The following is a 72,089-nucleotide window of genomic DNA, read 5'->3' as shown; positions in this document are numbered from 1 at the left end:
TTATAAAGTCCACAACACATTTCAGTGTCTAGATACCAAACTAGTGCTAAAGAATTTTTAAAGGGGTACTTACATGATGGAACTAATAGCTTAGTGGGTCATTCAAAGCCATATCAATTTAGGTTCTATATAAGTTATGGAATACCTTTGATGCAATATAAAGCACACCCTAGGAATGTTGATTGGTTACCCAAAAGTGGTATAGAGTCAATGAAGATAAATGACCAAGGAAGACTCAATCTTCTTGAAGGTCTTTCAAAAGTATTACCACCCTTTGAGTACATTAAAGGTAGTGAGATAATTATGGAGAGATTAAAAAAATATGTTAGTTTGTGAAAAGCTCGAGGGTGCACTATGTAATCATGTTAATGTACAACGTGAATTCGAAAGGAGGGTTTTAAAATGCAAAAATTTTAGGCAGTTTAACAGAGATACGTTAAAAGTAAGGGATTTTTATATTCAATTTTGGAAAAAAAATCCTAAAATAAGGGGTCATTTTATTCATTCAGACATGTTAAAAGAGGGGTTTTTTAATACCCCACGAATGTACGTTGTATAGGGGGGTATTGAATAATGAACCCCCTGAGGTGAAAAGAGCACTTTCAAGAGAAAGGAGACAAAAATAAGTCTGCTATGTGGATCAAACTCGTCCTCATGTATAGGGAGAATCTTATGCAAGATATGCAAAACTTGATGCAAGCAAAGAAATTTTCTTTGATGAATTTTGGCCAAGGAGTAGAACAAGCTCATCCTCTTGAACTTCCATTGGAAGATAACTAGGATGCAGAAGTTGATGTAAATGAGGGCCACTATTGTACAATGCACAATAAATCTTCTAAGGAGCTCAACCAAAATCTTGATGTGGCAAAGGGAGACTTTGTACTTGTGAAAGAATGTGATGCAAATTATCCAATTTGGCTAGGAGTGACAACAAGGCATGTTGATCAGAATAATGAGTCGTCAACCTACCTAGAAGTCAAGATACAATATTGGGCACTGATTTCATGGAAGAAGAATGCAAGTGATGTGAAAGTTTACAAGGATTATTGGAACAAATATTGGCAAGAGAACATAAATAATTCTCAATGTTGGGAAGACACTAGTTGCATCATTTGGGCATGGAAGCCCAAGGTTGAATGAATTCTTGAAAAATTTGAGATTCCAAAGGCAATAATCCTCAAGGTCAAAGAGATCTAGATGAAAATTGATGAGCATGAGGCACCATCAAATGTCAGCATGAATAAGGAGGAATGATTGCTTAGCATTAGCATTGCACCTTTGTAATCTTCTAGCATTGGCATTGGCAGTGCACCCTTGTAATATTCTAGAAATGCTTTGAATTAGTAGACTCAAGTTAGCTCTTCATTATCAACATTGTAATCTTCAAGAAATGTCATTCAATATGATTGGTGGTAGTTTCAATTTAATCACCCAATTTTGTCTTGCAACTTATAGAGTAATCGTTTTGACAATGAAGCATGCATGGGTGGAAAATTTGATTTTGGATTTGGGTGTGTGTGTCTGTGTGTGTGAGTGTGTGTGCGCGCGTGCGTGTGTTGGTAAACTATCATGTGGAAACATAGCCTAGTGTATAACATGGTTGTTGATAAAACACAATATTAGATCTTTCATAAAAGTTACCCTAGATATAGGATCTAGCTAGCGTGTCGTCATATGACACAAAGAATTGTCCCAAATTTGTGAATTTTTCCATATCCTCCTAATCATGTGTTTGATGGGATACATGAATTTGATATAACCTCACTACTAAAAAACTCTTTCCATTATATGTCTTTATGCTATGATACTAATATAGCATGGTACAAATGATAGATTTTGGATCTTGTTAATGATATGATGTCTCAACTAATGTATGATTGCAATAAGGTATTGTTCAAATCATGCATGCGTAAGAGAAACTACATGGTTTGAAGGAATGGTGTTTTCAAAAATGTTCATTTTTTTTAATGTGTTCGATGGGTTAATGGGTTATGAAAGACTTTACAGGCACTTGTTTTTATTCTTTCTACATGATTATGTTACTAAACATTCCATGCATTAAGGGATGTGGTTTTTTCAAACCTTTTAGTTAATACGGTTCTCCCCCTTCCTCCTTTTTCAAATGGTGTTTCTAGAATGATGTTTTTTTCCGAGTGTGTCATGGATTATTGGGTTATTAAAGCCATCAAAAGCATTGACTATGCTACTAAACATAGTCAATGTTACTATGTTACTAAAGATTCCAAGCATTAAGGGTTGTGTTTTTTTTAATCTTTTAGACTAAGATGGTTCCACGTTTCCCCTTTTTAGGTATGGAGGTTGGAAATAAGTATGTGTTTTTGCATGGTACTCTAAACTAGGAAAACTTTCTATGTTTAAGGCTAAGAGTCTTATGACCTTAGATGAGTAGACATTGAGTTTTGGTTTTTGAAATAGAGAGGAAAATCCAAAGTTCTTGCAAAGGAATAATCTGAGAGTTTTTTCCTCTATAAAGACAAGTCCTTTCATTTGGGGGTTTTATAAAATGGAGGTATCGACCTTCCTTCCTATATATTGATATGCATATGGAGTAAGAACGATGTAAAACTTTAAATATTAAGTTGATTTATGGATATTAGGATTAAAGGAAGTTTATTCAACTTTTATAAATCAAATATTTAAAAAAAATGCTTGAACAAATTAGAGCATTGGTATTAAGGCCTGAGAGATAGGTGAAGAAAATGGGTGAATTGTGTTTAGAAAGTGATGGTATACAGAGATATACACATATTAGCCACAACCAATGTTGTGGAGCTTATTCTTTGTCCTCAAAGGCTATGGAAATGAAAATAACACTATTGACCTCCTTAGGCTCCATGCAACGTGTGAAGAGGGTGAGACAAATGGTACATAGGAAATTGGAACATACAAGACTTTGGAAAACATAAAAATATAAAAATATGACTCATCATATTTCATGAAAGTGAAATCTCATTATTGAGTCTCTCTTCTCAATCTTTGGTCAACATTTTCTCCCTCTCACCTCTTTTATACCTTAGCCAAGGTTTCTTTGATCAAAATAACTAAGGATAAATTGACACAATCGGGAAGCTTATAGCCCCGGTTCATCGATTACAATATCCAGTTGGAAAATAGGAGTTACAATATTTCCGATTTATCAAATGAATAAGTTTTTATCAATAAAATCTCTCTCTCCCTCTCACCTCTTTTATAGAGCATTGCACATGAGAGGTCACAGAGGCTCTTAAAGAAGTTCATGGCACCCGTTAGGGTTTTCACCATGTATTCCTCCATTGTTGGTCCCTGCTCTAGAGCTGGCAGTTTTGGGTAGTTAAACCATGTTGACCTCTTCTTCTTTAATGCTTCGTGTGCCTGCCATGTCCTTACCCTTGGTACAGGACAGAATGTAGGGTCTTTATGTGTTGTTGCAAGTGCTCTTGTAAAAAGAATGAGGTACCTTGAGTCCTTGTTGAGCCATTGTTTTCTCCATTTGGGGTGGAGAGCATCTGAACCTTCTTCTTGCAAATCCTTGTAAAGTCTTTCTTTGACTTACAGTAGCTCCACCTTTATGTAAGGGTAGGACAACGACTGTTGATTCCATTGAGCATTGACTTGGTTGGGAGTGAGCTGGGTTACATTGACTGAGTGGAGAACTCTCAACACTCAATCCATTGCCACTTTCCATTTAGCTTCTACTTCATGTTGGACATATTTTGATTTTACTACATATTCTTCAGCTTTAGAAAGCTGGACCATTGGCACTTTCTCTTCTTCAGTGATTGGTACTTCGAATTCAGAATCTCCAGTCTGCCCTTCCATTGGTTGTGTTTCCATATCCACAAACAAGACTGATGGTATGTCTATAATTGGTTGTTCAAAGGATCCTCCCTCCTCTTGAGCTTCCATATGCCCTTCTCTTAGCAATTGGTTGGCTCTCTTTAAATCCTCTATCTCCTTGAGTGACTGCTCTTCTCTTTGTACTCGCATTAAGGCGAGGTCTCGTCTCTATGCCTCCTCCAGTTTCAACTCAAGGTTCAGGTCCTTGTTTCTCTTTTCCAAAGTGTTGTAGACTTCATATGTCCCCTTGAGTGAAGCTATGACTAGGTTTTCCCTGATCTACCTTAGGAATATCACTTGTTCATTAATTCTTTCCTCAAAATATTACAATGAGGCATTGGCTACATCTAATTGCACTTGTATCTTTTGGACTGACTCAGTAGATTAAAAGTTTGTTGGTCACTTACATCAGTTGTTGGTCCTTGCTTTTGCATGTATTTGACAGCTTCATGAGGAGGTCCCCTAAATCTTCATCTCTTTCTGCTGCCTTTCCTTGACAGTTTGGTGTTGTTCTGCTTCATTTTTTAGTTCTTTGATTTGTACTTGGAGATCTTCAATGATGTTCATCCTGTCTTTGAGCTCACCTTATAGAGCATCTATTACCTATTCCAACTCTTTAGCTTTAGCATTATGGCTTAGAGCTGTTGTTCGCATCTTTTCTGTCATCATGTTCATCTGCTTTGCATACTCATTAACCTGGGTAATCACTTCATCCATTGTTCAAGAAAATCATTTGGATCTTCTGAGACCTTCTTCGTGGGGTTCTTAGTCCTTGGACCCTTGAACTCCCTCGGACTTCCATGATTCCGGGTTTTCTCCTACAGCTTAGTGATTTCTTTCATTAGACTCTTTTTGCCTCTCAAACCTTTCTTTCTTCTGCTGAGGTTCTTCCTTAATGGGTTGCCACTGCTTTCTCTTCATTTCCTTTCTCCTTGCCCTCTTTTCTTCATTGTTGTCAGAGCTTTCATTGTTGTGGGTTTCAGGCAATCTTTCTGTTGATTCCTCATCTGATTTATATACCCTTTTCTTCTTTGATCTAGTGGTTCATGGAGAGGGTTGAGCTAAGACTATCCATGTATTCTGATATGGGACTGGTGGCAAGTTGTCTACCATTCCAATAGCATGGTATTGAGGCGGTCCGGGGCAGGCAACAAGAAGAGTGGCCTCTAGACACCCTTCAAGGCTCCCGTGCTGCTCAATGGGGCTGGGGCACAACACAACACAAACCAAAACAACAAACCCACAGCCAAATCCCAACTACACAAGGGGCACCACCTAGTTTAAGAGCGAACTAGGACGCAAAAGAGGAGAATCGTTAGAGCAACCCACAAACAAGCAAGGAATTTACACTAACCCTAACACCAATGGAATACTCTCACACCCTAAAACACGAGAGAGAGAGAGAGAGAGAGAGAGAGAGAGATAGTGCTCGGGATGCTTTGAAACGTATCGGCAATGATCAAGCAAACACAACTATATATTTAAGAAAGAGAGAGAAAGGGGGAGGGGGTGCTTGTTGCATTAATACCTTCTTACAAATCTGTCATGACAAATCAAAGTGAGATTAGTACTTGTTCAACATAGCTTGCGTAAATTTCACCACAACACATCACAAGAAAAGCCACCCCAATCACTGTCTTAAGGCCAGGGGAGTCCTCTCCACCCTGTCGCCCTCTTACAGTATGTGGGATTTATGGCTAGATTGATGACAACACCAGAGACAAGCTATCAAGAACTTAACAAAAAAACACCAAGACACTTACGCATCATTGTTGTCCATTACTTCACATTGGAAGGGAGACAAAGTATCCAAGCTTAGTCCAAATCCACCCTCCTTGATTCAGCGAATGTTGGGCTTACACTAGTAGGAGAAATGATAGATTTTCTACTCTCAATTGAATGATCACTCTCTCTCTTACAATGGCATGGAGTTCCCTTGCTAATCCCCTATTACAACACATGCACATGCATAAGACAATGAGCTTCCACTCAAGAGCTCCTTCTAGAGAGGTTGAGCTTGGCTCCTCAAGCTATAGCATAGTGCTCTTGCTTATGGCTCCCCCCTTTTGTGCTAGCTACACCCTCCTTTTATAGCAATTTTGAAGGCTAGGGTTACTCCTCTAACCATGGTTGGGTTAGATTTTCAGCAATTTATCTAATTTCTTTTGCTTGGAATTATCAAGAAGTTGGTGGGGAAAGAGAGAGGAGAGAAATGGAGGTGATAGGACTTTTCATAGTGGGTTAGTGTTAGTAGAGTTAGTATTAATTTACAAATGGAATTGGATATTTACAATGGGAGTATCCATGTATGATACAAATAAGGAAGAAAAACTCTTAAGAGGTAAGAAAAGGTGGATTTCTTACAAAGTTGATGCTCCAAGTGTCTTGAGTAGGGCCGATTTTGACGCTTGTTGACGGTCCACTAGCTTTGACGGTACATTTTTTCTCCACTCTTGACCTTCCTTGAGAGACAAGGTAATTGAAGCTGAGTAATCAACCACCATGATGCTGTCTTTTAAGAGAAGAGACTGAATTTTGTGGTTTTTTTTATAGATATGGGTAATTTGGAGGAGGAAAAATGAGACTAGGTGGTCAATTTTGGAATGGAGTTGTGTGTGGGAGGTATGAGTTCACCATGGTTTCTCTTATTCTTCAAGGTTGAGGAGAAGGTGAGTAGGGTGCAGAGAGGAGTGGTGAGAGAGGTGGGGATGATGAGTGGTGAAGTGTGTGTGAAAGAGGAAAATGATAAAGTGGAAGAGAGAGTGTGGCTGCATAGCATGGGAAAACTGGGGTCCACTAATAAAATCATAGCTCACAGCTCGTAGCTCAAAAAAATGAAAAAATTTGAGGCAAAAGTTCAGCCCACGAGCTACAACTTTTGTTTGTATCACCTTTTCAAATTCGGAGAGCAAGTGAACTTTAAAAATTCAGCAAAACAGACCGTTTTTTTCCACTGCACAAGGTCCTTGTGGGGTCCTTCTTTGGATGATTCTTTTGAATACCTCCAAGAGTGAGCCCTCCATAGTGCATGTATGCATGCCACCTACCCTTGACCTTATTTGGTAGGTCTATAATTGAAGATATTGTTGAGATTATGATATAAGTGAATAGTACAACTAAGAAAATCAAATATTGAGGGGTCTAAAAAATATGTACATGTCAAATATAAATAATATAAGTGGAAAAAATATAAAGGGGTCAAAAGAAATCTCTCTCATTGTGAGGCTACCATAAAAAGATAAATATTTTTGGTGTTCTAATTTTTAAGAAAAAAAAACAAAATAGATGTAGGAAGGGAAAAATCACAATAGTGAAAAATATACACATAAATAAAACTAGTTTTTTTGGATTTTTGTTGGGGTGGAGTTACACCAAATATAAGAGAGGTTTACATGAAAATATTTCTATATGGAATAAAGAATATGAAAAATGGTAAGAAAAATTGTGGTAATGGTGAGGCAATGTACAGAGCATAAATAACACAACCTAGCCATAATATACTTATTTTTTTTATTTTTTTTATTTTTTTGGCTCAACTAGCCCAATGACTAGCTAATTGAGGGTTTTTTAAGAATATATGGGAAAAGTCCCGTGACTCACGCACGCCTATATACAGTGAAAGGGTGAGGGTAACCACAATGTTTGAGTGATTTGATAGGGGGAGATAACTCACTATGGCAATCACAGAGAGCCGAAAAACGGCTATCATTAGCCCTCCCCCAGGATGATGGTATATTCATGTACCATCATAAACAATCTTTTCCAAAGAGAGTGCTTCATTGTCCTTAACAACATCTTCATTGTTTGGCCCCTTGGAATTTTGGTTTGTGTTACACTCATGCTTCATGTAACAATACTTACATGAGTCAGCGGCCTTTGGACAGATCTTTGGTAGATCCTTTGGTAGAAGGCGACTCAAATAGGGCTTCAAGCGATACCCGTTTACCTTCCTTGATTGCTCTTTACCGTTCAAGTCCATAAGCTGATAGTAACTAGAATTGAAAGCCTTCTTGACTATGTATGGCCCTTGCCATCTAGTTTCAAATTTGGCATCAAAACGATTATCGAGTCGATTGTCATACCTTAGCACAAGATCTCCTTCATTGATGCCTTTGTCCTTCAGTTTCTTGTCAAGCTTCTCCTTTGTCTGTGTGGCTTTCCTCTTATAGCACTCGTATGCTGCTTCTCTTTTCCACTCAAGCTCAGCTAAGGTAAGAAGTCGATCCATCCATGCTTCTTGATCATCTTGTGCTGATTTGCCATGAAGTCGCATTGTTGGAATGTTTAGCTCAATTGGCTGTAAAGCCTCTTGACCATAGACCAAGTGAAATGGTGTGAACTCCGTGGCTTCCCTATATGTGGTTCGATACGCCCACAAGGCACCATCCAAGAAGTCATCCCACAACTTTGTCTTGTTTTTCACCATCTTTGTAATGATGCCTGCAATGACACCATTAGCTTTTTCTACCAAACCATTTGATTGGGGATAGTAGGGTGTACTGTGACGATGTAGAATGTGAAGTACTTCACAGACTTCTGTGAGCAAGCCCTTCCTAAACCCTGGACCATTATCAGAAACAATCTCCAAAGGTGTGCCAAATCTGCAACAAATGTGATTGTACACAGACTTGCTAACTGTCCTCTCATTCACTCTTGCCACACTTTGAGCTTCCACCCACCTAGTCATATAGTCTACAGCCACTAGAATGTAGAGTTTACCATTTTTTGTCCTAGGCAGAGGACCCATGGCATCAATGCCCCACTTTTCAAAGGGTCCATTTGCAATCACTATTTGCCTCGGGCCATGCACCAACCTTCTATTTCCATTTATCTGACAATTGTGACAGCTTTTACACCAATGTTGAATATCCACATGCAAGCTTGGCCAAACATACCCCGCAAGCAAAATCTTCTTCACAGTTAATTCTTGGGCAAAATGACCACCACATGCTTCTTCGTGCAAACCTTTTAGAATGGCTGGAATTTCCTCAATAGTTGGTACTCTTCTGCTCACTTGATCCTTCCCTCTTTGATAGAGGGAGCCTTCTAGGAAGAGATACATGCTTGCCTTGTTCATGAGTCTCCTCTTCTGAGCTTTTGTGAAGTCTGGTGGAAACTCACCCTCCAAAATGTAGCCAATGATGGGAGCCAATGACTCCAATCCCTGGTACCTCGGTTGCTTCACAGCAGCCGCCACCATGATGACCTGCACTTCATTATTTACACATGCAACGGCTTGTTGTGCAAGTAAATCAGCATCTTCATTTTGTTTCCTAGGAATATGATATAATTGCACCTCCTCAAATTGATTAAACAGCCTACGAATGGCATGAACTTTTGTCCTTAAGCTTTCATTCTTGCATGCCCAAATGCCTAAAATCTGTTTAACAATGAGAAGTGCATCTCCTTTTACCATGAGACGTTGTATCCCTTGGCCAATGCACATCTTCAAACCATGAAGTAGAGTGTCATATTCTGCTTCATTGTTGCTAGCTGAACTTGGTAGATTGAACTTCTCTTTCATGACCACCTCTCCACTTGGGTTGAGCAACACTAGCCCTCCCCCTGCTTTTCCTGTGGCTCGACGAAAAGCTCCATCAAAGAACAAGGTAAAAGCATTAGGAATACTTTTTGGTGGTGGTAATGGTAGGGTCTTTACTTCAGGCACCTTAATCTCCTTTTCATGCACCCTATAAGTGAGAATCCCTGCCAATTGTGCACGCACACTATCTTCTACCTTGAAGGAGTATTGAAAATCTTGCAACTCCATAATCCACTTTGAGATCCTAGTACTAAGATTCATTTGAGATGACACCCAAGGGAACAAATTCTCTGCAGTGAGAATTACAAAAGGTTTTGGTAGCAGGTAGGATCTAAACTTTCTCACCGCAAACATGAGAGAAAGCATCATGAGTTCTGCTTCTGTGTAGTCTCTCTCCAAAGCATTCATGACCCTACTAGCAAAGTAGATGGGTCGCATCCTTGTACTGTGGGGATCTTGTTGTAGCAACACAGCACCAATTGTTTCCCTTCCAACACTAGAGCTAACAAAGAATGTGTACTCCCAACAAGGAGGCATGAGTGTTGGTAGCTCTGACAAAATGACTTTAATGTTACAAAAATACTCTTCAAGCTCATCAGACCATGCAAATTCTACTTGTTGTGTCAACTTTTGCAAAGGATGAAGCAACTCCGAAGCTAAGTGAATAAAGCGTGACATATACTTCACTTTTTGAATGAATGATATGACCTCTTTGAGATTCTTGGGTGAGGGGAGCTCAATAAGAGCCTTTGCCTTTGAAGGATCCACCTCAATGCCTTTATAGGAAACCTTGTGACCAAGCAAGATCACTTCATCCTCAGCTATGTGACACTTGTCGGGGTTGAGTTAACCTCCCATGTCATAGAGCTTCTTTAAACCTTCTTCTACCCTTTGTAGATGCAATGATTTTGAGCTATAAATGCAAAAATCATCAATAAAAACCCTAATGGACTTTCCAAAGAATGCTTGAAACACCATGTTCATGAAGCGTTGGAAAGTTGCAGGAGCATTTGTCAGGCCAAATGGCATGACTCTAAAAGCATAACAACCCCAAGGAGTGATAAAGGTTGTTTTCAATTGATCCTCCAATGCGATACCTATTTGAAAGTAACCCGAGTAGCCATCACACACAGTGTACTTCTCATGACCAGCTACTTCATTTAGTATCTCATCCTGAAATGGGAGGGGAAAGTGATCTCTTTTTGTTGCCTCATTAAGTGGACGATAATCCACACACACCCTCCACTTGCCGTTTTTCTTAGGAGTGACAACAACGGGAGAGACCCACTCTGAATTCTCCACTGGATAAATGAAACCTGCTGCTAGAAGCTTTCTTACCTCCTTGAGTAGAGCCTGCTCCTTAATGACTCCTAGCCTTCGTAGCTTTTGAGCCTTAGGTGTGGCCTCTGGCTTCAACTCAATCTTGTGTTGAACAACATCTACTCCACGCACATCGGTGTAGTATTTAGCAAAAAGCCTCGAAAATTTCCTTAGCACACATTTGAACTCCTCTCTTTCATCCTTTGTAAGTGTTGTAGACAACATACCTTCTAACATTCCTTCATCTTCCACCTTTTGGTTCTCTTGAGGACCTACCTCCTCCGAGCCTTGACAAGAGGTCTCTTGGTTGCTTGGCTTAAACCTTACCCCCATGACTTCGATGGAAGACTCCTCTTCAGTAATGCTGCCGCTACTTTCTTCTTCTGAAGTGCTATCGGTCCAACCTTCTTCCGTCTCACTTTGAGATGATTCTTCATGGAGCTCCTCTTGGCGTTGCTCCTTCATGTCAAAGACAACCTTCTTATGATTGTCATTCCTGCAAATTAATTTCCCACTCTCCCAATCCTACAAAGCTCGCATTTTCATTAGCCATGGTCTTCCTAGGATAAATGGGTAACCATTTCCCTTGGTAGACATGACATAGAAATCCACTGCCTTCTTAATGCCAAAGGCCTCCACAAAAACATTTTTACAAATGCCTACACACCTAGCCTTGCTATTGTTTGCCATTTTCACTTTGATTTCAGGTGTCTCATGGATGTGCATGCCTAGTCTTTGCATAAGCCCTTCTGTCATAATGCAAATTTGTGCACCCCCATCCACTAGACCTTTCCTAACCAATTTTCCTTTTATGTAACAATCTAGCACAGGTGTAATATCCTCGTTCATTTCAGCATGTGCAATTTTTACAACAGGAAAACTATCTTTTACCTTTCTCCTAGTGCTAACTGCCTTTGTTAAATCCCTCCTAACTTGTGGGCATAATGCAAGAAACTGAGGCCATGAGATATCAGGACCCTTACCTCGCATGTCTTCCAACAGGTTGTATGGAGCCATACCATGTCCAAGAGGGAAGTCTTGGAGATTGAAATGACATCGAGTCCTCTTAGCTTCCTTGGTCTCCTTTGCGTTCTTGCCTTGTCCATGGTCACTCTGTGATGGGACACCCTCTTTCTCTTTACCTTTTCCTCGGCCACGCTTAATGCCATTTGCTTCCATGTCAACCTCATTTGAGTTTGTCACCTCTACCACATGCACATTTGGATCTGGCAAAGGTGGAACTCCTTCTACTCCTTGTGGAGGTGGTCTTCGTCCATTTGGTCTTTGTAGAAGCCTTGGTTGTTGACAAGTTCCTTCACCTGCATTCATCACTGGGTAATTCAAGTTAGGTCTCCCTGGCTCCCCACGGGGCCAAGGACAATTATACATCCCATGTCCAGACTCTCCGCAATTCCAACATTGCAAGACTCTCCTAGGTCGTGGGTCTCGCTCTTCAGACTTCTTTGCTTGTCCCTTTGGACCTACAGCTTGTGCAAGGTGAATTGACAAGCTGCTTAAAGATTCATTTAACTTCTCAATTACTTCCGCCGTTACCTCAGGAAGCTCCCTCGATGTTGATTCTTGTGACTTACCTTTGGGTCTAAGACCTTCTATTGGAACCTCTCCCCTTAAGCACTTGAGTTTCCTATATTTCTCAGCAGCCCTAGTTTCAGCTGCATCAAAAGTAGTAGGTGCACCCGCCTCAACTTTTACCTTAAGGTCAGGAAAGAGTCCTGCTATGAACCTCTCCTTCTTTAAAAATTCTGCACCATCACCAGGGTTAGCAACATTTCGTATCCATAGAGCCCAAAGACGTAGAAACTCTTGCTTGTACAAGTAGTAGTCATCTAAGCCTTTTTGCTTATGAGAAACAATGTCTTGCCATAGTTTTTGAGTGTTTTGGGGATCAAAGAAGTATCTCTTAAAACGATTCAAAACTTCTGTGTAATTCCCCTTAACTTCCTAAGGCAAAGAGTCAAACCAAGTACTAGCATCTTTCCTAAGGACCACCTCAAACATTTCTACACGTTCTTGATCGGTTACTATCCTCTTGATACGGCAAGACATCTTGAAATTTGCTAAAAATAATTATGCATCCTCTCCAGGCTCTCCAAAGAAAAGAGGATATCCAGACATTTGGCGTTGGCTCTCCATTATTATGAAAGATTACAACACGAGTTACAATAAGGGATACAATAGAGATTTAGAACCACTCGCCTACAAATGAAGAAGTGAGAAAATACCACTCTAGGTTTTCTTCTTCAGCTATCCAAGCTTCAATAAGGTCTCGATTTGTTTGATCAAAACAAAAGGGTAGACTATTGATGAGCTCTAAGAAGGGTTGAAATTCTTCAAAGCTAAGGCGATAAACAGAAATCTCTAGAACTTCATTTTCTGGATCCAAAAGAGCAACCACGTCCCAAGTGATAAATTGCACTTGCTCTACAATTCCCAATGCACAAGCGGTTTGTATAAAAACTAGATCTTCATGCTCGTCGAAGGCCGTGAGAAAGTAGCAATTGACTAGGAGCTCCTTTCCTTCGAGTTCCACACAGTCGGAGTGAGGCAACCTTCTCACAATTTCATAAAGAACATCCTCATCAAGTCCAATCAAGTTTGCAAGATTTAAAGACCCCACTTGTGCTACAAACTTCCTGGACAAAAACTCCTTAGGATTATGGTTAAATCATTCCAAAGCATAAAGAGATTTACAATGTCTCTATGAACAAAGTTTCATAGAAAGTAAAGAAGGATGAGAATTTATACAAATTTGCAATCTTCTCTATGCTCTCTTTATTAAGACAAGCTCTGAATAGCTCCCTATCTCCTTTGTTGAAAGCGAAAGGAAGACTATTAATAAGACGCAAATGAGGGAAAAATTCACCAAATGTGAGTCTATGAAGCATGAACTCTGGCCGCAAGTTTCCTGAAGAGTCTTCCTCAATGGTGAAATGCACTCGCCAAACGCCAAATTTCACTCTATTTACCAATCTTAGGGCACACACTAGTTGGATGAATGCGCGGTCTTCCTTAGTGCCCAACAACAAGAGGAAAATGGAATCCACGCGTAGGACCTTCCGTCTTAACTTCACCACCCTCTTGTTATGAGGGAGACGCCTTACTACTTGCTCCAGCAACTCAATTGGTAATAGAGCTAGATCTCTAAGGATTGAACTTTCACTGCACACACATTCCCAGCTAGAACAAATGATCGTTTTTTTGTTTCTTGTAACAACTTGGACAAAGAAAAAACAAACATACACACTATTCTGCCGGGCTGCACTTCATTTTAAAATAACATGAACACATGTACATCAAAAGAAGTGTGGTAGTTGATGAGAGGTAGAATGACAGGGTTTGGTGATGCAAGAATTTCTCCTGCTCTTTGGGCACCAAACATGAACACCATTCGTTGTTGAAAATGGATCTTTCTACTAATTGCAACGTTTATTCTAATGTGTGGAGTAAAATGAAAGGGAAAAACCTCTATTCCTGGGCCATTATCCATGGCCTATGCATGTCCTAATGCTTAAAACAAAACAAAAATATAGATGTCCAAACTAAGGTCATACCTAATGAGAGGCAAAATAAAAGGATTTACTGAAGCGTTTATCTCGGCCAACCTAAGAGGACCTAAAATTCTACGAATGACACGTTGAAATTGCAACTTAGTACTAACAATTATGTGTACCTTTTGCCTTGCAATGGGAATGAAGGGATCATACAAATCTTCGTGATTCATGCAAACTACTTGACTATGCTAAAGGTTGATTTTACACAAAAATACACAAGCCGTCCTCAGTGGGGGCACCAATTTGAGGCGGTCCGGGGCGGGCAACAAGAAGAGTGGCCTCTAGACACCCTTCAAGGCTCCCGTGCTGCTCAATGGGGCTGGGGCACAACACAACACAAACCAAAACAACAAACCCACAGCCAAATCCCAACTACACAAGGGGCACCACCTAGTTTAAGAGCGAACTAGGACGCAAAAGAGGAGAATCGTTAGAGCAACCCACAAACAAGCAAGGAATTTACACTAACCCTAACACCAATGGAATACTCTCACACCCTAAAACACGAGAGAGAGAGAGAGAGAGAGAGAGAGAGAGAGAGAGAGAGAGAGAGAGATAGTGCTCGGGATGCTTTGAAACGTATCGGCAATGATCAAGCAAACACAACTATATATTTAAGAAAGAGAGAGAAAGGGGGAGGGGGTGCTTGTTGCATTAATACCTTCTTACAAATCTGTCATGACAAATCAAAGTGAGATTAGTACTTGTTCAACATAGCTTGCGTAAATTTCACCACAACACATCACAAGAAAAGCCACCCCAATCACTGTCTTAAGGCCAGGGGAGTCCTCTCCACCCTGTCGCCCTCTTACAGTATGTGGGATTTATGGCTAGATTGATGACAACACCAGAGACAAGCCATCAAGAACTTAACAAAAAAACACCAAGACACTTACGCATCATTGTTGTCCATTACTTCACATTGGAAGGGAGACAAAGTATCCAAGCTTAGTCCAAATCCACCCTCCTTGATTCAGCGAATGTTGGGCTTACACTAGTAGGAGAAATGATAGATTTTCTACTCTCAATTGAATGATCACTCTCTCTCTTACAATGGCATGGAGTTCCCTTGCTAATCCCCTATTACAACACATGCACATGCATAAGACAATGAGCTTCCACTCAAGAGCTCCTTCTAGAGAGGTTGAGCTTGGCTCCTCAAGCTATAGCATAGTGCTCTTGCTTATGGCTCCCCCCTTTTGTGCTAGCTACACCCTCCTTTTATAGCAATTTTGAAGGCTAGGGTTACTCCTCTAACCATGGTTGGGTTAGATTTTCAGCAATTTATCTAATTTCTTTTGCTTGGAATTATCAAGAAGTTGGTGGGGAAAGAGAGAGGAGAGAAATGGAGGTGATAGGACTTTTCATAGTGGGTTAGTGTTAGTAGAGTTAGTATTAATTTACAAATGGAATTGGATATTTACAATGGGAGTATCCATGTATGATACAAATAAGGAAGAAAAACTCTTAAGAGGTAAGAAAAGGTGGATTTCTTACAAAGTTGATGCTCCAAGTGTCTTGAGTAGGGCCGATTTTGACGCTTGTTGACGGTCCACTAGCTTTGACGGTACATTTTTTCTCCACTCTTGACCTTCCTTGAGAGACAAGGTAATTGAAGCTGAGTAATCAACCACCATGATGCTGTCTTTTAAGAGAAGAGACTGAATTTTGTGGTTTTTTTTATAGATATGGGTAATTTGGAGGAGGAAAAATGAGACTAGGTGGTCAATTTTGGAATGGAGTTGTGTGTGGGAGGTATGAGTTCACCATGGTTTCTCTTATTCTTCAAGGTTGAGGAGAAGGTGAGTAGGGTGCAGAGAGGAGTGGTGAGAGAGGTGGGGATGATGAGTGGTGAAGTGTGTGTGAAAGAGGAAAATGATAAAGTGGAAGAGAGAGTGTGGCTGCATAGCATGGGAAAACTGGGGTCCACTAATAAAATCATAGCTCACAGCTCGTAGCTCAAAAACATATGAAAAAATTTGAGGCAAAAGTTCAGCCCACGAGCTACAACTTTTGTTTGTATCACCTTTTCAAATTCGGAGAGCAAGTGAACTTTAAAAATTCAGCAAAACAGACCGTTTTTTTCCACTGCACAAGGTCCTTGTGGGGTCCTTCTTTGGATGATTCTTTTGAATACCTCCAAGAGTGAGCCCTCCATAGTGCATGTATGCATGCCACCTACCCTTGACCTTATTTGGTAGGTCTATAATTGAAGATATTGTTGAGATTATGATATAAGTGAATAGTACAACTAAGAAAATCAAATATTGAGGGGTCTAAAAAATATGTACATGTCAAATATAAATAATATAAGTGGAAAAAATATAAAGGGGTCAAAAGAAATCTCTCTCATTGTGAGGCTACCATAAAAAGATAAATATTTTTGGTGTTCTAATTTTTAAGAAAAAAAAACAAAATAGATGTAGGAAGGGAAAAATCACAATAGTGAAAAATATACACATAAATAAAACTAGTTTTTTTGGATTTTTGTTGGGGTGGAGTTACACCAAATATAAGAGAGGTTTACATGAAAATATTTCTATATGGAATAAAGAATATGAAAAATGGTAAGAAAAATTGTGGTAATGGTGAGGCAATGTACAGAGCATAAATAACACACCCTAGGTAGAAATATTTAAATAAATACCAAAATAATTATGAAAAAATCTTTTATTTAGGCCCTATATACAAAGAAATATTTACATACGCATGGGCCATAATATACTTATATTTTTTATTTTTTTTATTTTTTTGGCTCAACTAGCCCAATGACTAGCTAATTGAGGGTTTTTTAAGAATACATGGGAAAAGTCCCGTGACTCACGCACGCCTATATACAGTGAAAGGGTGAGGGTAACCACAATGTTTGAGTGATTTGATAGGGGGGGATAACTCACTATGGCAATCACAGAGAGCCGAAAAACGGCTATCAGTATGTGATTTGTGTTAGAAATTTTGGAGCACCCAGATATGTTATCTTTCCTTCCTTCTTTGTTCTCTTGAGTGTTGTAAGCACGTACTATGTGTGATCTATTGCTTGCCTTGTTGTTGACTTCAACACTTGAGTGAAAGTAGTTGCAACTGCATGATTAGGAGTTGTGTATCTTGGTAGTCTCTTTGAGAGGAGATGGAAATGTTGGTGTTAAAGATGTGCGGGATATCCCAATTTCTTTAGAACGAGGTCGGAGAAGATGCATCCTTGGTGAATGTCCCAGTCATCTTCCTATCCCTGGCCCTCATTGTCATACCTTCCATTGGTAGCTTTAGTGCCTCGGCCACTATGTCCTTGTTGATAACCACTTTAACTTTTTAGGCCTTGTTGATCCGTGATCTGAGCAGATCCACCCTCTTTGATAGTGGATAATAGTTCGTAGGTCCGCTGGAAATCTACTCCACATGGCTCTTGGTCATAGAATTTTCAAAGTCCTAGTCTTCTGTTGGATTCTTTAGTGTCTGGCTTTGCGGCTACATCATAAATTTCCTTGGGTAGCATTTGTAACTCTACCTGGTTGCCATCTTCACTCTTGAACCTTCTGGTGAAGACTGTAGTGATGTTTTCTTCAACCTGTTCTTTGGATAGGTAGGTTGCCTTTGCCATTTTCATAGAGCTTGGCTCCAACTGGTATGGTGGCAATTCTTGCAGGTTCTCTTTTTAAGTTATCCTCTTCTTTAATTTTTCAGCCGCTTGAATTGCACCTAATAGGAAAATGCAGTGTCAAAGTTAGAAAATTCCACGGATTCCGCTTTGAAATGCCCCGAGTCTGAATTGTTGGCAAATGATGTCCATTTTGCTTCAAATCAATATTGGACCATGCATAGATGCATAAAAACATGTAAAGATCAGAACCATGCAATCCAGGCAAAATTTACAACTAAAGTAAATAATCGCGATTAGTTTTAGCTGTGAAATTTTTCCAACTTTTTGCATCTTTGATATCATACGCTTGAAAAACATGTGATTTAGATACTCTCAGTGAAGTGTGGGCTCATTTGAATGCACTGGGTAAATGGTGTCAGATTTAGGCTTCAGACTCTAAAGCAGTAGATATGAAGGTATTTTGGATTTTTGTGATCCAAATGTGATCATACTTGATTGGTGGGCTTGAAACATCATGAACTTTGGTCCCATAAGGTCAAAGTTGAAATTTAAGCTCATTCTAGTAAAAAAGCAAATAATCGTGATTATTAACTTTTTCGTCAACTTGGACATTTTTCGTTGCAAGTTGGTTCTAAGCATGATTTAGATCCTTTGTGTGAGATATGGGATGATTTGGATCAAAAGATATGAGTCCAGTTAACTCAAACTTGGACAAAAGAGCCTTTAGTGCGTTTTTTGACAAAATCAGAGATTTTCTTGATCTTTTGGGCTCATACTTGACATATGGCATGTGATTGATGTGTACAAGTGATAGGTGAAGTGACAAGATAATTTTCAAGCCAAATGTGCACAAAAGTAAATAATCACGATTATTTACAACAATCATTTTTTTGCATGAAAAGATAATTTTATAAGCTACACATTTTTAATACATCTAAAACAAGTCCTAAAATGAATTTGGTAAGGTTTGGTTGTGTCGGCATCACTTCGTGCTCTTGAGTTGCATCCTTTGATAGCAGATATTCCCGATGCTAAAGATTGATTCGTAGCTTTCTTGTAAGTGGAATAACTGACTGCAGTCATTCAAGTTCTAGTATCTACTAATGCATTTGTGCTATGATTTTCCAATTGTATCGTGATGCGAAGGTCCATTCCATCCAACCATTCATCATTCGTCGATACTGCATCATTGTGTAATTCCCATATAGTCTATCATCTGGTTCCAAAGTGTTGATGGGAATAAGTGTTTGTTGATTTTTGAAAGCAGCTTTCCTCTTGAGTACTCGAAGTCGAGATTCCTCTTGAGCCTCATCAATAACCTGCGGTCATTTAATCTTTCTTTGCTTTGCTGCATGCATTTTCTCTAGCAATTCATTGGTTAGTGGAAAATGGTACTTCTTTAAGCGACATCCACTGATCTAGTTAGCCATTGGTTTACCATCTAGAGTGGAAAACTTAAATGCTCCACTTGGAGATACGTATTCAATGATAAACGGTCTGTTTCCCTTTTTCTTGAACTTGGGAATGTGTTGCTTAATAAGGGAATAGACTAAAACTAGGTCCCCTTTTTTGAAGATATTTGTGACTAGATGTGAATTAAAAAATTGTTTTTGTTTTCGATTATGTGCATCGATGTGAGCTACAACTGTTAGCCTTTGCTCATCAAGCTTTTCTAAATCTTCAAGCCTCTCTGACAATTCATGTCTGGTCCACTCAAGATCTTTAGGCTTGAAACCATCTAAGTACATTGTGTATAGACCTTGTCTATAAGCTGCAATCCAATTTTGGCATGTGGCCAAAACCTAGATTATTTACTTGGGACCCCATCGACCCTTGCCAAATGGTCATCTAAGGATATGGAAGTGTTCTACTATCTAGGGGCATGCTACAGTTCAAGTCTCGTCCAATTCGATTGAGCTGACAAGCCACTATGGTCGTTTTTGTGTCGTAGGAATCTGTACCTAGCTGGGATTCTAGGGTTTTTTCATGGGCCTAGACTTGCTACCCGACCATATAGTTACGTTCTTTGATGAGATTAGAACTTACCCATCATACCTCGTGTGAGACGGTGCTAAAAATGGGCAATTGTGGACTCCGGAAATCACCCACGAAGAAGGTAGAAAGCTTTCTCCTCGAAGAGTGTAGTGGAAATGAGGTTATTTTGGGCCACCTAAGATATCTATACTCGGACTTCCCAAACTATTTTCCCCCAGATTCCCCTATTAGTCCTACTAGGCCATGAAATTTACGTTATACTCAAAAAATTTATCAATCGGACTTCGTTAGCTCATTCTGCGAGAATTTGCAAGAACAGGTCTTAGTGACCTAATTTAGGCTTCCCGCTTCCGTTTGTCGTTTTGATTGAAATTTTTTGTGCCTGTCCATCTTGTTCTTCGATCATCAACATATCTTCAATTTCTCCATCTGAGCTCATCTGCTATTTTTATTAATGTTTGACTTGTTTATTCAAAAATCAAAGAAAATAATAAAATACACTAAAAAAGAAATTTAAAAAATCAACAATTAAGAAAATCCATTGAAAAACACTACTTTATTACTTTTTGGTTGATTTCACCTTTTTTAAAACTTCAATATCAAGAAAAATTGATGAAAATGAGCAAAAAGGCTATTTTTGGATGTATTTTCTGATAGTATATACACTATTTACACTCATCGGGGAGATGTTATCATTTAAAACTCCCCTGTTCATGATTTTTTAAGGGTATTATTAGGTAATTCTGCAAAAAACCACACGCTAACATCCAACTTTTTTCCTCCTTCTTCAAACATTGCCCTTAATTATAATGAAGTTCCCTTCCACCGCTCCTAGATGGAGTACTATGGGACGAGTGTGTGCATGGGTTGAACAATCGTGTCTACGAATAGCCGTGGTTGGCTCTATCATGCTTTGAAGGTCAATGCAATTCAAACCAGTATGTTGTGCAAGAGCTGGGTCTTGAGTAGTCAACTCAAGGGTTTCCATGGTCGAGGTTTCCTATTGATGTTTTCTAAGTAGAAGATTTTGTAAATTGTGTGATCTTTGTCTAATTATACCATTTGGATGCTTTGGCACACTGATTTCTTGAGTTGTAGGTATCAATGATGCTGAGATTTAACTCTCCATTGGTATTTTGGTTTTCTGTTGATGAGCTGTTGTGGTTGAGTTCTTTGAGATTTAACTTTTCACTGCTTCATCGGCTTTACAGTTTGTGGAGAAGATAAATGCTCCCTTGGTTTCCAAACCCATCTAGTGCTAGTTTCTCTTATGAAATATGTTTTTCTCGAAGTTGTCAGATGTGAAACTTTCGTCAGTATGGTAGATGAGTTTTTTGGCACCCAAATTTGAGATGGATTGTCCTTGATTTGTGCTTTTGGTACCCAAATTTTCCTGACTCCTTGCATGCTACATGTAGCATTTGCTTGTCTAGAGGAGGAAGTAGATTGGTTACTCCCTGGTTTCTTTTGTGGACGACCTCTACTCCATTCCTCTTTGCTCATTTCAATTGGAGCTAAGAGTTTCCCCCTTTAAGTGATAGCTTGAGTTGATTGGTGTCCCAATCTGGTACTGCCTTGTATGTCCGCATCCATGAGATTCCAAGAATCATTGTTTCATTCATATGTTCATCTGGTAAACAGACAAATTGATGAGGGCATGAGCATCCATGTACTATCACATTCAAGTTGACTACTCCCTATGCCGGTGTTGGTGATGCCTCTAAAACTTGCACATGCACTTTTTGAATGTTGATCCTTGCTTGGAGAAATTGGCCAAGGATGCGAGGTCGTCCCTCTGACAAAAGGTGGATACCAACATTTTTCTTTTCATCTACAAATGACTGGCTACCACCTCCACATGGATTGCGCTTCCTTGCTCTAGTGTGACATGGGCCTAAGACAAATTGCTCTTATCATTCAAGAGTACGATGAACTCTCTCTCTCTCTCTCTCTCTCTCTCTCTCTCTCTCTCTCTCTCTCTCTCTCTCTCTCTCTCTCTCTCTCTCTCTCTCTCTCTAGAAGAGGGCTTAACAATTAGGCTTCTGACACATGGCACTTCTCAAGACCTCATTCTCCATCTTCTCAGTGCCCTCATTGTATGTCTCTCTCAATTATAATAGTCAGATACTATGTATATTATAAATATTCTCTCCCCCTCATTTTTTTGCCAAGCTAATAACCCTCACCCACACGTACGCCTTGCCTCGCTTGTGCAGCACTGCACCTTGGGGCTTGCCCTGCTTCCTTAGTAGCTTACACCTTAGCCTACATTCACGAGCACATGTGCAATATGAGGAGGGGAGAGAGAGAGAGAGAGAGAGAGAGAGAGAGAGAGAGAGAGAGAGAGAGATCATGTGAGAGGAGACATAGTCTTGTGCGTTATGGTCAATGAGAGAAGAGAGCGCATTTCCAGCAGGAGAGAAAAAGCAGCTCTTGCATTCAAAGACTCACAAGTCATGTCTCTTCAATAAGGATGTGAAGACAAGAATCGGCACGCATAGATCATTGTTCTATTATAGAGAGAGGGAGAGAGAGAGAGAGAGAGAGAGAGAGAGAGAGAGAGAGAGAGAGAGAATGTAAAAGAAAACTATAGACATGGTCCCTAGGTGGCATGCCCCCCTCTACTTCATCCTTCATGTTGAGGATGGGCCTCAAACTACAACACATAGGAAAACATACGTCCACTCCAAATAAATATTTGCTCGGATTTTGATTTGTGCAAAAAATGTCGCTCGGTGTATGGTAAGACTCATCACATGGGATATGAGCATGCTCCACTACCCATGATGATTAGGTGAGAGGGAGTTAATTATGCATGTGTTTTGCATAATTTTCCAATCAGTGTTTGCATTTTAATGTCAATGTTTTGCACAGTTTTGATCTTTAATTAGTTCTTTTGATATAAGAAGATGTTTGCATTTCTTATGTGTGAGGAAAGTGTTCATCGAAAGCTTTCCATAGAGTCCATGCATGCTTAAATTGGATTTTGAAAAGCCAATTAATTCTTTGATAAAAACCTTACACTGTACTAAGTTCATTCTTTGATGTTTTCTTGCAATAGCTCATCTTTTGTGTGTGTGTGTGTGTGAACTTTGAGCATTTAATGCTCAGAGCATTTTGAGGAAATAAAAATCCAAAGTTCACTTCTTTTTCTTTAAGAGTCCTTGCAAGATCACGTGGGAAGGGCCCCCTCTTTGGAACTAAAGGCAGGTCCACCAAAGGTGAGGCAGGCGCTCAATCCAAAATTCATAAGTGCTTTGGGTCCAAATGTCTTGTGCTGCACCGCCATGTGCCTCCATTCTTTTGATTGTACAAAAGCATCGGCAAAATCTACATAATCTTGCACTCAACCACATGGAAGCTGTGTAAAAATGGAGTAAGGAAGATCAAACAGAGAGCGGGGTATGGTTCCTTGTGTTCAAGGCATGCAAAGTGATTGTTTTCACAAATCCCCACTCTCCCTTTCTTTCTCACTTTCACACACTCCTAAGAGTACTGATTGGCTTTAGCTTCCTTTCCCTTGGGCGGGGGGGGGGGGGCGGGGGGGGCATGGCGCTACAAGACGCTCTTGTAAGCAAACTTTTCAGAGGTGAAGCATAGCAAGGGCTGAAAAGTATGTTGTTCACTTCCTCTATGTCCCCAAAGGGTGATATTTTTAATTCTTCTCTGAGTAACTGCATTGGAGACTTGCGTTCTCGGGCAGATCAATGATGCAAGGCCCGATGTCTTATTCACATGCAGTGCAGGCGGTACCCTCAACTAACCCCATTCATATCTCACCTCACTTCATGCAACATGACACTCTTAGAGGTCTTTCACTGTGGCCACTAAATGTAGAACTCAACCATACCTCCGCGTAGCACACTACTCAAAACTCTCCATGCAAATCAAAACTCTCCCCTTCTCAGTGGTTATTTCTCTGTAATTTTGAAAATAGTGATAAACCAATATAAATCCCTAGATTTAACCCTAGTATTCCTCAAGAGCAAAGAGATGGCCTCAACCATCAGGCTAACCCTATAAGCCCAAGAGGGGAAACATAAAACAAAGTAACTAGTGAGGAGCTATCTGAGGATAACCAGAGTGATGAACATAATGAAGGTAATCAAGCTCAAAATGAAGGGGAAGTTATCACCGGCCTAGCAAAGCTCAATAGCTGGTTTAAACACCTACAAGAGAGAGTGGTAATAGGCATATTTCATGGGATTAGGCCTCCAGTTGAACTGCTTAAGCAATGGATAAGGTAGGAGTGGGAATCTAGGGATCTATTTCTTGCCCAGGTTCAATATCTCCCCAATAATTATTACCTTCTTTTTTTATGATGTTGGCAGTGCTCTCCAAGTCATTAGTAGAGGGAAATGGTTAGTTAGGAATACCCCCATGTCTGAATTCAAGTGGCATAAAGGTTTTGACCCAAAGGGCAAGAAACCGTCAAAGGTTCCTGTGTGGGTGGAGTGCCCAAACTATCCCATTGAGTACTTTCCTTGGTTGAAACAGTTGGGGGCTCAAATTGCAAAAGTTGTGCTAAAAACCAACTAATGGTATCAACCCAAAGTGGGATCCACAGATTTTGAGAGAGGTGGACATTGATGCTCCTCTAAGAGAATTTATTCAATTCAAAGGCTAGCATGGACAAGTCCTGCATAACCATAAAGTCCTCCACAAGAACTTGTCCAATGCTTGTTTTCATTGCATGAAGTAGGGGCACCTAATTAAAGATTACCCTGAAATGGAAAATAAGGGAAGTAGACAAAAACAAAGATGCCAAAGAAAACAATCAAGGCTTACAAACACTCAACAGAAGGGGAAATAATAGGAATAGGACTGCAGCAAGGGGAAACAACAGCAGATATGTCAATAGGTTTGGGGCTCCCCTTGATGATTTTTTTGACCCCTCTCTACATGAAGAGGAGCAGGATCTAGAAGATAAAAACTCTTCCTCATAGATTCCTAATGAAGACCAAGAAAAAGAGCAAACTAGTGGAGAAAAGCCTTCTTCTCCTACTGAACCTTTGGTCCCTCTTGAGAGCCCTCTTGACAAAGCAAGAGGCATGTCTTCTGACTCCGAGAGCTCAGGTGCAAGAGAGCCTAGTATTCCTGCTACCCATATTCCGGTTCAAAATCCTCTAATAAATACCAACTTCCAAGGTAACTTCAAAACAGAGAACTCCTTTTGTAAAGAACTTGATGAGCATGACAAGTCAGAAATAAATTAACTTTCTCAATCACCTTCCAATTCAGTGGATATTTGACGACTGAATCTGAAGAAGAGACACTGCCGTATCCAGGCATTAAGTCCAAAAGGAAAAAGGAAAAGAATTTTGATCCTAATAGAGCAACAGTTTCTTTGTTGCAACCTACTAAAACTCATAAAAGATGACTCAGTCAATTTATAGTTTCTCTTTAAACTGCAAAGGTTTTGACAGATCCTTCTAGACTAACTAGGGTCAAGAAGTGGATGTTGGATATCAATTTCAAGTCTGACTTCATCTTCCTGTAGAAAATCAAAGAAAAAGGTTTTCAACTTGAATCCAACTTGCAGAATATCAGTAGAAGTCATAAGTGGTTTTTTATTAACCATACTGCAGGGAAGGGAGGGGCTGCAATTGGAATAATTCTAAAGCATGAAAATATGATTCACTTAGGTGTCTCTGGTCTCCAAAAACAATTGGATGCAATCACTCTCAGAGAGCCTTTCAACTACACTTTTGTTAGTCTTTATGCTTCCAATTCCATTTCAAAAAGAACAAACATTTGGTCTAAGCTTTGTTCTGTTTCTGATCCTCTCCTTCCTATAGGGGATTTCAACATGGTTACTACTCTCAATGACAAGTAAAAAGCTTTAGGACACGTCATACAAGGCAAAGAAAATGAATTTTGGGAGGATCTAGCTGACAAGCTGACTTTGGTTGACTCATCATCATCTTCAAGATTCACTAGGCCTAACAACTAGCAATCTAACTGCTACAGAGCAGCAAGGGTAGTCAAACTCATGCATTCACGAGTTGCATTTTTTATTCCTCTTTGGTAATGTATGATCATAAAGCCTTGATGTTTGAGCTGCATAAAATCTCCTTCCTATAGGGGATTTCAACATGGTTACTACTCTCAATGACAAGTAAAAAGCTTTAGGACACGTCATACAAGGCAAAGAAAATGAATTTTGGGAGGATCTAGCTGACAAGCTGACTTTGGTTGACTCATCATCATCTTCAAGATTCACCAGGCCTAACAACTAGCAATCTAACTGCTACAGAGCAGCAAGGGTAGTCAAAATGTATATGTTTGCAAATCTCCTTCAAACTCATGCATTCACGAGTTGCATTTTTTATTCCTCTTTGGTAATGTATGATCATAAAGCCTTGATGTTTGAGCTGCATAAAGAAGAGCATGTATTTATAGCATGATGGCCTCATCTAGACAACTCTCTCTATAAGCTTGCTTTAGTAAAGGCCAGAGTCAAAGGAATTTTGGAAGATTCTTTTTTCAACCAATGTAATTCCTTTAGAGCCTGGCATGAGGCTATTAGAAAAACTCAAAAAGTCCTTACTAAATTTAAAGTTGAAGCCAAGGCTATAAGATCTAATAAAAGGATGATGATTAACCATCAAATATCTCTGTTTGAGAGTAAGGCTCCATTTCTAACCAATCATCTCTTGAGCTTTATCTCTAAAAGACCAGCTTAGGAAGGAGGAGCTCCTAGAGCCCAAGGTGCCCTTTCTTGGACTAGACAGTTTTGGGTAGAGAAAATTGACAAACCCAACAAGCATATGTTTGCTTTGATTAAAAAGAAAAATATATCCCTCTATTGAAAAATAATGATGGCAGTCGAGCCACTACCCATAAGGAAAACATGGATTTTGCCAGGGAGTATTTTTTCAATATTTTCTCTATTCTCCCCTAGAGAAATAGTAACATTACATAAGCAAGAGCAAAGATTGCTCAGGTAAGGAGAAAGGCAGTGCCATTGAATCTGGCTAAACTGTTAGACTTACCTTTCACAGAGGGGGAGATTAAAGAAACCATTGGAAACCTGGAAAGTCCATTGGGTTAGATGGTGTGTCTAATGAGTTTTAATGTGAATACAAAGACTTCCTTGCCCCATTCTTACTGCTAGTCTGGCAAGAAGCCTTGTCTGTAGGAGCCATGTCCTCTTTCATCAATGTTGGTGTAGTCAAACCAATTCATAAAAAAGGCTTAAGAGATGATTTGTCCAATTGGAGACAAATAACGTTTTTTACTTCTATTTACAAGATCTTTGCCTTGAATCTAGCTAGAAGATTGAGCCCTTTCATGGACCAATTTATTCTCAAAGAGCAGAAGGGATTCATAAAAGGAAGATTTATTTTAGATGACGTCACTTCTCTTTGGGAAGGCAAGGAGTATGCAAAAGAGTCTAAACAAGAACTCATTATTTTAGAATTGATTTTGATAAAGCATATGACGAAATTGAGTGGGAGTTTATCCTGCAAAGCCTACATGACATGGGTTTGGGTAGATGGTTCATTAAATTTGTGCACACTTTGTTTGGAAATGCATCTACTAGGATTCCTCTGAATGGATCTCAGATAGAGCCAATTCTTCTACACAAACCCATCAGACAAGGATGTCCCCTTTCTCCCTTGTATGCCATATCTTCCGATGCTCTTGGCTTGTTAGTCAAAGATGACATGCAGAAAAGTAATCTCAAATCCATTGACATTCCGAGCTATTTGGATCAGTTATGTCTGCAAAAATTTGCAGATGACACTAATACAACTGTGAAAATTTATGCTTAGTCTGTTGATTCTTTTTGGGACTGCCTCAACAATTTCTTCCTGGTGGCAAGTGGGTGTGTTATCAATCACTCATAGACAGGATACAAAATTTCTTCCTAGTGGCAAGTGGGTCTGTTATCAATCACTCATAGATAGGATACAAAATTTGAGAAGGCCCTTGTCCTGATATCATTCAATCTAGCTATAAGGTTATTGAAGAAGGGTAGATCTTCAGGCTCCTGGGTATACCTATGGGTTTCAAAGTTTCTTTCAACCTCAGATAGAATTGGGTTCTGGAAAAATTCAAGAAAAAACTTTTTGCTTGGCAAAATCAACAGCCAAAATTTATATGCAAGGGTTTTTGTATTAAATCATTATCTACTCTCACCTTTGGTCTTCTTTTTTTCTTGTTGGGTGCTTCACAATATCAGATGAACAAAGTCTACTCATTGGCAAGAAGATTTCTTTGGGAAGGAAATTTTGCAAGAAGTCAATAAAATTCCCAAAGTCTCATGGGACTCTTGTTGCAGACCAAAAGAAGTGGGAGGTCTAGGTATACTTTCCTGCGACACCTATCTAACAAAATGGTCAGTAAATGGATTGTCAGAGCCTCTTCTCCTCAGACTTATGGGCTGCTTTGATCACTAGGAATGTCCACCTCTTTCGCATTCAAGGGTACATGGCTTGGACTGGCTTAACAGTTTAAGAAGATTTATGTTCTAATGCTAAATTTTCTCATAGAGGTTCTCAGCTCGTTTGCACATTTTGGAGAGCTTGGGATGACTTTAAGAAAACATGGTTTCCTCCCATCAGTTGGGTTGCAGGATTCAATATGGTATGGATGGTATGGTCAGACCAAGTTTTGGCAACTATCAAAGAAGGCTCACGTGTGCTTTAAAGCACCAATTGATATGTGGAAAAATGTTTACAAAGAAGGGAAATGGCTCATAGTGGAAGAGATTTTTCAGCAATTCAACATCTCTCAGGGCTATGTAGCTTTGATTGTTGAAAGATGCCAAATTTTTCAGAACCATTTCCAACTCTATGCAATAACTGGTTCAACCTCACCTCAGCAGATTTGTAAGGCTATCTACTTGTCAAAATCTTTTGTAGTTTTAATGGATCCACTACTTGTTGTCAAGATGCTCAACCAAAAGTGGCAAGTATCATGGAATGCAAAGCAATGTGAGTATAAGTTCAAATGCATCTGGGATTTTCCTTTGTCCATAAAGAAAAGCTACCTTTTGTGGCTAATTATGCATCAAGGAGTGTGGATAGGAAGTAAATCCAGAAGGATTGGAGTATCTTATGGTCTTTGCCCTAGATGTAAGAGGCAACAAGAAAATCTTACCCATATGTTTCTCAATTGTAAAGCTAATCATTGGCTTAGATTGGAGCTTCAAAAAGCTTTCAAAATAAACTTCTCTCTTTTGAATTGGAGAGCTATCTTGCTTGGTGAATGCAGCTTTATGGATGTCCCTTTGTGGTCCTGCATCAAAAGTGCTTACATTTGGCATATTTGGAATGAAAGGAATAAAGCTCTACATGGCTTAGCCCACCTAATTCAGCGATACCCTTACACTTAAGCTTTTAGTATGAAGGAGTTACTCTCCATGGTTAAAACTCTCTCTAGTTTCAATTTCAAAGATATTCAAAAGCTAATTAGATGGCATAAATGGAGATCGGTTCTTTATTCCTTGTATAAACCTTCAAGATTGTACCTCATTTAGAGTTATTTTTCAAGTTAGCCTACTTGTAACCCTGTTTGTTGGGAACTCTAAGCATGGATTTCCCCCTATCCTGCCTTAGGGGTCCTTGTACTTCCTCTTTTTCATTATTTTAAATTTCTCTCTTAAAAAAAACAAAACACATGAAACCTACACACCATCAAACAAGGCCATGCCCCCACTCGCCTGCATCAGCCAGTTGATCCCCATGCTTGCTCGCTATTCTGACCCTGCAAGCTCTTGTCCCGAGTACAAAGTGGTAGAGCTGCCTTTATCTAGACTTGCCCTGCTCTTGGGTTGTTCATGCAACCAATCTCTATATGCAGTGATGTCTCCTCCTCAAGTGCCAAGATCCACAAGAACACGCTCAATTTGTGTGTGTTTTTTGGATTCAAGGGATCTATTGCAAGCAAAAAATCCACTTACTCTCACCATCAAAGCCATCACCGCCCGAATCCCATCTCCTATGTAGCATTCCGCGCCATTTTTACCTACTTCATTGTGGCACTAATCAGGCTACCTTTAGCAACACCAAAGGCCCCTAAATTGCGCACAAACTGTAGAGCTGTGGTAGTATATTTAAACTTTGAAATTTAAAATTTAAAGCTTCATTTTTATATAAGGGAACTTTCCCACCTCTTCACGAGCCTGGTACTCTAGAGCATCTACCCCCCACATGCCTTGTTCACACACCATGGCCTAAGCAATCTTTGCCAAAGTTCAAACCCACTTACCAAAATGCTATTCTTGCCAGTAAAAGAGAGGCATAAGCTAAGCGTCAATGCACATCATCAAGCTTCAAAGAGCACTCAAAAGCTCCCAATCAAGCATTTAGAAGGATATTTCAAGCTTCAAAGCTTGTTTTTGTGAAGAGGTGCTCCATATTATTGGAGAGTGACTTCACAAATAATTTTGTAAAATCCTAAGAGGTTGAGTGTATACGAGGACGAGACACTACTCTTATTTAAAGAGTAAGACCTTCCTCCACATCACTTTGGGTGCACCACAATGGGAGAGAGTTAGCCAAGGCTTCCACATGTGGCAGGCAAAAACCAAGGGCTACTTAATGTGAAAGCAGTTATGGTCTGTCCTTAAGCCACTAGCTGAAGGTGACAAAGTAGAAACACATAAAAGCTTAGTGTAATTTGCAGCTAGAGACAAGAAAGCTCTTGGCTTTTTTCTTACATGATACATGACTTGATGACAACTTTGTGCATTATTTGGATGATTGCACCACTGTACACAAAGCATGGAGTACCTTAGAACAACATTCTGGTGCTATTGCCAAGCATTCTTAAATTGCACTAAAGATGCAACTCTATAGATTTCTTATGCAACCTGGAAAATATGTGTCATCTCTGGTCAATAGGCTCAAAAGTATCTGCACATAGTTGACATATATCAAATGCCCAGTAGAAAATGAAGATCAAATTGTTGTGCTTCTCAAAGTTGTGCCTGATACAGATTTTAGACAAATGTAACAGTGCTTAAAGAGAAAGACCCAGTTCCTAAACTTGAAGATGTAATAAACTCTCTTCAAGATCACGAAAAGAAGCTTCAAAGGTAATCAACCACAGACAAATGGTGCTTTTCTTGTCTCATCCAGCCGCTAAAACCACAACAGAAGAAAAAAGAACCTTAAAGTCCACCCATTGTGGTAGAGAAAATCATCTTTCAAAGGATTGCTATGAAGTCAACCCTGTCGCATTTGTGGCAAGAACAACCATGATACAAAGTATTGCAGATTCAAACATAAATCTTCACAGGCTACCAATCTCAAAGAGCATTTCAAAGATAAAGAAAAATCCAAAATCAACCTCACCACACTGAAGATTCTGACGATGAGAGCGACAACAATGTTGGCTTGGTATATGATGATAAATCTCTCTTGTGTACCTTATCCTCTATGTGTATAGGGGAGGATTGTGTGTGCCTCCACCTACTTGGTTCAAGGGGAGGCTTGTGTTTTGTGTGCCTCACCCTATTGTGTTTTGAGGGGAGGATAATCTTGTGTGAGTGATATGCAACCAAAACCCACATAGGGGAGGATTGTTGGGATGCGGCCTTTTGTTGGATCTCTTGTGTGAACAACCTCTTCCACCACTAGAAAAGTGTTGTGTCAATAACCCATGTGAAGAACCTCTAAACTATGAGTGTAAAGGGCCAGTAATTGTGACAGTAGATTCCTACAAGAATTGGATGGGTGACAGGGGAAAATGATGAATAAGGACACAGGTTTGTGGTGAGATTTGGAGCAAAGGTACTAAGTGCTCACCAAAAAATTTATCCACAAATAAAGACAGAGTTCTGAGGTATGGTTACAACCTTAAAAAATAAGAAATAGTACCTAATTGGTACATGTGTGGTTGTAGAAACAGATTTTCTACCACTCTTGGGATTATTACAAGCTGCTCAACGCCAAACATTGCATGAATTGCCTACATTAAGTCCTTAGATCCTAAGTTTAAGCACATGGTAAGAAAATACAATGGAAGATATCCTATCAATGACAAGATATGAAGATGAGTCACAGATGATTGATGAAGGTGATGATGTAGGCACAAATTTTTGTTCCATTTCTCCTGTCAAAGGAAACTATGTTTGCATGTCTAATCCAATTAAATTGTTCTTGGAAGAGATTTATGAAGATGATTGGATCCTTATTGAAAGATACTTGAGTACTCTAACAAAACAGGATGATTGGTCTAAACAAGAGTTCAATAGGATATGTAAGAAAGCATATGGGTACTTTTTTGAGGGATGGTTACTTGTGGAAGAATACTAAGAGGGCTCCCCCATACACCCTCTAAAAGCGTTTGTAGAGGGCCCTTAAAAACGAAAATGTATGCCCCATAGCTTTCCCTACTTTTATGGCACCCTCTTCCACAAACTTTGCGGGTAACCTATAGTGACTGCTACAATTTAGAAAGGGGGTGTCTCAACCACCCCCTACATCCAAAGAAGCACCATCTGGATAGGCTATAAGAGGTAAAAGGGGTAGAGATGCTAGAAATAGAATAAAAGCAAAGGGCTATAGCAAGTCACGTTTGGGGATATGGGGGGTATGGGAAGCTGGATGTCATTTTTAAGGGCCCTCCAAAAAATAATGGGTCCTTGCTCCTTAAAGGGCCTATGGGGGAGCCCTCTAAACAAAAGGTGCTACACCACAAAGGTTTATATGCAATAAAGAGACTCAAGTAAATATCATGCAAGAGTTTCAAGAGAGTGTATGGACTGGACACATAGGTGTGTGGGAAACCTTCTCTAAGTTGAAAGAAAAGGGTATGTATAAAGATGTATCTCAGTTTGTAGAGTCGTGTGTAACTTGTCAAATGTATTCAAATGTATGGAATTGTGATGGGTTGCACCCTACATATCCACAAGCCATGCACTATAAATGGGTTGTGGATCTAGTAATAATTCCTTTGGGACTCTAGCTATGAGATGCTTAGTTCTTGCATGAGAGGTTTTAGGCGAGCATTAAGAGCAAAAACCATAGAAGCTGTATGCAAATTCCTTCTTGGTGATGTGATTTTTTGTTATGATTGTGTGAGAAAGATCACTGCAGACAAAGGTAAACTAGATGTTGGGGAAGCAAGGGATTTCTTTTCCAGATTGGGAATCAAGCTTTTCCTTACTATTGCTTACAATCCAGAAGGCAACGTGAAGAGTGAACGAGGGCATCCTCCAATCATCAAAGCTTTGGCTAAGGCTTGCGAGAGAAAACTTGGTGAGTGGCCAAAATTGTTGCTATATTCTTTATGGGATGATCGCATAACACATAGCTTTGTAACTGGCTATATGCATGCAGAGTTGATGTATGGTCAAAAACCTGTCATGCCAATTGACGAAGCAGCTCCCACATGGAATGTGCTACCTTGGCGGGATGGTTTAGCAAGGAAGGTCTCCTTGCCTTATGTATAAGGAAACTTGAAAGGAGGCCTAAAGAAGTTGAGGTTGCAAAATTACACTTGAAGAATGCACGAATAAAGAACAAAGAATACTTTGAAAAGGCACACAGGCTTAGAAGAAAGGCAATTGACCATGATTATATGCAACAAATACATCAGTTTATCATTGCATAACTAAATTGCATACTTGATCGAGCATAAATGAATGGATGTACACTCAATTTGTTAGAATTTAACCCTAATTTGACTTAATCAAGCAATGCACACACTCCAAAATTAAGCACACAAGTTCAAATTTGGCTCAATGGGCAATGAGGTTAGGCTTATACCTAATGATTGCACACACATTTGTTGCACATTCAACAAAAGGGGTCATTGGCTCTATGAGATCAAGGAAAAGCAATGAAAGTATATGCTTGCACATGAAATCGAGAGTGTGTAGCAGAGCTTCAAAAATTAAAGAGCAAAAGAATTCAAAAGAGTATTTATGCAATATAGATTTCAAGTTACTCATCACTTGGTGACTATAATGACCTTAATACTTTTTATTGTTATGTCATGACTAATCTACCTTGAAAGACTATACTCCAAGAGTATCTTGTCATCACTAGCCAAAACTGAACAAACTTATCAATTTGGTAAACTTGGGATGACTTTCCTAAGCACCTCCAAATACTAAGTGGTGTTTGATAAGTTGTCAGTATTACATAATTTTCTCACTTTGATTGGTTAGCCATGCCTTAAAATTGATTCCTTGGAAAATCTTGCTCGGCTTTGGAATTCCTCTAGCCATAAGAAATGGTAATTCATACCCATCCACACGTCTCGTTCTCATATTTCCTTTGTAGGAATTTTAATTCTGTGCGACTTGATCCTTGGGCAGATTTATGTAGGCTTCTAGCAATCAATTAGAACTTATTTACCACTTTCATGATTGAGTGTATGTTATCATTTTGATGTATGCTAGTTGTATGGGTATTTTTACCCATGGTTTCATTGTGTATCTTGGAAGATTTTCCCATATTTCTTGTATATGAACCTTTGGTCAACTTTTATATAATGCAAAGGGTTACAAGCCCCACGTTTTGCTCAAAAAAGATGAATGTGTAGTTGTGTAGATCATGGATGTGAATTATATAGTAAATCTTAACATTATGACTTTACATTCACTAAGGGTGTAGTTTCGTGGCAATGTTGATGGTAAAATTGTACATCTCAATCTACACAAAAATTATGTATTTTGCTAAATATGGTGGGATGAAAGTCATAAACATATAGAAAAGCCTCAAAAAGGTTATTGTGAATGTATTATCTTTGGTAGTTGATGGATATGAGAAATCCTATATACATTATGATTACAAGTTTAGGCTACGCATCCCTACTAAAAGTGTTGCAACAAGGAACTTACTTGATTGGTTGCATAGTTGAATTGTTCAGATGAAAACTTTCTATTCTCTCCACACAAAACATTGAGTCCTCCAATCATCAATAAAAGTTGTTGAATTAGCTAAATTAATCTGGTAACCTAAACATTGGTTTAACTTTCTTTTGTTTTGCCTTGAAGCACCTTGTTTGTTTTCATGAGGCATCTATTTTCTCCACATAAAACATTGAGTCCTCCAATCATCAATAAAAGTTGTTGAATTAGCTAAATTAATCTAGTAACCTAAACATTGGTTTAACTTTCTTTTGTTTTGCCTTGAGGCACCTTGTTTGTTTTCATGAGGCATCTATTTTCTCCACACAAAACATTGAGTCCTTCAATCATCAATGAAAGTTGTTGAATTAGCTAAATTAATCTGGTAACCTAAACATTGGTTTAACTTTCTTTTGTTTTGCCTTGAAGCACGTCCTTGTTTGTTTTCTTGAGGCATAGACTTTCAAGGATGCCGATAGCATAAAGAAAGGTGAAAAGCTGGTTGCAAGCTTCTAATACAAGAAAGATGTGGCAAAACAATGGTAAATCTTCTTGCTATAGATTGAGATTAGAGCAAGGAATTACTATATGCAAACATGCGTGCACACATGCATGCGCAAAGTGGTGAAATAAGGAATAAAGACAATTAGGATTCGTGATTAGCTAGACATTGAAAAACCAAATTGAACATTGAGGAAACACGCACATATACAAAGAAGAAGAAGAAGAAGAAGAAGAGAACTAATTGTAACATCGTAGGAACAATCCCAAGAGAGCTCAAAGATCTATACAATGAGAGAGAGAGAGAGAGACAGAGTCTCTATTGCAATTTGCTTTAGGTTGACATCCTTGTCACATCCCATTTCTTTCTAGATTTTGAGGTGTTAGGCAGTTTATGATCCCTACCACCACCCTGGCCAAGATGTAAATGTGATGGAAACACCGCAGAGGATTGACTACCACGGTGTCCAGCATTAGCAGAACCACAAACATTCACCATGTTTACATTTGATACATCGCCATGTGTGCTCACCCGGGGAGATAAACCAAGCACATTGCTTGTGTTCAATGCATTGCATCTCATAACCCCTTCTTCAAGAAACCCTCTCTCAGCAAGAGGGTTTACCACATGTGCACTTCGATCAGAGACACTTCCATCCATATGGTAATGGTGATGGTGATGATGGTGATGATGCGGGTTTTGTGCGACGCTTTGTGCATTTGCCATTTTCACCCAAGGGTTTTCTAGCATGTGATGATTCGGCGAGCTAGTGATGGGTTGAATGGATTGCAGTTGCATGGTAAGGCGCTCCATTTGCGCAAGGAGGAGGCGCATGGATGCTTGCCAAAGGGCGTGATCTTCATTTGGTGTGTTGAATGCCTGCATGTGGTGTGGCATTGTGGTTGTTGTAGCCGGCGTTGAAGATGCGCTTTGTGGCGACAAGGAGCTTGCTGATGAGAGCTCCAGTGCTTTGGCCAAAACCTCCATGCTGGATAGAATGGAGCTCATTGTTGAAAGATACTGAGCTGTGTGACTTGTACTGGGGGCCCCAGACGAAGATGCTGCCGGCATCGATTGATTGTGTGAGAGGTGTCGCAGATCGCGTTCCATGCTTGCAAGGGATAAAGCTCTTTGTAATGCTCCTGATTGTGCTTGCCTGTAACACGGTTATTACTGACAACATGAGATTAGCTCTCTTAATGATCTTCTGAAAAATAAAAAAGGTGTATACCCGGATTGGCAATACCAAGCTGCTAAGTCCGCATTGGCATTGACCATCAAGCTCTCTTGCGCTAGGTTCATCGACATCCTGGGTGATAAAGCATGCTCTCTAGCTTGTCTTCTCTGCTGCAAGAGCTCTCGAGATGTGAGTCCATGAACAAACGCGACAGGCCACACGAGTCTCTCTTCTCTCATTGCCCTTAATCTCTCAAGCCAAGAAGCCCTAGTCTCTCTCCCCATAAGGTGGAAGTTCAGGTTGGCAGCATTGCTATTCGGATTGTTGTTAGCGGTGGCGGCAGTAATGTTGTTGTTTGCCGGTGCGCAGATCTCTGGGCCTCCCGATGGCGCACTGCATTCATTGAGGCCAAACAAAACCTGGGTCGATGTGGGATAATGCATCTCTGATGCAGATTGATTCATTTGTCTGCCCCTCTCTGCTTGGTATCGCTGTCGCCGCTGCCGTTCGCTCTCCACACGCCTCGCTGGGGGCCGAGGCGGGATGTTCTTGCTACTGTTGCTGTGAACTTTCGACGCGTTTTCCGCATCTTTGCATCCCCAGCTGTAGATGGGTATGACGCGCGCTTCACTAGTGGCACCTTTGCAGACGGGACATTCCTTATACCTAGAGTGGTAGTGCAACCATGTATACAAGCAGGGCCAACAGAAGAGATGGCCACATACGGTGACGACAGCATCGCTGGCGATATTAAGGCAGATATTACACTTGAAGTCTTCGACGGGGAGGGTCGACTGGTTCGGCGAGGGGCCCGATGGCAAGCTCGCGTCTTGCTGGGTACTCATATGTGGAGGTGCCGTCGACATGCTGGACCCGGGCTGCAATCACTTATAGAAATGCAGGGGATCCTTTGCTTCTGCCATCTATAATCACTTAACCTGTGTCTGTGTCTGTGTGTGTGTGTGTGTGTGTGAGAGAGAGAGAGAGAGAGAGAGAGAGAGAGAGAGATCGACGCGCCCTTTTGATCGCTGTTTGAAATCTGGCTCGAAATTGTGCTTCGACGTGCGACTTGAGTTCGACCGCCAACAGGTGGGATCGATGGTCATGAGCAGTTGTCTTGAGGGAAACGGACGGATGAGAAAAAATCGTCAGCATTTACTCGTACAAGTAACCAGGCACGTTGGCAGCCACTAAGATCACAGGCATCGCGGAAATGGTGCCCCACTTCAACGCCATCGGTCCCACCGCTGCGGGTTCATTCAGGACCTTGTGGTGTATAGTGTTGAAATAGGCTACGGCCACCCCCAAGGTTAAACAACCTTGAGTGGAAGTGAGGCTCAAATCTTGGGAAGGGGTGTGCCGGCCCATCTGTCCCTCCTCTTTTATCGACACACACAAATCGGGAAGCGATTGATGGTTGGGAGCATGAGCGCCATCTAAATGGGCTTTCGAAAGTTCCGGCAACAATTGTAAATGTGTACCCTCATAGCTTGAATCCTCAACCCCTCCCATGGAAGAAAGGAGTCATGTGCCCTAACCACTCGTGACTCCATCCACTCATGCTTCTTGAATCACATGTGATTTGACTTTGTTATGTAAACATAACTTTGCACATTTGCACCAATATTTGCACATTAAGCCTAAGCTCTCCCCACTTAACTCCCACGAGCATGATGGGGTGCTGGGATTAAGGATGGTTACTGCACCCATTAAGATCTAGGGTAGAGATTCCACAACAAAAATGCATGCAAGTTAAAAGTAGTCTTGGGGCTTCTCTCTCTCTCTCTCTCTCTCTCTCTCTCTCTCTCTCTCTCTCTCACACACACACACACACACACACACACACACTCATGGTGTACACACTTATGCCATGAATGGATCCTTGTGGAATCCACCTTAAATGTCAACAATTGCTATCAGATCTATGTGGCATTGCCCTCCTTTTTGGGGGGGATATCAACTTCATAAATTTGAGTAGGAATAATTCCTTAAGAGTCAAGTTGTTAGGCTAAGCCTTTAGCTTGCACTCTAATGCGACCAATCCCTAAAGCCAAGCAGACTAGCAAGCACCCCTATGTGCATGGCTAGAACCTCGTACATAGAGTTCCCTAACACATGCTACTCATGATGTGCACACATGCTACACATTATGGCCCACATGCTACTTGCCGTCTACCACATGTGGTGCAAATCCCTCTCACCTTTATTTCACCTTCCATCTTGAACCTACATAAGGCCATTATGCAAAGCTTGTATTTCTCTTTCAATTTATCAATCAAGTAGATTCCATTCCATATATTGAGTACACTCTATCTAATCTACATATTCCATATTGCCATGGTGCTCACACAATGATGAATGCCACATTGGTTTATCTGCCATAGCCATTACATGTAGGAGTCTTACCTGAGGGCGAGCGACAATTTCTGAGTAAGCGACTATTCCAAGCAAAGAAACACACACACACACACACAAACAAACAAAGTTCACTAGAAAGTTTATACCTAGAATCTGAATGGATTGTCCTCAGAATCCATAATCTGCCATATTCACTTGAAATGGTGATGGTTCTAATTTGCCCAATATCATTTTGTGATATACTAATTCAGATAAAATTTTGACTCCAGATCCTCCATCCAACAATACTTCCTCAAATAGACTACCTTGAAAAACCACCTTTATAACAGGGACTGTAGAATCCACATCTGCTGGAACAACATTGTGCAGTGCTGGTTCAACTGTGTGGTTTGCCTGAATTGGATATTCTTTTATGCTAATATACTGCGACTTTCTCCATGCAAATTCATTATCATCGATTTCACTTTTAGGACCAAAGTTCTAACAAGAAAAGGCCAAGGAAGTTTTGGATTGTTTTGAACGAAGGCCACAAGAGGGCTTTTTGAATCTACGACAACCCATAGTTTCGGATTCTCCAACATGATCGAGGGCCTTTTAATTTTCATATGATCAATGTGATCCAATTTAACCAAGAATATGATTTCGTAAAACAACACCAAAAATTTGTCGTAGCATCGTCCTCTGGCCCCCCGCAACATTGCTTGAATCCATCGTTGTCGGCAATGATACACGTTCCGTCTTGAAACCGGTTTGTGTCGACACGGATTGGTTTGGACTAATTTGACCAAAGCCAAATGCGCTTGTTGGAGCCGATTTGATTAAAAAAACGGAGAGATTACCAAAATACCCCTAAAATTTCAAAAATTCCCAAAAAACCCTTGTATCTATTTTGGTTGGATCGTTCAAGATTTTATAATATTTATTGCTTTTTCGTAGCTGAGATCCGTTTTTGAGTGCTTAGAATGTAATTTTGCCACAAATTGCCTCACAGAAAAGGGCAATTATGTCTAAAAGCAATTCATCTCCAAAGCGTACATAACCAACTCAAATTCTAGTTTAAGCATCCTGTATTGATACACAACCACGCTTCTTATGAAAAGATACAAAAAATATTATCTTTGAAGAAATTTATTTTTTCAACCAGCGGTAATTTGGGAATTTTGAAAAACTTGAAGGGCAATTTGGGAATTTATGACAAAATATTGGAGGAATTTTGGGATTTCTTGAAATTTGAGGGGTATTTTGAGAGTTTTTACAAATTAGAGGGATATTTTGGTAATTTTCCTTTAAAAAACCAAAATAAACTACTTTGTATTGCATGATGATGAACTTCAAAGTATTGCATGATGATGAACTTGCAAAACCTATTTTGGAATTAGTCCGCGCCGGCGCGGACTGGTTTCGACAGGTTTCAACGGGGCTTTGAAGTCTCTGATCTGTATGCGCCTCAATAGTGCCTAGCTCCATAGCACCCTCACCGCCACAACCAAAACGCTGGAGGCTGTTTGCAGAAAGCAGAAAGGGAAAAGCAGCGCCTTCCTTGCTCTGTGAAACTCCCTGGAGCGAGTAGGAAATGTAGCTTCTAAACACTAAAACGCAGCAGTGAAAGAGAACTAGTTAACGCAATATCTTTCGCTCAATATCAGCTTCTGCATGCCTTCTTGCGCAAGGAGCTGTTTTACATTGTATAGGGCCTGCCTCGTGTTGAGGGCACGAGTTCTCTTCATCGTTTATCTGCAACCAAAGTCACTCATTATTCGGGAGGACACCGACAGGAGGATGGCAGGCGTACGGGGCTGCGCAAGGCTGAACTGCACGATGAGGAGGTGTGGCTAGGGGAAATGTGGACAGTCTAGATACAATTATCATGCAAGGCACCAGCTCCGATTTTCCTGCAGAGGCGAGCCAATGGCAGGGCCTCCATGCATAACGCGAGCAAACCCACCATGTCCAGCTACCCAAGAGGGTCTTTGCAAGTGCTTTGCTGAGGCGATACTAAAGTCATCTCTCTCTCTCTCTCTCTCTCTCTCTCTCTCTCTCTCTCTCTCTCTCTGTCTGTCTGTGTGTGTGTGTGTGTGTGTGTGCGTGCGCGCGCGCGCCTACATGTACTACAAGTACGTTGAAATTGCAACTTGCCAACCCAGAAAGAGTTAAAGGAAGCTCGATACTCATCTAGGCTCCCTCGACGTCGACTATTGTCGCCAATCCGCAGGAAAAAGAACTTGGCCTGCATGTCCCATGAAAAAGAACATGCCCATCATGTCAACCCGTAAAGCCTTTGCACTTCAATAAGATTCTAACATGCAATGCTTTTTGTTGGTCGTATGTGCATTTTTTTGCCCATTTAGTGTAAGGCAATAATTGTAAGAGCACCCAAGCTTTGGTTGATGAGGAAAGGGATTTTAGATGACAGGGCAGAACGCCTTAGCTATCTAGGGGGCACTATTTCATTGGGCCAAACACTAGAGGAGCATTTTTGGACACAACTAAACATGCGACGTCCTCTCACTTTGTCAAGAGAGCATGTATAGCTTGAGCACGGAGAAAATAATATGGAATACGATGTTAATGCTATTGATCAGGAGGTTTCTCATTTCTACATCAAGGTTGCTCTATCTACTTCTCCATTACAAGCAATGTCGGTTCCAGGATTTGACCAGTATTTATCAAAGAGGAACATTGAGACAATATCCATCACTGAGCAAAGTGTTGTTGTTGATATCATTAGATGCCTCGCATTTCATATCAACATTATTGTTATGCTTACTCAAGCTTGAAAGTAAAGTAATGCAAGTTCATGAGCTTCCATTACACTATGAGATGAATATATTGCTTTTGATCATGAGATGCCACCATAATGTGATAACTCAAGTATGTATGGTATGCAACAACCATTTGATGGATATTCTTGAAGTTTTTGCATCAAACTGCACTCACAAAGGTAGAGTTGTTTCAAGCCTTAATATACCCGAGTGGCCTCATAGACGTGCTTACAATTTATTAGTCCTAACCTTTTTTTTTGGGTTTTTGAAACATCCATAATTAACTACTTTACATGTACTTCTGTAACTTGGCCTTTTGCTAGGGCCTCAACATGTAAGGAGGTTTGAGATTTTGAAGCTTCCATTGCGTCCTGGAAATTTTAGATGTACAACACTTTTGGGTTGAGATGTTGTTAGAATCTAGCATCACATGACTATTTTCTTCAATGTACCTTGCTCTCACATCAATTTGTCAACGCTATTGCTCAAAATTTGTCTTTGCTCGATTTTCTTTGCTCATTGATTGGAAATCCTCTACATGTAGTATCAAAGCATGGTGTGTGATTAGCATTTCTTAATCACCTTCACATTATCCTAGTAGATTATTAGCATTAGATTACATCTGTAGAGCTCAATTGAGTTTTCTTTTCACTGGATATGTGCAAACGCCCTTTGGGCCACTACCAAAGCATTCAAAGGGGGAGCATCCATTCCCCTCTAGACCACTAGGATTTCTCGTTTCCTTGTGTTTGTAAGGGTGAAATCCTGAGTGCATGGACACCCAAGCTATGTGTGGGACATAGCTTTTAAGAAAGTGAAGAAGCTCTTTTGTCTCATCAACTTTGGAAAAAAAAAGTTTGAATGTGGTCACGTAACAACCAGCCCATACTTTAGGGTTCCCTCTCTACAACCAACTCTCTTGTTTTCTTTCTAAAACTAACTCTCTCTCTCTCTCTCTCTCTCTCTCTCTCTCTCTCTCTCTCTCTCTCTCTCTCTCTCTCTCTCTCTCAAGTGTTGGTGAAGCTATCAACCTCCAATTTTTGTGCTCAGTGGGGAGAAACCTTTCTTGCATGATCAACCAGCAAATAATGAGCAGGGTTCTTCTTGGTAAGCTTTTGGCCAATCTTGTATGTGCAAGAATACCTCTTTACTCTTGGTAAGAGTGGACCCGAGTTGTTGTGGTCTTTCATGCTGAGACTAGAGTTAAGTTATGTGGTTTCTTTCTTGTTTGGTGTTGGAATCTCCTAACCATTTGTCTTTCTTTAGCTTTGTAGCTAGATAGAAGAAATGGTGGAACTTGCATGTTTGGAAGAGGATGATAAGGAGCAAGTGCTTTAGCATTATCTGTCTCTCTCCCTCTCTTTTTAAGTGTTGTAGTTTGGGAAAGTCTTGATTACATGCATTTGTTTTGTTTGCCAAAGGTAAGTGCATTACATCGCTTCTTGAAACAAGACCTAATAATCAAGGAATATGAAGCTTGCCGCAAGAGAGAACAAAGAGCCAGATTGAAAAGAAAAGAAAATGAAGGTAAGTTTGTTGAAGGATAATTGGATGAAGCAACCAAAGAAAAAGAAACCTAAAGGAAAAGCATGGGGTTGTGCAGAAAAATTGATAATGAAAAAGGAGCAAAGGTAGCCAAAGGAATTCCACGATATATTCTTCAACAAACAAATGGAATGGACATGGACACCAAGAAAGACATCTTCAATTAGATGATTCAACATCTTGCATTGAAATATCTCCACAATGACAAGGCATCATCACCATGTTTTATAGACACGTTGTCGTGTTGTTCTCAAGAACTGCGCAGTACGACTAGGAAAGCGTCGGGCCTCTGACTGTGAGGATTCGTAGCAAATGCAAGCAAGGCATAGATGATTTGAAGCCAAAAACACACTAAAAAAGAACAAAACTTTAGCCATGAAATCTCCACTTTGAAAATGAACTAAGATTAACTCAAAACTCTTGTGTGTGTGAAGATTAGGTGTAGCCTCGGTCCCAATTGCACAGATGCAGTGCTCATTTGACCTGTTAAAAATCCTAAATTTACGCTTCAATTCTTTGTCGTGACAATTTCATGGAAGCTTCCGTGCCTCATTGGAGAAGCCCAAGTAGTTAATTGGGGAGGGGAAACCCTAATTGAAGGCCTCACAGCCTCAACCATGTAGTGGAAGCAGCACGGAACTGCACTAGCACCCTATAAAGGAATGGTTGTATCTCCTTGCTCATATGCCCAAATGAGCTCATTCTTGGATCTAAAACTTCCCTCCCAACTTAGTGAATGATGGCACCATCATTGATGTGGAATTTAGAGCTATTTTGAGCTATTTTAAGGCTATTTTAGATCATTTTTAGCCCAAAAATACTCCTTTTTGTACGTAAAAAGCCCAAACGAACTAGAAAAAATCCCCAAATTTGTGGAAAAATCCCATTGGGCTCAAACTTCATGTTAATCTCATTTTTACACTTGGTAAGCACTTTGGACACGTTTTTTACGTCCGCATACGAAACCTGCTATTTTGGGAGGATTTTGTCCGCATTGAAGTTTCTAGGCAAAACGAGCATGCCACCTCGATACACTTGACATTTGTACATTTCTAAAGCAAAATAAGCATATATTTATATGAAAAAGCATGCCATAGTGCCATGTCTAGGGCCTCGCCCACCCAACAAGGTATGTACACGATTGTAACCGCGCGTGGCATCTATTTTCGCATATATCACATTATGTACATTATAGCATTTGTTCCCACATAACAAAAGAATTGAGAGTGAGGTAGATAATTTAGTTTTCACAGTATGCACGTGCCACGGCACGACATCCACCCCCTCTAAACCTGCACATCCTCCGGCATGTACCACAGATATCATTTGCAGGTTCAGCCTTCATTTAAGTCAACATACATATCGATCTCATCATCACCTCCAACAAATTCTAACGCATCATCCTCTCGTCATCATCCACATCCATAACATTTTCATTAGAGCCTTCATTTTGACTTTCCTATGAATCAAAGGGATCTGTATCACCTCTTCTTTTGAATAACTTGATTCTTCTCCCTGCGATGGGAATCTTCGTTTTTGTCCCATCTAATTTATGCAAGGTATAAGTTTCATTCCCATGTACATGTTGAACCACATACAGGGATTTCATTAACGTAATCATGATCGGGTGATTACGTAAATAACTCTAGTATTTACACAAAAAAATCACGTGATCATGTTAATTGTTAACATGACTTTGATGATGACCTGCAAAAACCCATAGAGCAAGTTAGCCCTCCGGGATTTCATAATTTTCTTGCGGGAACCGCCGGGCTTTTTCGTTTTTCCGGCGGGCCCGCCGGATAAATGCAGTAGCCCGGCAGGCCCACCGGGAAAACGAAAAAGCCCGGCGGGTGTAATTATATATAGTAAATAGTGTGCTAACCCCGGTCTTTTAGCTAGGCAAATCCTTGGGGAGTGTATCCGAGTGTCGGGTATTGTCATCTCCTTGTGATTTGACCTAAGGTTACAGAGTCACAGGTCCTTTTTTGGGTCGGACGTGATTCTTAATTCGGTAACCACTTCTAAAAAATTTTAATTCGTTTACCGACATAAAGGTACGAAACCAAAACAATTGAAAACTTGGGGAATCATGCTCATTGCGAAGAAGCCATTGGTCCAAATGAGGGCTGTAATTGGTTTTAAAAGATGAGCATATGTAAATGACTAGTCGATAGTCAAGGGTCGGACGTCTTCTACTAGTGTACCGGGCATATAAAGATCCTTGAAGTCTTATATTTGAGTTGATTTACAATATAAGAGCTATAATCCTTGATTGGGTTAAAATAGCTTTTATATATTGAATCGGTTGCATGGGTGGGCTACAATACTTCACTGGGTACAAGTAGTCCCCAATTGGGTGATTATATTGAAGATTTATTTGCATTAGTTCATGCATTGGTTTATACAGAGATTTTGTGATTTATTACGATAGATTATTAGTGCATAAAATGACCAATTATATATTTTATTGCTTTCGTTTGTTTTTTTGTAGCAAATGAAATTAGATGTGTCTTATTGTTTGCAAATCAAAGTGGACATAAAAATAATCATTATAATAATTGCATAGAGAGATTCATAGCATTGTTATGGTTATTATGCCATGTATACATTACATTGCAATGTGTATGGTTGCTCACAATATAGGTGATCGATATGTGGATTGACTAGCGTGCATTGAAAATCTCATATTGTTCATCATGGTTACTTTCATATTGAATGGTTTTTAAATTATAATATATATTGAAAATAAAAAATTGTTTTCAGTTTGTAACATCTTGTTCTTTTCTCTTCAGTTTCAATTTAAAAGCAATGGAGCAAAATGTGGGCACAAGTGGTACAAAGAAGCCAAAGAATAAAAAAGCTCATGGCAAAGAGTGGGATTATACTCACAACATATGCGGCCGATATATGGAGTGGCAATGTAAATTTTGTCACACAAAAAAATCTGGCGGTACCACGTATTAGGGATCATTTTCTGGGTAGCGCTAAAAACAATTGTAGAAAATGTGAACATTCTCAGGCACCTGCAAGCACTTGCAAAGCGTTTGAGAGAAGAGCTCGCCAAAAAGGGTAGCAAGAAACGACAAATATATAGCTTTGTGCCTTCGAATCAAGAGTTTCCAGAGCCAAATATTAAACTCGCAGATCCTGTAGTGACTCCAACTAACCTTGGAGCAACCTGCACAAGGAGAGGAAATTATAGGCAGTATTCCTTTTAAACGTCACAATGAAGGTAGAATTTGTCAAATGCGTCAAAAATCATTACATCAAAGCTTTCGAGTGCAATCTCTAGAATAAGCACAAACAGCACTCGCCAAAGCAATATTCTTTACTGGAAGTGCTTTGGTCATGGTAGACAACAATCATTGGAAGGCTGCTTGGAAGAAAATCGGTGAGTTTGGTCCAGGATTTTCAGCTCCTTATCACAGGATAAGAAATTTTTTCTTGGAAAAATGGTACATCAAAGTCAAAGAGCGTGTTGGCAAAATAATACTTGGGAATATTTCACTTTCAGAATGTACGATTGTGAGTGATGGTGGCTGGTCAAATGTTCAGAGAAGACCGTTGATCAATGTAATGCTGGTTTGTCCAAGGGGAGAAACATTTATAAAGGCGAGATATAGTTTTGGTGCAATTAAAAGTGGCAAATACATTTCTGAGGTCTTGATTGATGTAATTAAAGAAATTGGTGTTGAACATGTCATTCAAGTTGTGATGGACAACGCAAAGAATTGTAAAAACGCCAATAAATTAATAAAGAAGTGCTTTCCACACATTTTTGCCAATGGTTGTAATACGCACAGCTTGAACTTGGTGCTGAAAGATTGGTACACTAGCAAAGAAACCACATGGTTGGCCAAAATAATTGATACAGCACATCAGGTTGTGAAATTTATCTTGAAACGACAGAGAGTGCTCGATTTGTATAGGATGCGCATGTCAGCAATGCTGAAACTTCGTGCTGAAACTCGGTTCTGCACACACTTTTATACCTTGGAATCACTTCTCCGTAATAAATGTGTTGTGATTGACACATTCAGTTGCACGTCCTTTGATGAATGGCAGCTTGAGCAGAAAGAAACAGTGAAGGATAAAATTACATGTCTACGTGGCAATGTAAACAAGGTTGCTTGGTGGAGGAGTGTAATGGATGCATACCATGTAATGATGCCCGTTATGTTCGCGATCCGCAATCTTGATCAAAGGGCGCCAAACTTGGGCAAAGTGTGGATGACATGGTGGTCAGTCCAACAGAGTCTTGAAAATCCTGAAGAGTTGAAAGAGTCTGTAGTAGATAAGGAGTGGGGATTACCATTCTTTGGCAAACAGCGGAAAATTTTGGCTAAGTATTGTCATGCAAGGTGGAAGAGCGCTCATAGTTCACTCCATAGCGTGGCTTACATGCTCGATCCAGAGTATTGGAATTTAGATCTGATGTCCAATACAGAGGTGGTAGGCGATTTCTATCACGTGGTCAACACGTTATACTCCAACGTTCAGGACCAAATTGATTACATCAAAGAAATGAGTGCATTTAGATTTAAAGAAGGTCCTTTTGCGAATGATTTTGTACAGGTAATGGCAAAAGAGCAACCTGCATGGAAGTGGTGGATGATGAATGGTGGAGACCTTTACTCTACCTTACGTCCTCTTGCAATGAAAGTACTCGCACAATGTGTAGAAAATTCAAGTGTAGAGAGAAATTGGAGTATGTACAAGTATGTTCACAGCACTATTCACAACAGACTATTAGTAGACAGAGTAGAGAAATTAGTGTATATGTATTGCAACGAAAAGATACTGAATCACATCAAAAGTATTGGCTACGAGAAGGAAATGCCAACCTGGTTGTATGATTGTCAAAACGAAAATGAAGAAGATTTCAATGTTGGTGTATCTCAATGCACTGTAGACAAAATCGAAGAGAATTTGATAATAGATGTGGAGGTTGAATTACAAGGAGAACCACAACACTCAGACTTAGAACCAGATAACAACTCAACTGATTCAATATAGCTTGAGAGTAGAATGAGCAAATGTCAAAAACCATTGTAAAAGACCTTGTATTCAAATGTGTTTTGAGTAATTACAATGCTTCATATTCCCGATAGTACATAGTTTGTCACGATATTACATAGTTTGTCGATCTCAATTGTGTTGCCTTGAAGCAGCATCTTGCTCATCAAACAGATTTCTAATTGTGCTAGGGGTATCTGGGCGTGCTTGCTTGAATTTATATTCGTTTGCCATGCCAAACATAATATACATTCCTTGTGGAATATCTTGTGAACACATTGCGCATCGACTAGTGTTTTGCATCAAACTAAATGATAAGAGTGACCACATGTCAATGTATAGTACCCACTCCATCCATCAAAATTCTTGTAGAAAACTGGACATTGGGAAGATGAGGATGCATCTGAAGTAGACGAGGGGACCAACTCCGGATGTAAGACAAGGTGGTTGATGTGTGTCCCTTGTACAGGTGTTGGATTCACTCGCTGCGTTAGGGTTTGAACGTCCTGACTTAAGCGGTGAATGCTTTTCTCCATCCGGACTTGTGAGGGTTGTGGTGTCTGGGTGGCTATAGAAAGACGTGTTATTTTTGCATCTTTCTTTGCCAAATGTGTCGTGTAAATATCCTTCTCTCTCTTTAACTGTAGGTCGGCGCCTTCCACTATCAATGCCAGCTCATCTCGGGTGAAAGTGACACAACTCTCCCTTAAATCATGAGTGGCAACAGTTGTCTCCTTTGACGAGAAGTCTACCGGTTGCTGTTGCACAAAGTGAACATATAACATTTTGGCAAAATATAGCGCACAATCTGCATTGTGCAAGGGATGGCCATAAACCTCCAAATAAATCCTCTCAGCGTTATCTTTTATACCATCATGGGTGCACTTCGAAACCTTCCACCTTCCTTTCTTGATCTCTGCATCCTCACATGGCCATATTGTCTTGATCATGTCCTTTGTCACGTCTTTATTTATCTCTTTCCAGTGCATATGGTTTGGATTTGCCCACTTTGAGAGTCGGCGAGCAGTACGCGTCGCTTGTTGTGCCGACATGCCGTGTGCCAGAGACTTCATGCGCTGAAATGCATTAACAGCCCCGCTTGTTGTTGATCATCAAGCAATGATTGGGTGCCAATATCTTGTTCTTGATCAGCCATTTTCTCTTAGAGCTACAGTCAACAGAGTGGCAGATATTCAATATCATTGGCAAATATATATTCTCACTCATTGGGACACTGTGCGGAATCCACTAAAAACCACCACTTCAAATGAGACCAATTGAACCACAAGGCAAATTTGAAATATTGACAGTTAAATGACAAATTTGAAATGATTAAAGATAATTGACTCAATTAGGTGAACCACTTCAAACCAGATAATACACTTCAATAAAAATTTGAATACACTTGGCAAGACATGTATATCATAGAAATGTTTAAATCGGATAAAATGATAGTGCAAGTTCAACAAGTGGACGTTGCACAGGATTAGGATCTGTCTTTAAATGTTCTTTGAAAAACATCAACACGTCAGAAGCATTCCTTCTTTGGTCCCGCTCTTTTAACTTCATCCAACAATCTACTTTAATTCGAATAGCCCTCATAACATCTTCATCCGGGTGGTGAAAAACTTCGTCTGGAAAATAAAATTTTCTGGTTGCACTCCAAAAATCTGCCAGCATGTCGAACAGGTAGCCCAATGTATAAATGTCGCTCGCTTTTGAGTATGCATCTGTGCACCGTGGATCGTATAGTTCTGGAGCAATCTACGCTCGCTTAGCAATCTCGGTGTTCCCTGCTCTCTGTGCATTCAAAACTGCTTCGTCTGACTGTGCACTTGGAGACAAATAATTATTTTCTACGCGCTTAGCAGGTGTTCTCAGCATCATACCCCAATCAATGATACCGACGCGGGGTTTATTAGTGTGAGTAAAGTCCAACATTACGTTAAACGGGTGCAGGTCACTGTGCACTATACCGGCCGAGTGGACAGCCGCAACACCGTCCATTAAGGCATGACAAATTTCCGGCATCTGGTCGACCACTACTTTGATCCGCACCATGTCTATCTCGCTTACAGGGTTGTTTGCTACAGTCAATGACCTCAAGCCGTGTTGTAGCATGTGCATGTGTCGTCTGAACGATCTGTGAGCGAACTGTAAGCGGCATATCATGTCGCCCACGGTACCCCCATTGTAGTATGGAAATATCTTGATCCAAGGAGACTCTGTAGTAAACCCAATGCACCTCACAATGGAGAGGTGAAGCGTTTGCATTTCTTGCTCTGTGTGAAAGCTGTCAAATTTTGCCTCACTTCCTCCCTTGTAACATTTTCCCACATATGTAATGTGGTCTGGAAAAAATGAGATGCCTTTGATAGTGTACAATGTGCACACACTGAAGGAGCCTGCTCCAATCCTCATACCTTCTACCAAGGCTTCGTGAGGGATGCCGACAAGATGAGCGCACTTTGCATTCAAAGCAGTGCGCATGATTGTGTCGGTGCCGTTGGCATCGGATCGACCTCCCAAACCTGCTTGTGCATCTTGTGCCATCTTCAATCTCTTGGGTAAAGTTGCTTGGTCTTGCGCTTTCACACGCTTCATCTTTACCTTCTGTTCTTCCCACAATTTATCCCAGAGCTCTAACTTTGACATGTCGCAAGCAGGTGGGATATCTTCCTTTAAGTCTCTGCAACATACTTTCATATTGCTGTTACCACATACATGTGGTAGTGATGTGTGTGAACACACTAGGACCGCCGGGGCATTTTTTCCCTCTTTAGGAGGTTTTTTCCCCCGTGCATTGTATATATGCCCATCACTCTAGGGCTATCTATCTTTCCATTGCACACTAAGTAACACACTCTCTATTGTGTGCCTTGAGCTTCCTTCATCTTCTCCAAGCTGTGTGTGTTTCTCTGCAACCCTAATTCCAACAATTGGTATCAGAGCAGGTCACGTCCTCCCGGGCTTAGTCGCCAGCTGCTCCAGCACACGCCTGCTCACTTTCTCCAATTTCAGTGAGCTTTGGCGAGCGTTCGCAGGTCGACAAATATTTTGGGATAGCTCGAAGAGCTTGGTCTGCTCAGAATTTTGATTTGGGCTCATTTCGGCCTCCGTTTCCACTATGGACAGTACTGCACAGGCTATTTCGTCATTTTGTGCAGATTTTCTGTCAGTGCCGTTTTCTGCATAACAGGTGCCTTATAGTCTTCTACGGTTTGTGCTATATAGCACAAGTTGTTCCCGCTCCATTTCTCCTATTTTCGGGCAGTTTTCACATCAGGTGCAGCATTTACCATGGCTGACAACAACAACACAGATGTGTTCAAGATGTTTGCTGCTGAGGATAGGTTGGATGGGGACAACTACCCTATGTGGACTTATATGATGCAACATGTTCTTGTGTCAAAAGGTGTCTGGAACATTGTGCAGGGCATTGATGTACGTCCTGGTTCTGAAGATGTAGGCGATATTGAGGATGTTGCAGGTCTTGCTGCAAGGATTGCAGCTGTTAGAGTTGTTTTGCCTACGGCAGAACAAGCTCGTTGGGATGTTAAGGATGCACAGGCTCATGCATTGATTGCGTTGTCTGTGAAGCGCACCATTATTCCTCACATCCGTTCAGCAAAATCTGCAAAACAGGCTTGGGATATTCTAGCAGGTCTTTATGCAAGCCGCAATGAGGCTAAAATTGCTTTGCTGCGTAAAGAGCTAGAGTAGAAGATTATGCATGAGGAAGATGATATGGACACTTTCCTTGCTAGTGTCAAGGATATCAATGAGCAACTCATTTCTGTAGGTGAAGTCATTTCGGATAGTTCCCTTGTGCAGACTGTTCTTGATGCCTTACCAGATTCCTACCAGACTTTTGCTAGTACTTGGAGACTGATGACCCAAGGAAATCCTGAAGTTGTCAAGTTTGATGCATTATGCACATTGTTGTTGCAAGAGTCACTTTCTAGAAAAAATAGGACTAGGCAGCGTGCAGTTGAACAGGCTTTTATTGCTTCTCAAAGAAAGGGTGGTAACAGTAATGCAGCCACTTCTTATGGTTCTGCTGCGAGTGGCAAAAATTCTGTTCCTAATGCTTCTGCTGGCAGCACTTCGTCTGGCAATTCTGGTGATAAGGGCAAAAAGAAGATGCGTTGCCATTATTGTAAAGCCAATGATCACTTGATCAAGTCATGTCCTAAGTTGAAGGCCAAAGAGGCTAAGAAGAAAGAGGGTGGTTCCACTGCAAATGTTGGTTCCACTACAAATGCAGCCATTGTTGAGTCTTCTGTGAAAGGAGATTGTGATGCTGATGTTGATGCAGAATGGGCTTTTAGCGCAGAGTGCACTTACAATCCTGTTGTCCATGATGCATGCTTGTCAGTTGCTGCAGATTCACATGTGTGGTATTTCGACAGTGGTGCTACAAAGCACATTACCTCACATCGTGAATTGTTTACCTCTCTCGAGTCTGTCCCTCATGGGAATTCAGTCACTTGTGCCAACAACGCCTCTTATCCAGTTCAGGGAGTTGGAAAGATTATGCTCACTACTGCTAATGGCAGTTCCTTCACACTTGTTGATGCACTTTATGTACCTGGGATCAAGAAGAATCTCTTGTCTGTATCCGCACTTGCTAGACTTGGACTTGTAGTCAAATTTGTGGATGACAGATGTACAGTTCATGATCTCAGTTTTGGTGATGAAATTGTTGCATCTGGGCTTTTGTGCCGTGGGCTGTATAAGCTCACTTTGTATGCCCAGCTTAACCAAGAAGAACGTTAAGTTTGTATGGACTGCTAAGGAGCAAAATGCTTTTGAAAAACTCAAAGAGAAGCTTACTTCCCAACCAGTCCTCGTGCTTCCGGATCTCTCAAAGCCATTTGAGGTCCAATGTGATGCTTGTGGTGATTGCCTTGGAGCAGTTTTGCTTCAAGAAGGGCATGCCATAGCATATGAGAGCCGAAGGCTCAATGGTGATGAACGAGTCTTGGGCATTTATGAGAAAGAGCTTTTAGCTGTTCTATATGCCCTAGACACATGGAAGCACTACCTATTGGGGACTCCATTTATCCTACGAACCGACCACCAAAGTCTCAAGTATTTCATGACGCAAACCAAGCTTTCCAGCAAACAAATGAGGTGGGCAAATTTTCTTTCGCAATTTAATTTCCATATTGCTCACATAGCTGGTAAGCACAATCAAGTTGCCGATGCACTTTCACGACGACCAAAAGTTAATGCGGTGTCTATAGCTACTCACAATGATCTATCCTCTATGATAGATGAGTATGCTACTGACCCTGACTTTAGAGACATAATGTCAGCCCTTGCTTTGGGGAAGAAAGAGGAACCATTCACCTTGCAGGATGGTTATCTTCTCCACGGCAATAGGCTATGTGTTACCCATTCCCTTCGTGAGAAGGTTATGTATGAATCCCATGCTCCTCCATATGCAGGGCATAGAGGTATTCAACCTACTCTCCAAGGAGTAGAGACGTATTTCTATTGGCCTACCATGAAAGTGGACATACAAGAGTATGTTTCAAAATGTGTAGTATGCCAAAAGACCAAGTATGATAGAGGGAAGCAACCTGGATTACTCCAGCCATTGCCTATTCCAAATTCACCATGGGAGAGTATATCCATGGATTTCATCTTTGGATTACCCAAGTCTATCCATGGGAATACAGGAATATGGACAATAGTCGACAGGTTTAGCAAGCAAGCACATTTTATTCCTGTCAAAAAGACTATTAAGGCACATCAAATGGCAACTCTCTTCATATCTCAGATTTTCAAACACCATGGATTACCCACATCCATCATGTCAGATAGAGATCCTAGAATGACCAGTAATTTCTGGAAAGGTCTCTTTGAAAATCTAGGAACAAGATTGAATTTCTCTTCGGCCTATCACCCACAAACGGATGGCCAAAGTGAGATAGCCAATCTTACGATACTCGATCTACTCAAGACTTATGTTACCGAAGTAGATCAACGCTCACAATGGGAAAAGTATTTACCGCTAGTAGAGTATGCCTACAATAATACTGTACATACTTCTACGGGCAAAGCACCTTTCGAGATCATAGAAGGAAGACCTAAAAGTCCCTTGCTACTGAAAGTACATGGGAAGATCTTCGCCGCCGATGAGTATAGCCGTGACCTACAAGAATCTTTTCAAAAGATTAGGGAGGCTATAGCCATCTCTCAACAAAGGCAAAAAGCTGTTGCTGATAAGCACAGAAGAGCCTTAATGTTCAAAGAAAATGATTGGGTATTACTCAAGTTTCCTAAGGCTCGATTAAGGCAAACGACGGGCAAAAATCCTACGGGCCATCAAAAGTATTATGCTAAACTAGCAAAAAGATACTATGGTCCTTTCCAAATCTTGAAGCCTATCAATGAGACGGCTTATCAACTCAAGTTGCATAGTATGAACCTTATCAATGCTTACAATGCTACATTAGAGTAAGCAAATGTACAAATTTCTTTTAAATAACTCATGTTTTTGTCTTATATGACTAGTCCTCTTTTTAATTGTGCACAAATTTAACTAGTATGCATGCTTAGAATCATGTTTGTGATGACGACGTCTCTCAAACACCAAGTAGAATTTGTCACTCTACTTTGGGAGAATGAAATGGACTAAAGAGCAGACATGCTTGCGGCAGCTATGTCTCCCAAGCACCAAATGGATTAGTCATCCATCTTGGAAAGATGTCGTAGGGTAAAAAGGGATCCTTTACCCGCTAAGTACGATTGACTAATGACTAAGACTTTATCTCTTCTACCTCATAGTCGAGGACGACTATGATTTCAAGAGAGAGGTAATGTCATAAAATCTAATATCTAACTAACCCAAATGATTTTCTCATATTAAATTGATCACTTAATGTGGGAGAATAAACGGGAACAAGTGTTAAGATATAGGTATGTGCTTTTAGATCTATCTCAACACGGGGCCAATGTAAAGGGGCCCAAAAGGGAGATGGTCTATCAAAGAGCAAGGCTAACCAATGGAGCATAAGACCTTAGGGTTAGCTTCATTGAAGACCTCCAATAAATGTGCGTAAAAGTCCTTTTGACCTTAAGTAAGCTAGGGCTGAGCTTGAGGTGGGAACCCGGCCCAAGCTCGAGGTGCTTGTCCTGCTTGAGGTGCTTGTCATGCTTGAGGTGTTTTTCATGCTTGAGGTGCTTGACTGGCTCCATGCTTGAGGTGCTTGACTTGCTGCATGATTAAAGTACTTGAGGTGCCTTGAGAAGCTTGCCTGAGATGCTTGTGGGAACCCCCCCTAGTTCAAGTGCTTTGTCATGCTTGGTGAGTAAGGTGCTTGATCACCTAAAAGTCAAAAGCATTCCTACAAGAGGGGGGGCGAGCCCTTTTCCTAGGGCCTAGAGAGAGAACACCCACTCACACACACAAGGGAAGCCCATCTTGAAGAGGCAGCAAGGACACATGTCAGGCCCCTACCCATGTTACCTTCATGTGTTGCTTGAAGCCTATTGGCTAGGCTTCAAAGGGGTCCAATGATAAATTACATGAATTATCTAATTGTTTTAGCATTTATCAAGTCCTCTCTCTCAAAGGGGAAAGGGGGACACTTGTCCCAAGGCTACCCATGTTGCTTGTAATGGCTCCTGCTTGTGATTGGCTAGGCCTGGAGGGGTCCAATGAGCTTCAGGCATGAGCTACAAGGGGGGGTCGACCCAAGCAAGCTAGGGGGGTGCCTAGGGGGTATACTCACCCACACACACTCACAAGCACTCTCATTGTGTGATATGCAAAGTGCAAGAGCTCCCTCTCCAAGCAAGTAGAGGTTGAGAGCCTACACCAACACTCTTGGCTATGGAGTGCAAATCCAACCAAGAGCCATGCTTCAATGCTTAAGCTTGCCATCTCCTTCTTCTTCATTACTATGCTATTATGTATGCTAGCAACAAGAGTATGATAAGTGAGGAACTAATTCTTTCTCCTACGAAATGTTTCTTCTTCCTCTTCCCTACCCTCATTCCCTGCTAGCTCTCTCCACCTTCGAAGGTGTTTGAGGTCTTGGGACTGAGGCTTGGGATAGTTAAAGCTTTCTTCAAGTTTATGTTATGTTTGTGGTGCATGAAGCCTTCCATCTTCATGGCATCACCTAGGTCACAAGGAACACAAAGACTGTATTGTAACAAGTCTCTCTTTATGGGAGAAATCATAATACAAATGCCTATTGGAGGGGGGACCGGCTCCACATAAATCCGGTCCTCAATTGTTGTCATGTTCTCTAAACTCTCTCTCTTGCAAAAGTATTGTCTATGCCAAGTTAACTAATTGCTATGATTATGTTGCTATCTTCAATTATGTCTACCCGCTATGCTCACAAAATCATTTCTTGAAAGTACTCTCATTAAATTCCGCTATTCTCAAATTGAATAGGCAAATTCCATTACAATTGCCGCCAGACTTACATGCTTTTTTGGACTCAGATTGGGCTGGTTGTTTTGACACGCGAGTGTCCACAAGTGGTTTTTGTTTCATGCTTGGCAGTTCATGTATATCATGGTTGAGCAAGAAGCAACCTACTGTGGCCACTTCGAGTTGTGAGGCTGAGTACAGGGCAGTCTTCAGAGCTACGGTTGAGTGTGTATGGCTCAGACGCCTTATGGCTGACTTGGGTGTTGGACAGGACACTGCCAACACTATCTACACTGGCAGTCAGAGCGCATTGGCAGTTGCGAGGAACCCAGTTTTTCATGCTCGCACAAAGCACATTGAGGTGCATTACCACTATGTCAGGGAGAGGCTCTCAGCAGGAGAGATCAGCTTGGCTTATGTGCCAACACAGGACAACCTTGCAGATCTTTTCACAAAGGCATTGTCTCGTGAGAAGCTTGAAGCTTTCCGCAAAGCTTTGGGCTTACTCCCCTTTGTGGATTTATCCTATCCTCAGGGCATGGCACTTCCCTTTACTCATGTGCTAGCTCTCGTTCACCGCATCACTCCAGGGGGGATTTGTTACCACATACATGTGGTAGTGATGTGTGTGAACACACTAGGACCGCCGGGGCATTTTTTCCCTCTTTAGGAGGTTTTTTCCCCCGTGCATTGTATATACGCCCATCACTCTAGGGCTATCTATCTTTCCATTGCACACTAAGTAACACACTCTCTATTGTGTGCCTTGAGCTTCCTTCGTCTTCTCCAATCTGTGTGTGTTTCTCTGCAACCCTAATTCCAACAATTGCCCAACACTGTCATGACTTTATGGTGGGGGTCAAATTCTCGTATCCCACTTGGACTCAACAACTCGTATTGGCCTTCAAGTCACAACCTGTGTTCTGTGTTCTCCCATATAGCGCTAGTGATGTCTTTGATGTAGACATCGCTTTCACTAATCTGTTGTATGCGGTCAGCTGCACATGATGAGATTGCCAAAATACATTCTTTACGTAATACATTTCTTTTGATCTGGCGTCATATTTGCACTGGACAATACAAAAACAGCATATCAAATACAAATTCATGGTTGCGAATGACACTACCACTCTCACACTATCTCAAGTAAACTCTTAACCACCACTTGAAGACTTTAACAAATGTTATGGAAATATTGATAAAAATTGAATAAAATCTTCACTTAAAATTGCAATCTGTTACACGTGTAAAAAGCAGTTCAAACAAATGGTTTATAAGAACTTAATTCAGATCAAACAATACATGTTAATGGTCTTTAACGTTTTAGCATATATTGAATTTTGTAACTTATATTTTTCTCTGTGCGCACATACTAATTCAAACAAAGCACACACCGACTTAAAATCTTCAAAACATTTAAAACATTGGAAGTATACAAATTGGACTAGCAAATTGTGTTCACACACTTTTTTACGTAGAATTTATATAAATGTAGCAATCAAAAAGCGATGATAATTGATGCTCTTTAAAAAGATACAAAAGAATATTTAACATGCAAATTGTATGTATTTAGATTTTTGCAGAGAATTTATCTAAATGAAGCATTAAAACTAGCGATAATGCTTGAGAGTCCTTTAAAAAGATTAAAAACGAATATTAAACATGCCATTTGTGTGCAAATATTTTTTTACATGTAATTTATATAAATGGAACATTTAAAATAGCGATGATTGATAAATAAAGTATTCTATATAAATGACACATTTAAAATATCTATGATTAATGAATAAAGTATTCTATATAAATGGAACATTTAAAATAGTGGTGATTGATGAATAAAGTATTCTATATAAATAGAACATTTAAAATAGCGATGATTAATGAATAAAGTATTCTTTTGAATATAATTAGCTAGTATATAATTTCAAATGGACAGTTAAAAACAACAAAATCAAACAATTCATACATTTTGTATATGAAATATTCTTCACAGCCGCGTTACCGATGAAGTATTTCATATACTTAATACTTAAAAAATTAAATGCACATGCACATACAAATTATATGATGTTCGTACGGTCGGATTAACGACCTGAACGCCACATTTATGCAAAAACATATGCTTCTAACAAACGACACTCTATTAGCCGCGTTACCGACCGAGTGCCGCCTGAATCTAAGGAAAAACAATGGCCTACATACGAACATCTATTAGCCGCGTTACCGATCGATAACCATATGTTTTTTGGGAAAGGGGAAGGGAAGTTGACTTGCCATAAGGATACTAGATTCGCCGCGTTACCAACGTAGTACCCAGACAGTAAGCCAATACTTACCACAAGGACACCATCTTCCCCGCGTCACCGAGGTGATGTCCCCGTGATAAGCATTGTTCCGGAGAACAGCTTACACACACACTCCCATTGTGTGGTAAGGTACCTTTCTACTGCCGTGCACTACGACAAAAGGCACGCTACCACACAACGTATACACACACACACACACAACACATACCCACTCTGCTACTGCCGTGCATTGCGACGTAGAGCACGCTCCCACACGACCCCTCTCTCCCTCTCTCCTCCCTCCTCTCAACGTACCTGCAAAGGTGGCGCAAGCACTCTCTCTCTCTCTATGAGCTCTCTCTCTCTCTCTCTCTCTCTCTCTCTCTCTCTCTCTCTCTCTCTCTCTCTCTCTCTCTCTCTCTCTCTCTCTCTCTCTCAGAAGGCGAAAGCGAAATACATCCCGCGGGCACGATCGGGCCCGCGTATATATAACGCTAACAGCCCACCGGGCTTCTTTGTTTTCCCGACGGGCCCGCAGGGGTAATAACAAAACCCGGCGGGCCGGAAACAGAGAAGCCTGGCGGGAGTTTTGTGGGTTTGCAAGTCAACCTAAACCAGTTTCTGTGTGATCATGTTTACTATGATCACGTAAATGTGTCAATAAGACCTTGTGATCACACAAAATTTGACGTAATTACGTAAATACAAAATCCCTGAGGTCCACATAAGGACCAAACCATCTCTTTGAAATCTTTCTTATTGTTGAATGTTGGTTTTGAAAACTACTGTCATACACCAACACCCAATCACCTTCACCAATAGCTTTAGGTCTAAGCCTATCAAATATGTCCTTATTCTTTAACCTTGCATCTTTCAATCGTGCTACTTCAATCTCAATATCTTGGGGCATTCTTTCTAATTGTTGTATGCGCAAAGCAAGAAGGTCTTCCCTACTCATTCCATCTTCCCAAGGCAATACATTCCATGTGGGAATTACATCCTCAATTGGCATTATATGTTTTTGACCATACATCAACTCAAAAGACATATAACCAGTAACTGAGCTATGAGTTGTACGATCAGCCGATAAAGCATAAGGCAATAACCTAGGCCACTCTCCCATTTTACCTTTGCAGGCCTTAGCCAAAGCTTTAATAATAGGAGGATGCCCACGCTCTGATTTACCATTTCCCTCAGGTTTATATGTAGTAGTAAGAGCAAGTTTAATACCCAACCTAGAGAAAAACTCCCTTGCTTTGTCAGCATCCAACTCACCCCTGTCTGCTGTTATTTTCCCAACGCAGCCATAACGGCTAATTACATCATCCAAGAGGAACTTACATACCACTTTTGTGCTTTTTGTTCTTAGAGTACGACCTTCAACTTGGTTGGTTAAATCTTCCCGTGCAAGCACTATGTATCTGATTTTCCATAAGCCCAATGGCATTGTAATAAGATCTACTACCCACTTATAGTGCATGGCCAATGGGTAAGTAGGTTGCAACCCATCATGATGACGTACATTTGAATACATTTGACAGGTTTCACAAGACTCCACAAAGTGAGATACATCTTTATACATACCTTTCCACCAATACCTCTCTTCCATTTAGTAAAGCTGGCCCATACACCTCTATGTCCAGCATAAAGACTCTCATGAAACTTTTTCATAAGCTCATTTTGAGCATCCTTATCATTCACGACTCTCAACGGCATTCCATTTCTTTGTTTCGGGCGCTTCTATAAGTACCCATCTTTCAAAAATTATCCATAGTCCTTTCTCCGTATTCTTTTGAACTCCTTGTCAGTCCACCCTTCTAGCCTTGTCAAAGTGCTAAGATAACGTCCAATGAGCAACCAGTCACCTTGATAAAGGTCCTCTGTAAATGACTCAAGTGCATTTGACAGACAAACATGATCGCCCTTGGCATGAGAGATACTATAGAACCGTGTGCCTACATCATCGCCCTCGACAACCATGTCTTCTTCATTTTCATACCTTGCTCTTGAAAGCATATCTGCAACTAGATTATCTTTCCCTGCAATATGCTTAAATTTTGGATTCAAGGACTTTATGTAGGTGAAGGAGTACGAGCGGAAGTGCGACGCGAGAGAGAGTGCGAGAAGAAGAGCACGACGATATGGTGAACTCACTCTACTGTAATGTGTAGAGCATAGTGTGTTCTTATAAGGTTTTAACAAAAGAATATGTGTACATACCTGGCGGCCCGCCCACTTACGTGGGTGACCACATTGGGCTTTATACCCCAACAACCTCCCACTTAACGTCCAATGTGGTACTTTAAGTGTGAGAGAAGCTATTATACAAGCTAATATACAAGAGATGTAGAGAAGTGATGTACTACCCTACACCTAACTGCTTTGCGAAAATGCGCAAAGCTCTCTGAGGGAAGTCCTTTTGTAAGTAGATCAGCAGGATTTTCTGTGGTGTGAACTTTGACAAGCTGAAGTTGCTTATCCTCAAGCATTTCCCTGATGAAATGATACTTCACATCCACATGCTTTGTCTTTGAGTGATAAACTGGATTGCGAGCCAATTGTATAGCACTTTGACTATCACAATATAACACGGGCATCTCTTCTTTGATTCCCAAATCTGTTACTAGTCGATTGAGCCAAATTGATTCTTTGCATGCCTCTGATGCTGCAACATATTCAGCCTCTGTAGTAGACTGAGTAACACAATCTTGTAATCTAGAACGCCATGATACTGCTCCACCAGCCAATGTAAACACATACCCTGACGTAGACCTTCGATTGTCTAAGTCACCTGCATAATCTGAGTCTGTAAAACCCTTTACACTTAGCTCCTAAATCCCATAGCATATACGCATACTCTTTGTAGCTTTCAGGTATCTCAATATTCCTTTCACTGCCTCCCAATGTTTCTTGCCTGGGTTTGACGTGTATCGACTTACTACTCCCACTGCAAATGCAATGTCTGGGCGAGTAACACAATCTTGTAATCTAGAACGCCATGATACTGCTCCACCAGCCAATGTAAACACATACCCTGACGTAGACCTTCGATTGTCTAAGTCACCTGCATAATCTGAGTCTGTAAAACCCTTTACACTTAGCTCCTAAATCCCATAGCATATACGCATACTCTTTGTAGCTTTCAGGTATCTCAATATTCCTTTCACTGCCTCCCAATGTTTCTTGCCTGGGTTTGACGTGTATCGACTTACTACTCCCACTGCAAATGCAATGTCTGGGCGAGTAGCAATCATTACATACATCAAACTACCCACTGCAGACGCATATGGAATCTTATCCATTGCAGCCTGTTCTTCCTCAGACATAGGACAATCTTGTTTGCTAAGTTTCACATATGGTGGAAATGGAACACTCAATGCCTTTCCCTTCTCCATATTGAAACGTTGCAAAACCTTGTCAATATACTCTGTTTGAGATAACCAAATCAACTTCTTTGATCTGTCTCTCTCAATGCGCATACCAAGTATATGACTTGCCTCACCCATGTCTTTCATGTCAAACGATTTTGCCATCTTTGACTTCAAAGCTGAAATTTCTTCCAAGTGCTTGCCAGCAATCAACATGTCATCCACATACAAAATAAGGATCAGCCAACTGCCATCCTTAGCCTTCTTTGTATATAGACAGTGATCGAGCTCACTACGTTTGTAGCCTTGAGAAAGCATAAACTTGTGGAACTTATGGTACCATGCCCTCGGTGATTGTTTTAAGCCATAAAGACACTTTAACAACTGGCATACCAAATCTTCCTTGCCTTTCTCAACAAATCCTTCTGGCTACTGCATGTAAATTTCCACATCTAAATCACCATGCAAGAACGCTGTCTTGACATCCATTTGGTGCAACACCAAATCTAATATGGCAACCAATGCAAGAAAGCATCTCAATGTAGTCATCTTGACCACCGGAGAGAAGACTTCATCAAAGTCAATGCCTTGTTCTTTCTTAAAGCCCTTGGCAACAAGCCTTGCTTTTTGTACTTTGGCTGACTATCATGAGCGGTGATCTTATACCTGTAGAGAACCCATTTACAAGGTAGAGCCTTTTTGCCCTGTGGTAATTTAACTAGCTTCCATGTCTGGTTTTTATGCAGAGCTATCATCTCTGACTGCATGGCCAATTGCCAATTCCCAGAGTCCTTCATTTGCACTGCTTCCTTGTAACATGAAGGCTCATTGCAATCAGTCAACATGACATAGTTCATAGATGGAACAAACCTATCAGGAGGTCGTGTGATACGTCCAGATCTACACAAAATAGGTGGCTCAGGCTCAGCCACAACCTGTGGTTCCACTCTATCCTGTCCTTGCTCCTCTTGAGCCCTGACATTTTGTCTTGCACGTGTAGGTCCATCTTCTTGGAAGAAAACTCTTCTAATCTCCTCAACCCTCTCTGGTTTAGAATGATATTTGGCTTCATTAAAGTGAACATCATTGTTGCGGATAACTTTTCTGTATTCGGGATCCCAAAGTCTATACCCCATCTCACCAGAATTACCATAGCCTAGAAAGATGCACTTTCTACTCTTTGGCTCAAGTTTGTTCCTAAATTCCTTTGGAACATGAGTATATGCCTCACAGCCAAAGACTCTAAGATGCTTGTATGAGGGCATTTTGCCTGACCATACCATCTCTTCCCACTGAATCCTTCTGCAAAACCTTGCTAGGAGATCTATTTATAAGATGAACAGCTGTTGATACAGCTTTAGCCCAAAACCCATTTGGCAGTTGTGCATTAGACAACATACTTCTGACCTTCTCTTGTATGGTCCTATTCATCCTCTCAGCAACACCATTTTGAGGAGGATTGTAAGGAGCAGTAAGTTCACGTTTTATACCTTTTGACTCACAAAAGTCCTGAAAGGCCTTTGAAACATACTCTCCACCATTGTCAGTGAGTAAGCATTTAAGCTTCTTGCCACTCTGATTCTCCACAAGTGTCACAAACGTTTTGAAAACACTAAACGCTTCATCCTTGTGCTTGACAAAGTAAACCCATACTTTCCTCGAGTAATCATCTATAAATGTCATAAAGTAAGAAGCTCCCCCTAGAGATAGGTTAGGCATAGGTCCACACAAATCACTATGAAGAAGTGCCAACTGTGTATCTCTTCTACTGCTTCTATGCTTATGTGGCTACTGTGTTTTCTTACCATACAAACAATGCTCACAGAATTCAAAATCATTAAATGACAAGCCAGTAAAATAACCAGAACGAGACAAGATTTCCATTCTCTTCTTGGACATATGTCCTAACCGGCTATGCCACAAAGAAACGTTCGGCTGCTCGGTTACATTGATTACATTTTTAGAGACATTTGATACATAAATCATGTAAAGTCCTCCAGACTTTACTCCATGTGCTACTGTCATAGAGCCCTTGGATATCTTCCACATGTTATGTCCAAAAGTGGTGACGTAGCCAGCATCATCAAGTAAACATGTGCTGATCAAGCTCTTTGTAATTGCGGGAACATGTCTCACATTTTTCAGCGTGAAAGAAGAGCCATTCTGAAACTTCAATTGAACATCTCCAACACCTAAGATCTCACATTTCTGCCCATTTCCTAGCCGAACATGATCTTTAGTGGTCACATAAGAGGTAAACCACTCCTTGTTGGAGACACATGAAGTGATGCCCCTGAGTCTATAATCCAATCACTCAGTGCATTTCCATCAGATGCTGTAAGAAGAGCTGAGTCCATTGTATTCTTCAAGAAGTAGATGTCTCCTGACACTAGACTGTCATCCTCTGCAACAGTGTTTGTCACATTTATTTCTTGAATCTTCACTGAGGACTTGTTATTCTCACCATGGTCTTCAGCTTTCTCTTTGCCTTTTTCTGCTTTCCATTCTCTGCAGTCTCTTTTCATGTGACCCTTCTTGCCACAATGGTAGCATTCTATGTCACTCTTGCCTTTAGCACTGCGGGACTTGCTACGAGACTGATCCCTCTTTCCACCTTTGTACTTTTCTTTGGTCCTACCTCTGACAACTAAGGCTGTTCCTTTGTTTTTCCATTGTCTTTCTGTTGGTTTCTTCAGTAAGCAGACTGCCTTCTACACCTGCTATGGTCAAACCATCTGGAGGTGCAAAATTACTCAAAGCTGTGTGAAAAGTGTCCCAACTTTCCAGCAATGTGATCAACAGGAACATAGCTCTAACAAGTTCATCAAACTTGACACCTTGAGCTGACAACTGACTGTAGATGGTGTTGAATTCATTCAGATGATTGGACATAGGGGTCCCTTCTTTCATCTTCAAGTCAACAAGCTTCTTAAGCCAGTATACCTGTGAAGCTGCACTCTGCTTCTCATAAATATCACTCAGCTTTGTCCATGCTTGATAAGCCGACATCTCGTCTGCTACATTGAAGTAAACTCTTTCTGCCAAAGTCAGCATAATGGTAGAAAGTGCCAATTCATCCATTTCACTCCATTCATCTTCGTCCATATCTTCTGGTTTTATCCCCTTGAGCTTGATAGGTTTTATCTACTTCTTTTGTACCAACACGTTGTCGAGAAATTTGCGGTCTTGCCAGGAAAGCACCGGGCTTATGGCTGTGAGAGTTTGTGAGAGAACTCAACAAAAACTATATGAAGGAGTTAAACCATGGATGCCATGAAGACTAGGGTTTGGAAAGAAGTGCAATCAAAGAAGACTCACTCTTTCTCTCTTGCACTCACACACACACAAAGAAAGAACGCAAAAGAGAATGTCAAAACAATACGAAGATGAAAACATCAAGGCTATGGTCATATCGTATCATGGGTAATATGAAAGGGTTAATGGATGAGTTAATGGCATTCAATCTTGGCTGACCAAATAGGCTACGAATTGTTCTTTGGAATTGTAGTTTTGTGCTTACCATAATATATATATTTTGCCTAGTGATTGGGATTAATTGTGTGTACAAATCCTCTTGGTTCATAGCAAGATAACTACGCTTACATCAAAAGAAAAATTATAGTCTATGAGAGGTAGTATGATGGGATCCGGTGATAGAAGTATTTCATTGAGCCTTTCAGGACCGAAGAGAAACACTATACGTTGTTGAAAGTGTATTTTACGGCTAATCCATACGTTAATTCTAATAGATCGTACAGAGTGAAAGCGATAGAAATGATCATCATGTGGGTTATTCATCTAGGATAGTATGTGAGAAATGTAGATACGAGAGAAGTGAAGAGATGAGAAGTTTCCCTCCCAAGCCCTATTCTTGCCCGTAGGCAATAAGGATACTGCGGGGAGAGATGTACCTGTAGCAAAGAGAACCTAGAGAGGATGAATTACTAAGAATGAGAGAGATAGGTTTGGTTAAGGAGATGAGATTAGATACATATATATATGTTGGATTAGAGATGAAAATGAAAACAACAAGAAATCAAGAAAACATCAATGTAGAACACATCTTACTTGAAACCCTTCGGCACCATTATTGATGGGAGAGAGAAGAAGAGGGGAGAATTCAACGTTGATTGATACGCCAAGTACAACACCTTCTTTGATTAGAGTTGATCCTCCAAGGATGGCGTACAAGAATGGCTAGTTTTCCTCTAGGAGAAAGTGTAGGCTTGGGCTTATGTTAATGGGGCTAAGTACAATTAGGCATTACTACTCACTCCCTCAAGAATTCCTCTCATCAATGGCTTGAATGCTTGAGTTCCTTCCAAGGAAGAAGAGGTCCCCTTTTATAGGTGAAGGGAACCCACAAGGGTTTACACAAGAAGAGAGGAGCCAGTGTGAACAGGAATTGGAAAAGTTGGAAATGAGCTGTCCCTGCATGATGTGGGCAGACTGGGGTCCAGTATTTTGATCATATCTCCTCAACCGTAGCTCCATATAAAAAAGTAAAAATATGGGCAGAAACTTCAGCTCATTAGCTACGATTTTCATTTTAAAATCATTCTCCAATTCGGATTGGAACCTTGTGTAAAAAATTCATCAAAATAGGGTCCATTTCTGGCAGCAAAAGTCTTCATGTGGTCCCCTTAGCCTAGACTTTCATTTGATTCCAAAGGACACCTCATGCCATATGAAATCATGACATTGCTCCTTGACAAAGTTTTGTAATCATGCTTGCAATAATGCATTAAAATAAGTGTATCTTTGAAATCATGCCACCTAGTGTCCCACTAGGATTTGATTCTCTCCTAGTAGCTATTTAAAAAGAAATATAAGAAACGTATAAAAAATACATAGAATATATATATATTGGAGTTTACCCTAGATATAGGATCTAGCTAGGGTGTGAGATGATAATGAAATAGTAGAAATAAAGAATCAATGCTTTTTTTGCCCCAAGTTAAAGAGGCGGAGCTATTGACACTTTTCCCATAGTATTTTTTTGATGGTAAAGTAAGAATACATTACCCTTGAGATAAATAATAAGATGAGATAGAAAGCTTATTTTTATACTTACATATGCATATGTACATTATAGGAAATATAATTATGTATCTAAAAAAAAATACAAGATAGATTTTGTAGCATGCGTTCCCACTATGTACGTGTCACAGCACGACAACGTGCCAAATCTGCTTCTTCCACAATGGGAAATTGGTTCCATCCAGCTTCTTGATATTGTAAAGAGCAGTGTCCTGTGATCCAGCCATAACTACGCTTCACAGTAGTTTACTTTCCTGGGAAAAATTCGACAGAGTTTCCCCTGTAAACTGTCCTCTGAACCAATATCAACCTGTCAAATGAACCAAGAAAGCTTCAGATTCTGCAAAAATTTCTGCAGAGTCTCCTTTGTAAAATGGCTCTGGTGTACTCAAAAACAAACCAAAAACAGCTCAAAAAACCACTGTCTCTCTAACACTGTAAGCTGTGGGTAAACCTGTCCTGCACCTGTACTGTCTCTCACTGTCCTATAAGCATAGACTGTGACAATGCCTCAACGGCAGTAAAGCAAAGATGGAATCCCAACTGTCTAACTCACAGTCAATACATCCTAGCTGCCTATCTAAGGGTGCTCGAGGGATCGCTCCAAGACCTGTATCACCAAAAGGATCTCAACATTCGAGAATCCCCCAGCTCAATAAAACCTCACTCGACCCTCAACAAAGGCTGCAGTAAATCTGACAGTACATAGACTTCCCACAAAGTCATACATCCACAAATTTCCCACTGTATGCTATAACCGCTGCGGTGGTTGTTTGCTGCGTGACTCACAGCCAGCAAACCCTCAACAGACATACATCATCTCTGACAATACATCCCATGTGGAAGTACCTGCAATGTCAGGATGAAATCTGGAATATCAAGCAGCAAACACAAGCTACCTGATGAACTAGTGGATGTCACCTACAGTCTGTGTGTAGGTGCGCCCGTGTCGTATGTGACACGCCTCCAAGAACTGTAAGCCGTCCTTCGTTGTGTAGATAGCCACAAATCAGCACTCTGGAAGTGCAAATATCCTCAGCACTTGCAGTCATAGGCCGAAACCCCAAAATTGCAGAGTCGGATCTGCACCCGTCAAGACTACGTAGTCGAAAATGGCCTGCGCAGATCTTTGTCGAAGCCGAACGGTGGCCGAGATGACCTCAGAATTAAATTCTGAAATGAAATTGGGGCCGTGTCTTCGCCTGTCGAATCTCACTCCAATCTGAGCAGGTGACTCTGGATAACCTGCAAATGCTGCCCCGAGCCTCGATCTGAGCTTTGATACCAGTTGAAGGAGTACGAGCAGAAGTGCGACGCGAGAGAGAGTGCGAAAAGAAGAGCACGACAATATGGTGAACTCACTCTGCTGTAATGTGTAGATCATAGTGAGTTCTTATTAGGTTTTAACAAAAGAATATGTGTACATACCTGGCGGCCCGCCCACTTACCTGGGCGACCACATTGGGCTTTATACCCCAACAGTAGGAAATCCATCTCAACATAGCAACTTGTGATCATTCCAAGAAGGGGTAGACAATCAATCTCCACTATTACATTGCTCGTATCAAATAATCTTTGTAACATTCCAAAGCTATGACTACTCCCCATAAGTCTCTTTTTACCTATGCATAGTTGCATTGATGAGCACTTAGGACTTTTGCTCCAAATCTCACTACATATCGCTTGCCATAATCATTATCTTTCCCAATCGCCTATCCAATTCCTGTGGTGGGGCTAGTATCCACTGTCACAATTACATATCTTCCACATTCATAGTTTGCTTTCCTCAAAGTTGGAGACATAAGCAACAACATCTTTAATTTCCTCATGGCATGTGTATGCATTTCTTCCCATTGAAACTTTTGGTTCTTTCTCAAAAGTTGATACAAAGGTTCTGCCACATGCACATAATGTGGAATCCAAATAACATAGAACACACATGCACCCAAGAACCTTCGAACCTTTACATTAATACATGTCTCTTTCATTCTTTGAATTACATCAATCTTTGCCGGACAAGGCCTTCTACCATATGGCCCGCACATATGTCCCACAATAAGAACTTCGCTCACACCAAACACTGACTTTTGCCTAGACAAGGTAGGGTTCACTTCTTCCAATCTTGACAAGATATCATCATAATCATTGATATGGTTTACCACGTACTTGCGGCACCCCCTTGAGTCCAGAGCCACATCTATATCGCTTACATCACATCCTTTGACTAGCACATCATCAAGGAAAGGCATTGTAGTTTGCGGTATGAAGTCACGTAGAGATTTTTTCATACCATTCATCATATGTGCAACTGAATTAGTTGCCCCCTGAGGTAAGGTGCACATCCTTACTAAACCCAAGGTTGTCCTCATGGTAGTCAAGTCCCTACTTTCCATTGCTAGTTGGAACTGATCATACCCTGAGTACAAATCTCCCATAGAATATATTGCCCTTCTTGCAAATGCCTCTGCAAACTCATTGACAACTGGCCCTATACCCACATTTCTGATTGTCACCTTATTTACAGGTTGCATATCCTGAATAAAGCGTAAAGAACCATTTTTCTTCGGAATTGTGAACGACGTGTTTGAATATGGAACACAAGAAGGCTCCAAAATACCCATCTTGATCTTCTCATTAAGCAATTCAATGAGTTTTGACAAATGAGCCTTTGGAATAGGAATAGGCCTTAAGTTCCAAGGTACATGAGGGATAGTGAAGATCACCATAGGAACAACCATGGATGGATCAACACACCCTATAAGGCTCAAATGCAAAATCTTTTCCGTGTTTGGCAAGCATATCTTTTAAGCTTTTGTCAAATTGTCCTCGCAACCAACCTTTAACTCCTTCAAAGAATCCTGTGTGAACTTGTGTCCAATCTTGCTTGGGTCACAAAGGCTAGGTTGCAAAGCAGCTTGTTCCATCTTCTTTGTGCAATCTTTTGGTAGAGGTAATGTCAATGGTTTCACTTTCTTTGCCACGGACTTATACTTAATCTCTACTCGTACATCAACACCTTGAGAATTTTTGAAATCCTCAATGACCTTGTACATTTCTATTGAGCATACTTTCATGACCTCCCTTCGCATACGCAAATTACAATCCACTAAAGACTCCAAATCTTGCATAGTATCCACAAATGAACACTCATCAAACACATCTGCAATGAATTCATCATCTTCTAGCAAACCATTCATCTTCAAACCTCTTTGTACAGTATTTACATGTTGTCATTCACCCCCCTTTAAGTCCTCACACTTTGTAAAAGAAATAGATCCATAGTCTGTTAATCCTACAAAACCTGTACAAAATGTTTCCTTTGCATATACATCATGCAAGAACTTTTCACTTCTTGTACCACTACAATCCTGCTCTACAATGGTATATGGCCAAAACCCCTCATATCCCTATAGTCCTTGAATTCTTTGTTTGTCTTTGGCAAGGGTTACTCTCTAAGACTTTCACAATTCTTTTCAAAGTCCACACAAACAGTAAGGAACTGTACTGCCCGCTTCCCATCCCTGCTCCTTATTCTTGCATAAGCTGACCCATCATCCATCACCTTGGTTTCCATGCGAGTAGCAGCGATGTATGGCTGCCCAAGGATAAGAGGGTATGTAAACATCTCCTATACAAAGAAATTTTGTTCATCTTTCACATCCCCTATAGTCACCTTTACATTTAAACAAGCTTCGTACATCTCCCTTGATGAGTTGTTTGCTGCACAAATCATCCATCCATGATTTATATCGATTGGCCATTTTCCTTTTTGATAAAGACTCTTTGACGTGAGGTTAAATTCCAACCCATGATCTATCAATGTCTCAGTAGTTGCTCTTGCCCAGTGACTCTTCAAGTAGTAGCTCTTGTGAGTGGTCTCCACTTCATCTTCATCATCCAAGAAGCGAACGTGTTTTACTCCTCCCCTAGACTTGTAGCATCCAACAACAGTTTCTTCACCTTGCTCGTCATAGACCTGTATACCCTGTGCATTTAATTTCTCTTCTTCACCTTAGACATGGATAGATTCAGTAAGAGACTGTCGCTTCCTCTTTATGATATCATATTTCTTCATGGAATTCCCGCTTCGCTATACCAAGGACCTCACACAAGGTAAATTCCACCTTAGTGTTTAGAATACTCTCTTCCAAAACCTTTTGAGATCCGGTGCTACCTCTATATTAGATTGGAGTTTGTAGACCAGACCCTTTGCTTTGGATTTTGCTACATCCTTCTTCTTTTCTTTAGAGGCTTCTTGCATAGGCACTTTGAGGACAGGTATCTATTGCAGGGAAGATGATCTAGGAGGCACTGTGTCATTTCTACCTCCACTCCTCGTGGCCCGCTTTGAAGGCCCTTCATCCCCATTCTTGCACCTACGTTTCTCTTCAACAATGGCTTCATTTGCTTGACGTTTGGCAATGTATGCATGCACTGACAAAGAGTCCACAGGGTCATTCCAACCTGTTTCAAGACGAATGCAATCTCCAGCTTCATGTAAAACCTCTATAGTCATTTTACCCTTCATAGGAGACTCTATAGCGCATGGCATAGCTCTCCAATACCATTAGATTCCTCTTCTCCAAGTTTGACTAATATTTTTTCCTTAATAGGATCCACATTCAACCCATAGGCGGCTCCTTCAACCATTGAGATGGCATGGCTAGTAGCCATGTCCTCAACTAGCTTCTTTATCCCGCCTTTTCCAAAGTTCGTCCCCAAGAAATTACCTGTTTCACTTAAGTGAATTTTTCCATCTTTAAAGAAAACAAGCTCCTTTGTCAAATTAAAGCGTCTTTAAAACTTTCACAGTCCCTCCTTCCATGGTCAGTAATATCACACCATATGCATCTATTTACAAAGCCTTCTCTGTTTTGAGGCCTTTGCCCTGTAGATTGTTCTGATGGTTGCCTCTTTTCTTCTAGCCTTGTAAGCTTTAACTTGAGCTCTTGCATTCCC

At 40.6% G+C, this 72,089-nt stretch overlaps 1 protein-coding gene across 1 annotated transcript; it reads right to left on the bottom strand.

The window, feature by feature from the left end:
- Positions 1–35,511: 35,511 nt before the first annotated feature.
- On the bottom strand, positions 35,512–37,346 carry LOC147460026 (uncharacterized). Its single transcript, XM_086511669.1, has 2 exons — positions 36,425–37,346; positions 35,512–36,334 (listed from the first exon to the last, which is right to left on the bottom strand). Exons 1-2 carry the CDS (start codon positions 37,219–37,221, stop codon positions 35,512–35,514), a joined length of 1,620 nt encoding a protein of 539 aa, XP_086367795.1. The 5' UTR covers positions 37,222–37,346.
- Between the last annotated feature and the right edge of the window lie 34,743 nt (positions 37,347–72,089).

Source organism: Adiantum capillus-veneris, chromosome 4 (genome assembly GCF_014529385.1).
Source record: "Adiantum capillus-veneris isolate H3 chromosome 4, ASM1452938v2, whole genome shotgun sequence".
NCBI classification, from domain to species: domain Eukaryota; kingdom Viridiplantae; phylum Streptophyta; class Polypodiopsida; order Polypodiales; family Pteridaceae; genus Adiantum; species Adiantum capillus-veneris.
This window is presented reverse-complemented; position numbering and strand designations above follow the sequence as displayed.

Bases quoted from the DNA above. Each gene is read 5' to 3' on its own strand.
- LOC147460026 (XM_086511669.1), bottom strand. From the start codon at position 37,221: ATGTCGACGGCACCTCCACATATGAGTACCCAGCAAGACGCGAGCTTG. The intron at 36,335-36,424 runs GTATTGCCAATC...ACCGTGTTACAG, and splicing joins AATGCGGACTTAGCAGCTTG to GCAAGCACAATCAGGAGCAT.